At 39.7% G+C, this 72,089-nt stretch overlaps 1 protein-coding gene across 1 annotated transcript; it reads left to right on the top strand.

Moving 5' to 3' along the window:
• Positions 1-9,676: 9,676 nt before the first annotated feature.
• COL6A6 (collagen type VI alpha 6 chain) lies at positions 9,677-52,482 on the top strand (the record flags this gene model as incomplete). Its single annotated transcript, XM_082753268.1, has 38 exons — positions 9,677-9,797; positions 10,730-11,320; positions 12,784-13,380; positions 13,861-14,484; positions 15,587-16,138; positions 16,948-17,496; positions 18,038-18,622; positions 20,171-20,746; positions 24,173-24,522; positions 25,747-25,825; positions 27,233-27,378; positions 27,485-27,577; positions 29,015-29,068; positions 30,041-30,120; positions 30,605-30,623; positions 33,290-33,334; positions 33,590-33,643; positions 33,893-33,955; positions 34,958-35,023; positions 35,882-35,935; positions 36,863-36,898; positions 37,521-37,583; positions 38,393-38,455; positions 39,342-39,404; positions 40,746-40,808; positions 41,229-41,279; positions 43,125-43,160; positions 43,274-43,336; positions 43,501-43,563; positions 43,959-43,994; positions 44,877-44,913; positions 45,453-45,464; positions 45,567-46,060; positions 47,680-47,770; positions 48,401-49,072; positions 49,687-49,780; positions 50,028-50,293; positions 51,668-52,482. 38 exons carry the CDS (start codon positions 9,677-9,679, stop codon positions 51,838-51,840), a joined length of 7,674 nt encoding a protein of 2,557 aa, XP_082609394.1. The 3' UTR covers positions 51,841-52,482.
• Positions 52,483-72,089: the final 19,607 nt, after the last annotated feature.

Below are 72,089 nucleotides of genomic sequence, written 5' to 3' on the forward strand. Positions count from 1 at the left end.
TTTTCATGTCCCAGTCTGTTCCTTTTTTTTTTTTTTTTTTTTTTCTCCAACACAGCTGCATCTTGGCTTGTGTTTAGTCTAGTCTGACTTCTTTTTCATCCACAGGAATGATTTATGCACTTAACTCCTTCTAGAGATGCATGTGAAACTGGCCATAGACACGATCACCTTTAGGTACTTTCTATATTATCATTAAATGCCGATTAAAACTATGGGACTAAAACAATGTTCTCAGTTTATTAGTTTCATTAATAACACTAATGATTTGGCTGCAAGAAGACATGCAGAGAAAACAACATTATCACTGGCGGTTGACTATTGAATACTGTAGAATACAGTTCCCTTTCTCCCTGGATTCCCTGCAATACAAACATACACACATTTATAATTGATATATCATAATCATTGAATAATATTTATTCTAGTCAAGTTGGCCTCTTTGGAGAATATTGCTTCCTATGAGTTACCATACTGAAATCTACATCGCTATAGCAGATATGATCCCACATACATAATATTGTTTTAAAGAGAGACTCTCGGAAACATTGCACGGGGAAACTTCAAAACTGGCATAAATAGATATGATCCACTAATTTAATTTCATGCTGGACAATTCTGCATAAGCTATGTGAGCTTTCTTGAGTTATATAAGTGCTCTGAAGAGAAAACACTTGCCTCTTCACACGAGTTCTTCAGTAACAAATACCTATTTTTACCTCCAAAAATCAACTGAAGCAACCTCCTTTGATCATTTTGATCATTCCATTTAAGCACACATCCATCTCTGCTTGATCTTGTGAAAAACTCAAAGCTCTTTTTCAACAAAGGTGACAGCAACTCTGTTGTTCCTGACTGAACGTGGAAATTTAGTAACTGCCCTTTATTACAAATTAGTGATTCCAGAGGATGCTTACATCTGCTTTATTCACAGAATGATGCTTTAAAAGCACTATAGATATGCAGATTGGATTTAAAAGAATAAAAAAAAAAAAAAAAAAGGAAAAAGAAAAAAGAAGAAAAAAAAAAGAAGACTCTAAAATGATATTATCTAAGAGAAGGGCTGTGAAAAAGTAAGCTTTGAATTGTGCATGTTTGCAACTTTCAATATTGGGTAATGTCACAAATCTCAACCATAGCACACTTCCTCTATCATTCTTTGGAAAAAAGAAACAGCATGTTTCACAGCTATTATTTACATCTTTAGAACAAATCTCCTGGAATTAAATCTCTAGGGTACTTGTGGATACTGCTTTTGTAAGGCACTGCTGCAGAACTTTACCATTCCTATAGAGGGAAGAATAAAATACGCTTTAATGTAATATTACATATTCACACTAATACCAAAGTGTTATAATGTTGGAAATATGGAATTGGGCGTTTTTGCAGTTGAAATGGGGCTGGCATAAAGAAAGCTTTTATTCCTTGAGAAGTGTTCAGGACTTTCCTGTTACTTCAAGACTGAAACTCTAGTTGGTGTCAGTGGGCATAAGATGAGGCAGTCTTTGGTTAGTAGTTCAGGTGGGTACTGTAAAGTACTTGCAATAAAAGATTTCTCATCGGTCCTTCAATATTGTATTTTATCTTCCAGCTAGGAAAATTCCTGTACAGGATTGTGTGTAATAACCTTGGCAAGCTATGCAAAAAGTATAACATGGGCTGGCTAGTGCTTGTATACATTTTAATTTATATATTTTAAGTCTAATCCATGCAGAAGAATCCTTCTGGAATGGAACAAGAACAGCAATATCTAGATGTGTGGCTCAGTGGTAGCAAAACTCTAAAGTGGTCATGCAATTGCCTTTCCAAAGGATTTGACCTTAGAGCAGGCTGTACCTGAATTACAGTGCAGGGAAGACTCTTCAGAGTTCTGGAATGAAGTTCATAACCTGCAGCTAAGGAGAATTATCAGATACACTGTTCAGGTAGTTTAGATACGATAGGTATCAGATACATTGTTTAGGTAGTTTTCCAGGCAAATAAGTGCTGTGTTATATGGAAGTCTAAATATTTGGGTGAAAATGTTTAGTACAGAGTCATTAGATTCTAAACAAAACAGCGGGGAGATGCATGTCAAGTAATCAGGCACTTTTATACTACAACAGATTAGAACAACACATTAATCGCCTTGGCAGGTTATTGGATCAGGTTTCTTATGTAAGGTTCAGAGATTAGAGTAATTTTGAGTTCTTGTATTCAAACTCTATAGTGTTATACTATATTGTTTCTGTATTTACAGTTGGAAACAAATTTTAAAACTCCTGTGGACTTTAAAATGGAGCAGGAAGACTTTCCAAGTAGCCCAAATTGTGGCGCGCTTCTTTGCTTTAAGCCACCCTCTGTGGCTCGTGCTGACTACCAGCAACTTCCTGCCTTTGAGTTACTCTACTTTCCCTAATTGTTTACAAGGCATTTGGAGTCAGATCCTATGCTACGGTCAGCCTGCCAAGTATGTATCAATGGAACAAACTTTAACAGAGCACATCTTTTCTCTTAAAGTCTGTGGCAGGGTCTGCTCTTTCTTCTGGTTTCTAGCTTAATCACCTAGCAGCTACGAGCCAGTGTGAAGTCATGCAGGTAGATGTGGAGTACGCTCTGGGCCAAGGATTTTCACTTTTAGGTAAAAGAGCTGTTCTTCCTCATTCAGATAACTTGGGAGCTTTCTCTGTTTCCCTGACTCACCGTACTGACCTTTCTCTAAAAAAGGGAGACCTAAGATTGTGTTGCTTCGTTATTTTACTCTTGGAGACAATATCAGTTAGACTAGATTGGAAGAAGCATGGCAGGACTATATGCTGTCAGAATGCCATCTTCCATTTAAATAAAAATGCTTCAAGTAATTAGTTTTTTTTTTTTTCTTTTTTCTTTTCCTTTTTTTTTTTTTAAGAGAATGAGAATGTTGATATGTTTTTTAGAGAACACTGATATATATTTTTATCTCTTTGAAGTAATGTTTTTGTTTGTTTTTAGCTTATTTCAGCGTTTAAAAGCTTGGCTTTGCAGTATAACAAATGTTTAAAAAAAAGAAAAAAAAAAAAAGTGGACACTGCATTTGTAATATCCTTGGGCTAAAATCTCTGTTGCTATCAGAAAGACATTTCATTTGGCAAGACATGATGAGTTTTGAACTAATTACAGATGATGTGGTAGCTTTGGTGGTTTGCACTAAGGAAAAATAGGACTGTTGCTTTCTCAGCTTTCCAGAGTTGTTACAATGAGAAAAACACTGTAAAGTTGCAGAGGAGCTATTAAAATTAACAGCATTCTACTTTGTTTCCTATTTCAGTGTATGCATTTTTTGCATCTTGGTGAAAGTTTTACTTACATTTTATTTACTTTAAAATCAGTGCCTAGAACTGTCGAGAAAGATGAGATACGTTTCACATCTTTAGCTACAAAACAACAGTTTTTCAGTTGTTTTCAGGGCAAATCTTGTGAAGATACAAGTCTTGATTATCTCTAGCTTTGTGTTTTCCTCCTATCAAAAGTGGTAGATTCTGGTAAAAACAACATGATTTCCATAATTAGAAATGAAAGGACTTCTGGCCTTTTTTTTTTTTAAAGCCATATGATATATACGTAAGTTTTACATCTATGCCTGTTGCAAGGTCACAGTTCTCTTGCTTAAAGCTTTTTAAAAGTAAGAATCTGCATCCTGCTATTGTACGGTCCTACTTCAAAGGTACGTATGTTAGTAGGTAATGTATTGGTGGCTCAAAGACTTCTGTAGCATTCATTGTGAACTGAGCTAGTGTTCTAGCATTCTGAACTGAAATCAAATGTTGCCTTTTATTTTGAGGTGATTTATGTTATTGCTGTTCCAAAGCAGGACTTTTTGTAAAAGTAATTTTTTCCAGCTGAGACTGGGTTTGAGTATTTAGTCCCGTGTATAAGATACTTTCCCACTCAGTATTCTTGGGAGCAAGAGTCACATCTGCTAGGTCTCCTAAGCACTTTTGGCTTTGCAGAGCTGCTTTTATGAATGAAAGGTTTGTGTTTAGATCACTTAATATCCTTTACTAAATGAGTTAGTGAAGCATGTGCAGGTAAAGAGTTGATATTTTTAGTCCTTACGCTGTTCACCTTTGTCTACCTTCCCGTCAAAGGAACTGACAAAGATATTACAAAGTATTTGTATCATTCCTGGAGTTTAGCTGGCATGTTTTACAAGACCTGACAAATGGTTTTAGTTTCCTGCTTTAATGTTTTTTTATTGGTCAATTTAATGCTTTTTTATTGTGACCTCCTTTACTCTCTCTTAATAAATCCTGGAGTAGGAGACAAATCCACCTTGCTGTGAAATACATGTAAATATATATATAGATGTTATTGATTACAACCATAAATTAGCGCCCTGTGTGTGTGTACATGGGAGGTATTCAATTCTTATTGCCACATCTTTTACAGCTATGGCTTCTAAGCCCTGAATGAAAGCACCTTTTGGAACATCTGGAACTTTGTGCTGATCACACTGACCTCCAAAGTCAGGTAAGTCACCCTGGGACTCCGTGCTTGAATCAGTGTCTGGCCATGGGACTGTAGCTGGAATCATTAGAAAACCCAGCTTTCCTGTGAAAAATCTAGAATAGGTGAAGCTGCATCTTTCCTGAGACATTTCAATGTTAACAAAAAGATATAGGAGAAAAAAAAAAAAAAAAAAGATGTGTAGAGAGGAAATAACTGATAAACTGATAAGATTTCTTTGTTTTCCAAATGCCAGCTCACTGTAAATATTTTACATAACTCCTACAACCACATTTATCTTTCTTCTGGTATTACTGTGTCTTAGTGGTTAAAGTTCAGTATGTGGACATATGAGGAGAGTAGTCAGGTGTGGGGGCGGGATGAATTTCCCTTGGCTTTGCTGTTTGGTGATACTGGGAACTCATACAAATCAGTAGGCTTTAAATTCTCTTCAGTGAGAGAAAAGGGTTAGGAAGAAAGGAATAACCAAGGGGCGTGTGAGGCAAAGCTGTCAGCTCTACTCCATGACTCTTTTTTTTCCCCAAAGACTTCAGAAGAAATGAAACCAGAGTGAAAATCTGGAGAAATCTATCAGGGGTGCTTCAGTAGGTAAGAAAAAGCTACATGATCATATTCATTTGCACTGATAGAGGTGGAATTTGAAGTTATCACAAGGAAATTGTGTTCTTTCTCTTAATATATGCAAACAGAAGAGGGAAAATACCCCTACACCAGGGTGTTTCAGAGATCATGCATGCAGCATGGTTATTATAAATCATAGGTGAAAAACAGATGTTGCCTCAAAATATCTATGATAAATGCACTTCAGGTGTATATTTACATCTAATTGTGCATTTCTCTCTGGCAGCAATAATCTAGAGAATCGTTTCCTTTAAGTGCATAAAACATTAAAACATTGAAGCAACTGAAGATTAAACTGGGACAGTAGCTGATTATATTATATTTTGTTGTTGTTGTTGTTGTTGTTTTTGTTTTTGTTTTTGTTTTTAATCCTCATGAAGACTTTAAAGAATTTAGAAGCACTGTTGATCTGTTTCTTCCTCTGAGATTTATTGTATATGTATGGGTGGGTCTCTGAGAACAAACAAGAAGGAAAAATGCTGACATTAAAGTATGCTGTAAAATATGTAATTTTTTATGCTGGTTTCTAAGGGATTTTAATAATTGTCACCCTGCCTTTTCACAAAATAAGATTAAAGTGGTAATTGCTGTCTTAACATCTTACATAGATTATACCTATATGTATTTATATAATTAACTACTGATATATGTGTTTAGGTAGCCAAAGATATGCAGTGTTACGTTCAAATACGTTTTCATCTTAATATTTTGCTAGCTTAATATGTAGAATTGGTAATGCTCTGTGACACTGCATATCTCTGAGTAATTTAAGGTTTGAACTGTAGTATCTGAGCTGTATGACTTGGTTTCCATTACGTTAGTTTCATTTTTGTTTAGCTAATATTGAAGAATGCACATAAGAGGCAAAAAGTACTTCTGTTTATGCAGCATGTAGCCTATGACTGGAAGTTCATGTGGTTTTATGAAGATAAAGACAAATAAACAGTGCAAGTAGGGAAATCAGTCTGCATGTATTTTAAAATTGCAGTTTCTCTGTGTATTTAAAGAAGTTGCCTATAGTGGACTGATCTCAGTATGGGTTACTGAAGGGAAAAATAAAGATCAAGTGGGTAACAGGTTCTCTTCTGCTCCCGCTGTTTAATGAGAGTAGGAGTTTTTCAGGCACAGGGTATCTGACCGTAAGAGCAGGGAAGATTGTGAGTCATAAAGTTGGAAGAAGCTGGAGGATTTCAACAGAGACTAAAGCTGCTAGGAAGTGTAGAAATAGTTGCATAGCTCAATAACCACCAATTATTGTGTATCTTACTGTGTAACAGCAAGGGCTAGACTTTGGTACAAAATTTAAATGGTTAAATAGTTACATTACTGTGGAAAGTCAAGCCCCTTGCTAAAACATCAACTCTGTTTTGCATATATGACTGCAGGCAGTCATACACACCCGAAACACAGTGATATTAGTGCCCTTGAGTTTTTCACAAACTCAGTATTTTGCTCTAAAAATTTCCACCACTGTTGTTACAGGAAAGTAAAACTTTGGAATTAGTGGCAGCATTTTAATTTTCTGCCCTTGAATAGGTATTTTCTGGCTGTGTTGAGAGACACGTTTATGCTTTGTTAAAATCGTATATTTCTAGATGCTTACTGCTTTGGTGCATTTACTTTGCTATAAAAGGAGGTATACACAATACACTAATGAATACCGATTCTTTTTATTTTGGAAGTCATTAAAATATTTATCTACCTCCATTTAAGTTTTTTGCTGATTAACATGTAAAAAAGGCTGATGTAATGATGCAAAGTAGTGAACATAGATAACCAGTAATAAAGTCTGTCAAAGTGATCAGGGAGAACTCAAGAGGGTCTGTAACTATCAGGGATATATAGAGAAAATTTAAGTAAAATTTAAATATGAAGATGGCTTTTTGATGGCAAAACATTTTTATTTGGTATGGTTTTGTATATGACAGTATATATCACAGTTTTTCCTTTTCTTAGAAGTGCTTATTAAAGAAAACTGCAATGTGCAGAGACATTGATGAAGTTTTCCACAAAGTGCAAAATCAAGTTTTGCTTTCCCCTTGTCCTTTTTAAGGACCGTATGGTACCTGGACCACCTGCTGGTGTAGTACTGCAGTACTAGTAAGAGGTAAAGTGTCCCTATGTGATATCTTCCTTGAAATACAGCAGATGTGGCTTTTTCCTCCTCCAAGACATTCCAAAGAACCCTCCAAGAACTAGAACGTGGTTTAATGTCATGATACTTGGAAATGATGTTCTGTCCTTGCCTAAGGGTAGAACACAAACTCAAGCAGATTATTTTTATTCATTGTTTTTTGTTATTTACAAGACCTACAATAGTACTGCATGCCATTAATTTAGGAACTTGGAACTTAATCTCATGCTATGATGTAAGACCGGCTACGGTTTTTCCAACGAACTGTGTTTGCAGATCCAAGATATAATTTAAAAGCCAGTGTAATGAAGTGTTAACAGCAGAATTTGGTCATTAACTTTATCTTCACAAATACTTGACTTGCTTTCCAGTAGAACATAACTGATGTTGATGTTGAGAATATGATAAACAATCAAATTGGCTCAGTAATACAAAACTGCAGCTGGTTTCAAAAGAAATTAGAACTTGTGGAAAGTGTGTTCTTCACCCAAATGTAACCTGAAAACCTTTGAAACAGTCCGTGGAGAAGGGAGAATATCCCTGCATTGCTTAACTTTGTTTTTATACTCTTTCCTTAATCTAGTAGCCATTGTCAAAGATAAGGGATTGGGCAAGATGGATCTTTGTTCTGATACGACTTTTTTGGACACTAGTGGCAAGCAGATGTTCATCAAACAAAAGTGACAGAAATAAAGAGAAATAATATGCGTGGGAATGTACATATCCTGCACCCAGCATATACCCTGAAGATATTGAGAAATCTAATGTGTGGATTAAGCTGTTATGCTGTAGCCATATCTTGTATACCCATAACAGCTTATGCTGTAGCAGTATCTTGGATATCCTCTTCCTCTTTATAGATTCAGTTCCTCATCATTTCACCACAGGAATTTACCCATGACTGAGAGGGGTTGCTTCTGAGAAAGATGCTTTTCGATTCCAACGAGTGTGCCTAGGAATCCCTCCAGCTGCTGGGAGGATGATCTGGCTTGTTTTTTGCCTGCTGTTTGATTGCTTTTGTGTAATTTCTCATACATTTTTGTCTCTGCTACTAATAAGTCTAGGCAGTATCCAATCCAGCATAGATATTAGGCCTTAAAGCAATGTCAGAGAGACAGATGCTGGAGAAATTTGTGTTCAAGTCAGCTCTGAAATTAGATTATAGAAGAATTGTTCTCATCAGGGTTCCAGAAGTCCTGATTTTATTTTTTTAAAGAAAAAAAAAAAAAAAAAAAAAAAAAAAGGCAGGATCCAGAGTCTACTGAAGTTATACTCTGTGTCAAACTTGAGCCTCAAATATAAGTAGCTCAAGCTATCTCTTTGTTCTGAGTGTCTGCCAGGATGAGCCAAGGTGTTCAAACAATAGCCTGAGACAAAGCAGAGTTTGGATCATTCTATACTTCTAGTAGTTCAGCAGTGCTTCGTATAAAATTTGTTCTATACAGATGGTAGAACAGTAGAACATAAAGATAAGTAGCCATGCATTTTTCAAATATGCCTCTAGTGCAAGCTGTATATTAAGTATGAGATTCTTAGTGAAACCCCAATGCCTGGAATGCCTTTTTCAGTCAATTCAGTTATTTAATGGAATGTCTTTTTCAAACACATGCTTGATCATGATATCTGAATTATGTCAGCTGACAGATAGGATGTAAGACCTCTTCCCAGAAGAAAAATCTGAGGATTAGGGTGGGTATTCCCATTAACATGTCAGCTAAGTAACATTTAAAAAATACAAGCAAGTGCTAGCTATTATTAAGAAAGACATAAGAAATGAAACAGAAACCATCATTATGCCCTGGCTTATTTTATTTTATTCTTTAAACTATTTAGTATACATGTGTTCTACAATTGAAAGCCTTTCAAAACTGTGTTCTTCATTGTTTAGTATTCTTAAGCTTAGTGTGGCTTAATTTTGTACTTTTTTTGCTGAGATTTTTCCTTCCCATTTCCATTAGCATTGAGTTTTGGCTCTATTATACGCCGTGTGTCTTCATTACTGGTCAACTGGCATGTTTAATTTGTAAATGAATGCTTGTTCTTATCTATGTCTATCTTATACAGAGGAAGCCACCAAAATTTTCTTTTAAATAATATGTGGGTGGGGATTTCCAAGGCTAGCAGGGAATCTTGGAAGCTTAATTCCCATTAATCTTGCCTTGTGAATAACTTACTTTCAGCTGAATTTGGGATTGCGGTAAATATAGCTGTATAAATCAGAACACGGTATGTCTGTGAACTGTTCATTTCAGTTATATCCTGTACATCAGTGTCCAAACTAACAGCTCTGTGTTCAAAACACGTTTGTTACAACCTGAGGGAAGAAAACATGAATTTGAAGTGTTGCTTTGAATGTATACAGCTAGAAAGCCTCCATGATGTTAATAAAATGTGCTTTTACGTTTTCCCCACAATTAATAAACTTCTTCTGAGGAAATAATGCTCTGTATTTCTTACTGTGTTTGTTTTTCTAGGGAGACATTCAAAATGGATAACTGGAAACCTCTTCTTGTTCTTCTCTTTGTATCCACCTTCTGCTCTATGGATGCACAGCAGACTGGTAATACATGAAAGAAAAGTCTCTTCAAACTCATAGCAATTCTTTTTCCCAGGTGCATCCAGTTCTGAAGAGAAAGATGAAGAATTGGTGATAGTTTATCCTTTGTTTAACTAGGGATGATATTATATATTTTTATGAAGCACATATTTATACTAGGTTAGGAGAATTGTCTGAAAAACAGAAAAATAATGTGCAATAGCTCATTAAAATTTGTTTTTAGCCTCAGACACTCTATATGAAGAACAGGGGAAAAGAAGGAGTTAATGAATGCTGAAAATTTACTAGGATAGATGGAAGATTTTTCTGCAAAAGACCAAAAGGTGTCAGATTCTGAAAAGCAAACAGGAAGCAATATTGCAATTTTATTCGATCACACATTCTGTAGGAAAACAGGGAAATTAAACAATGTTTCTTCAGTCTGTAGGAAAGCTTCTATAGCAGACGTTATCTTTCTGGCAGGTGGATCTTGGAGTATAGGGACAAAGAGCTCCAAGATTTTGCAAGGCTTTTTGTGCACAATGGTCAATGGGTTTGATATTAGGGAAGATATTAGGGAAAATGTTAGATAAATCTTAGATAAATCTTAAAATATCGTAGGGAAGATATTAGATAAAGCATATAGAATTGCATTATGTTGCCAAAATATAGGTTTTAACTTCCTGTGTCTTCCATATGTTGTTAACTAGTTGTCAATAATACCAACTCTTAACTGATGAATTTTGAACAAGTCTACCTGTAAAATATTTAAAATAATGGGGGTGGGGGGTGGGGAGTGGAGAGAAGGGAAGAGGTGAGGGGAAGAATGGAAAGGCAGAAACACAAAACACAGAATTTATTTCATGAACTATAAAATGTACATTTGGCTCTTCTTTGCTCATGAACAAAGCTAAAGAAACTATAATAATTCATTCTTTTTTGTCATCTTCCTTGAGCAGCTTGCAGAAAAGCCACGTTGGCAGATGTTGTCTTTTTAGTGGATACTTCAACAAATGTTGCCCAGGAAAACATTCAGAAGGTGATTGAATTCCTCTCCTCATTGGTCTCAAATCTCGACATCGGCCATGATGCAATCCAAGTTGGGCTGGCACAATACAGTGATGAAACTTACCAAGTGTTCTTGCTGAATCAGTATTTATCAAAAACTGATGTTTTGGAGCAGATTGGGGATTTACCATATAAAGGTGGAGAACCGTACACAGGGAAAGCTCTGGATTTTGTCAGCACAACATATTTCAATGAATCTGCTGGTAGCAGAGCTAAGGTTTATGTCCCACAGTTAATGATTCTTATCACCAGTGGAGAATCCAGTGATGAAGTAGAATTGCCTGCCAAGAAACTGAGACACAGAGGCATTTCCATTTATGTTGTCGGAGTTGGCGTCCAGAATACATCTGAGCTTCAGCAAATAGCCAGCAAACCTTTCGATAAATATCTGTATAGCATCAAAAGTTTCGATGACCTTCCTGATCTCTCCACAAAGCTTTTGAAAAACTTCTGCTTTGCAATTGAAAGCCAGGTTGAAGGTAAGCATTTGTCCTTATAGTGGTACCATTTCAGTTGTTCATACTGTGTAATTGTGAGCAAAGGTGTAGAAAAGTGGATGTGGTTTTGATGTTATTTTACACCAGCGTTACTGTCATATAAAACACTTGAAAATAATGGGGATAATTTTAATTAGGTCACTGTTCAGGATGGACATCCCTGTTCTTTTTAACATGTTTCAGTGCCTGTGTTGAAGTCATTGAGGTTTAATTATTAACAAAGGAAATTGATCTTATACTTGGTGCTCTCTGTAAGCAGAGCCTTAATGTATTGCAAAGAAAATCAGGGTCAGATTCACAGATTCTTTGAAATACATTCAATTTGATGTTTTTAGAGCTGGTAGAGACTTTTATAGAAAATGTTTTGTTTTGATGTCATTGAACAGTTTAACTGAATTATTTCTCAATCAAGCTATGCTTTTGGTAACTATCTTAATTCTTCCAAAAACCTAGTTAAGAGATTGTCACTCCTAGAATGTTCAAAAATGAAGGGGAGCCATATTTTCCCATCCTTTCAGTATAGTTGCTGAACAGCAGAATTCACAGAACATGTATTTTGAAGGAATTTATATATATATATATAAGGAGGCATGGTAGCAAAACTAAAATCAAAACAAAAAATGATGTTTATATCACTTATAAATATTTAAAATATAAAATTTAATTTGTAAATACATTATGTTGTTTCTTAGTTTTGCAGAGGTCAATGTGGTTCTCTCAATGAGAAAAATTAGGGATTAGAGGCTGTGCTGGTATTTAGGCAGTTGGTTTTAATCCCCTTTTCCATCATAAACTGTTATACCAAAGGGTGCGTTTAGGCCCAGTGTCATCTGACTTGCACCTGACTTGCCCTCCTGAAATGTGCGTCTCTTTCCAATGACTGTAAGTGAAGTTAGAATAATTTTATTAATGTTCTGGTGCCTCCTCTGATATTTAAAGGGTCTGTCTGCCTTTTGGAACAATTCCTCATGGGATTGTTAGGAAGGTGAGTTTATTCTGAAGCGTTCAGTTGGGTTAAAGTCTTAAATGCAACCTAGATTCCAGCAGTGATATAGAGGACCTTGTTTAATGGAATATCACTAGAATGGAATGATAAAACATACAATCTCACTCCCAAAGTAGTAAGTAGAAGATTTGGTTGGAGGAAGATGAAACTTCTATATGTATAAATACTGTCAGGTGTAAAGGTTTCTCAAGACATTTTAAAGCCATTTTTTAGACGGTTGCTTTCTTTAGAATTCTTTGTTTAATTTTTCAAAATATAATTCAACAGTAATTGAATAGCATGTTTCATGGTATGTTGTAGATGTAGAGCTTAAGTCCAAATTTAAAACTGTGAAGATCAATGAAAAGGTTCTTATTTAGATTGCATTCAAAGCCAGGTCTGGATATAGGTTGACAGTATTTCAGCAACTCATTTAATACATTTTTTTTCCTCTCTGCAGCTTTTGCAAAACAATATGCTGATATTATTTTCCTCATTGACTCCACTGCGACCACGAAGCATTCAGCATCTGACAGAGTAAAACGTTTCATCTCCCAAATAGTCGAACAGCTAGATGTTGGGACTGACAAGTATAGGATTGGCCTAGCCCAGTTTAATGGTGTGGGAGAGGTGGGGTTTGCGCTGAACTCTTATGAAAAGAAAGAAGAGATCCTTGACCACATTCAGCGCATCGTTCTCACTGGAGACTCATCACAGGATGGAATTGCCTTGGAGTCTTTGCTGGAAACCTTATTTACGGATACTTTTGGAAGCCGGATCAACGAAGGCACTCCACAGGTTGTAGTGATCTTCACATCCTCTGGATTCAGTAAAAATATCATGGGGGCAATCCGGATGTTAGAGGAGATGGGAGTGAAAAATTTCACAGTTGAAGTTGAACGCTTTGACAGGGTAGAAACAACGGAGAGCTACCCCTCTAATGCAACTTACCGTCTTCACGGAGTAAAGAACATTGAGTTTGTGCAACAGGAAATTGTTACTGGTGTGGAAACCTCACTCCAGGATCTTTATGAACTTGATCAAATAGTGCCAGCAGGTATGGTGCATCAAAAGAGCAAAACTTTGGTAGTCTTGAAGGGTTGGCTGCACTGGAGTTGCCTTTTCTGACTGAGGGAACAATTTTCCTTGGATTTTCCTTAGATTTTGTTTCCAAAAAATGGCCATAGGAGAGTTTGAATTTAACCACAGAATAACTTCCCTAATATCCTGAGTTTTCCTGATTTGCAGTCACTCTACAGTACAGTGAGGAAAGCCACCTGTCTTGCAAAGTTTGCTGTAGTGGGCAAAAGGGGGCAGTTAAAGAAATCACTGAAATAAACATGATCTCTTGACTGAAAATCAATACATAAATCTCTGCTCTTCAGCACTTTTAGGATTTGGATTTCATGTGTTATTGTAGCAGCATCTTGCATATTACCTTGAGTCTCATCTGTAACAGTGTTCTGACTGTCTCACCAATTATCCCACAGTGTGACCTACATTAATCTTATCTTCCTTTTGTTTATTTTACTTTTAGTGTGTTCCAGTGCAACTGTTGCAGACATTGCATTTCTTGTGGATGAATCCAGCAAAGTTGGGTCAAAAAACTTCCAGCTGATCAGGGCATTTCTCTTAAAAGTTGTTAATGCCCTGGATATTGGTCCAAGGAATGTAAGAGTTGGGCTAGTGCTGTACAGTGATGAACCAAGACTAGAGTTCACCCTGAACACATTCAAGGATAAACTGGAAATCCTGAACTACCTAAAGAATTTACCATATCGAGGTGGACGAACATACACTGGAGCAGCCATTGAATTTCTAAGGAATAAGGTTTTTACTCGAGAGGCAGGCAGCAGGAAGAGAAAAGGAGTGCAACAAATTGCTGTGGTTATCACTGATGGTCAGTCCTTGGATGATTATACTAAACCAGCATCTAAACTAAGACGTAAAGGTGTCACTGTCTATGTTGTGGGCATCCAGAATACCACAGAGAGCAGCAAGCTTGATAAAATTGCAACATATCCCCCAATGAATCATGTCACCACCCTGAAGAATTTTCTACAGTTGTCAAATATCAGATGGAAAATAAAGAAACGGCTTTGTAATGACATTGTGAAAAGTACATTTGTAGTCCCATTACAATCGCAGAATGTGAAAGAAGGTAAGAAGCATGAATAAAAATGCCATTTCAGTGGTGCCAGGCTTGTTGCTGATGTGTACACCATCTGTACTTAATTCAAGAGGAAATAAAAATTCAGACAGATTTTAGAGATGTTTATAAAATTCTGTTGCTGATGGACCTGAATGTCCTCCAGCTGAGATTTGCCCTGCTTGGAACCCTCCCCTATTTATTCCTACCTTTTGGGGGAAGCAAGTGTCAGGAAGCCTTTGCTGCTTTCACTTGAGCAAATTCCAAGGCTCCCTCACATTCAGGTGAGCATGATAGTGGTAGTGGTAGTGGTTCCTACAGCTTAACAACATTTACAGGTAGACTGAGTCATGTCTTAGTTACTTGAATCTAGGTTATTTTTTCCATGACATCTCTCTTTTAATGTTCTTTGCACTTGTCAAAACCATCTGAAGTTTATAGCAATTCTGAATTCTGACACTGATGAAATATTGTCATCTCTCACCTCTAGGAGTAGCTAGGCCATGCTGTTAATACCAGTTCAGGAGGCTAGTCTCATAATGATACAAATCCTAGTAATATTTTTATTTTCACACCTAAATTCTACCCAGTCTCTCCCAGTAAAGTCTCTTACCATTCTTTTTCAAATTAGCTTTGTTTCTAGATACACTTCCTTTTTTTTTTTTTTTTTTTTTGTCTTTGCAGGCTGTCACACTGTTACTGTACCTCATCTTATCTACTTTTATTCTATTTTTCTCACTTTAATAACTGTTGCAGTCCTGACTTCTATTTCATCCTGCTTGCTATCCTTTTACAAGTAACAGTACCAGTAACAATGGGTTTCATTACTCCATTTTATCTTCTCGACACATTTTATTTGTGTAGAGAAGTTTGGACATCTCTTATCCTATTTATTGAACACCCAAGATTTTACAAGATTTTTGGACTGAAAGGCTTTTCTCAAATAAAATTACTTTTGTTGTTTAGGTACCTATTTGTGAGGATTGCAAAGTTGTTAAGTGATTTTTCTTACTCTTGGAAGTGTCAAAACTTTTGTAACTCCCCCTTTCCATCCCCTACCCTCCTCCTCCCCCCCCCCCCCCCCCCGCCCTTGTCTTTTTTTCTTACTAATTAGGTTGCGTGAACACAGAGGAAGCTGACATTTATTTCTTGATCGATGGCTCTGGCAGCATACAACCAACTGATTTTGTAGACATTAAAACATTTGTGAATGAGACTACCAGAATGTTCCAAGTTGGTGCCAACAATGTTCGTATTGGTGTGGTTCAGTATGCATCTGAGTCAAGGACAGAATTCGTGATTGGCCAGCACAACCAAATGGATGATTTAACAAAGGCAATTAGTAATATTGAACAAATAGGTGGAGGTACAAGAACTGGAGATGCATTAATATATATGAAAAGTCTGTTCCAAATGGCATCTAGGGAAAATGTTCCACAGATCCTGGTAGTGATTACAGATGGTAAATCTGAAGATGAGGTGAAGCAAGCAGCAGGTGAGCTGAGGCAACAAGGGATCACTATCTACGCCATCGGCATCAAGGAAGCTGTTCAACAACAGTTGGAGGAAATAGCAGAAACAGGAGAGAGAGTGTATTTCGTGAATGACTTTGATTCCCTGAAAAATATTAAAGAAGGAATTGTGCAAAATATCTGTTCAAAAAATGGTAAGAGCATCTCCTAAGCCTGATCCTTTCCAAGCAGCTAGTATTAGAATGTACTTACATGTTTTGTTAATACTGAAAATGATATTGCTACATATCAGAAATAAAGACTTGTGTGTTGGTAATCTCATACTTTGCCATTTCAAGACTAGGTCACCTTCTTTCAATGTACAGATTTTACTAGTCAATGAGCAATATAAAATAAAGCTAAGTAGCAGAAATTGAAATTCTTCAACTGGGAAAGTGCCCTATAGTAAAAGTCTAAGTACTTGTTCTTTGTCTTGACTCAACCACATTTTGTGAGAAGAGACAAAGAACCCAGTGATAATTGCCTGCAGTCTAACACCGGGTACTTGTGGTTCTCAACAGGTAAGCAGTCTGAGCACTGCAGAACACTTGTCTTTCACAAGGAGATAAATTCTGATTTTTCAATACCCAAGTCAGGGGATGTTTTTCCGACATGTGCAAGCTACTCTTATCCAGGGATTGTGTATGTCTCTTTCTGCACCACATAATAGCTTGGAGGAAAGCGGCTGTATCAAGTAGCAGAATTCTTTCTCTTGAAGTTGGGGGATGAACAAAGGCATCTCGAGCACTCTCCAGCCTTTGTTTACATGTTAGCTGTTAAGCCTCACGTTCATCTTCTGCAGTCAGTTATTTTTTGACAGATCTACTGACGACATCTACCCGCCCATTCTATCATTTACTGTCTTTTGGGTTTTGATCCAGCTGAAATGTTAAAAGAGCAGGTGAGAAGAGATTTGTGGTTTTAGCCTATTCTTTTTTTTTTTTCTTTTTTCCTTTTTTCTTAGTCTGTAAAAACGTGAAAGTTGATGTTGTTTTCCTCGTGGATGGCTCAGAGAGTGTCCGTTCAGATGACTTTCAGAAGGTAAAGGATTTCATGCAGTCATTTGTGAACAACATAGATGTTGGGCTTGATAATGTTCGAATTGGCTTGCTTCAGTTCAGCTCTAAAATGAGAGAAGAGTTCCAGCTTGACAGATATAACACTGCAGATGATATGGGGAAAGCCATTCAGAAAATGAAGCAGATTAGAACAGGAACACAGACTGGGAAAGCACTGAACCTTGCTGCCCCTTACTTTGATCGACCTAAAGGAGGACGTCCTGAATTGAAACAATACCTAATAGTGATCACTGATGGGGAATCCCACGATTCTGTAACAAAACCAGCCAGGGCCATACGGAAGAAAGGCGTAACTATATTTGCTATCGACATGCTCCGTGCCAACAATTCGCAGCTTTTGGAGATTACCGGCAGTCAAGACAGAGTGTTCTTTGAGAATGACTTTCACTTCATACAAAAGCAGATTCTCTTTGAAATTTGTAATCTACAGGATTGTAAGTAGTGATGATATCCATCTCTGTATTTTTCTTTTGTTTTTGTTTTTGTTTTTTTTTTTTTTAATTTTATTTTATTTTTTTCTTTCCCGTTAATTCTTTGTAAGGCAACATTTTTTTTTTCTGTTCATGGTATGATATAAAGCTCTGTTCTCCATAATGATACACAGTGGCAGTGGAATGAAAAGCAGTATAAAAACATAGACTTGTTCTTTTTATAGGGTGTGATCTCATTCTTTTTCTTACGAGAAGGTAGGTAAATATTTCCCCTTCTTTCAGGAAGACACCCAAGCTTTTGCTTTCAGGCTTCTGCGGTGTCTTTGCATTTTAAGGTTACAGCTGGAATATGGAAACAAAAATCCCTACACAAAGGGTTGAAAGAGAGAAAGGGGTGAAGGAGAGAGACAGAATTATAACCTTGTTTCTTTGTTTCTTCTGTTTTCCATAATAGTATGCAAGAAAAGGGCTGAGGAAGAGAGACAGAATTATAACTTTTTTTTTTGTTTGTTTGTTTTTTTGTTTTTTTTGTTTCCACTAACAGTGTGCAAGAGAGCAGAAGTTGCTGATATCATCTTTCTAGTGCATGGATCATCTGGTGTTACAGACCTGCAGTTTAAAAATGTGCATCATCTTATAGAAGCAGTAGTTAATACCTCAGTGGTTGGGTTGGACAAAGTTCGGTTTGGTGTTGTGGTCTATAGCTCTACGCCGGAGGTGTATTTCCCATTGAATTCATATACCTCCAAATCTCAGATTAGAAAAAAAATATTCAACTTGAAGCCTCTGCCAGGCAAGCCCTTTACTGCAAGAGCTTTGAACTTTGCCCGGCAAAGATTTGATGTGAACCATGGTGGACGTCCATCGTATCTCGCTGTCACTAGGATCCTTGTTCTTATTACTGATGAACCAACTGTACCATCAGATAAAGCCAACCTTCCCATGGCCATAAGAGCTTTGAAGGAGAATGAAATCAACTTAATTGCTGTTGGAATAAGCAAAGCAGACAGAGCAGAACTTAAAGAGATTACTGAAGATCAAGAAAGATTATACTTTGCACAGAACTATGATGCACTGGAAAGCATACATAAAAACCTTGCTCAAAATGTGTGTGAGAAATCTAAGCCAGGTAAAGATACTTTTGAATAGATCTACTAGGTCTTTTTCTACCACTTATGCAGACTGTTAAAAGCAAAGATTGGTGTTAAACATATTTTGTGGACGTAATAGGAGGATAAGTGGAAAAGTCTGGTGACAGTTCTCTGCTTAAAATGCAGTACATATTAAATGCAATCTCAAAAGTTACCTTCTACTGATGGGCTTCCATCAGCTATTTTCAAGAGGCTTCTTACACTGATAAATGGAGGCAGATTTTTTCTAAGTCCTAGCAACTAATTTTCTTTAACACAAAGCAATTCTCTACACTTGAGCACTGCCCTGGCTCCCCCATATATTGAGGCCATTCTCTCTTGAGGATCCTGTTTCTCTGTGATCCCTTCTACTCTTCTTTCTCTCATTTTCTGTCTAGAAGATAGGTAGTTTACAGTCAGGGTCTTTAGTTTATTGTTAAAGCTTCGTTAAAAGTGAGATGGTGTTTATCCCTGCATCTATTCTGTTATGGGGCACAGTTAAGTATTCTTGATTTATGCATGGAAAAGTAGTTGGTGATAGATTTACTTCGTAAAGGCAAAGAGTTTCCACTTCCCTCCACTCATTTCCCTTTTCTGATTTCTTTCTTGTATTCACCCAAATCAGTAAGATTCTGTGCAGTAATGTCTTCTGCATTCCCTCAAGTGTTAGGATGGATATGATACAGCATTCAGATGGTACACTGTTAGGTCCCAGCAAGGGACAGCTATTGTAATAAAACTTTTGCTTTATTCTGTGTGGAAAAAAATGTAAAGGACACAAATTGTAGTGCTTCCAGGGTAAAGACAGGCACCGTGGCTATGCTGGAAGGGTAAACTTCCCGCTAATCAGGCAGACCAGCTCAATAATTGTCCACGATGGCTGGAAAGATGGCTTCTTGTCCATCCTTTTTTCTTGCTGCACAACAAACAGTATCAGGTTCTCTCTACCAAGCAATTAGATCCAGTGAAATACACCTTCGACACCTTGAATAGAAGCTGCCAATAAATCTTGCATATTTGCAACTCTGCTTATAACATATTTGGAACTCTGCTTAGGCAATGAAAATGACAGGCAAGAAATTTCTCCACTTCAGGGAGAAACTTTCTCCACAGAAGTCATGCAGTTCAAGTGCTTTTTCCCCAAAGTGGCCTTTCAGGTACCAAGAGAGGATGAATATTTTGAGTGAGGTAGTCATACTGATTTAACTTTATTGGTAGGTAAATTCTGACATTTCTCAGCTGAGGGGTTGACAGTGGTTACAAGTTCTGTTTTGTTATGACTCCCCCAGGCAGTCGTTTAGCTGTTATGTAAAGAACTGTGTTTCTTTCTGCAAGTTAATGCTAGGAAAAAATTACTTTTATCTCATGGAAGGTCACAGCGTTGAAGTTAGATGATGGATAGATGATGTCTTTGCATGACCTCTCTGTGAACAGCTTTTGTGAGTAAAAGCTTACACTGAAGAGAAAAAGGAAAGGTTAAACAGTGCCAAAATTATGTTCCTCAATAATTTTGTTGTTTTGTGTTCCTTCCCTGCTTTTTCCCTAAGTTTGCAACAAACAAGTGGCAGACCTGATGTTCTTGATGGATGGATCAGGAAGCATATCAAACAGTAACTTTTCTGTCATGAAGACCTTCGTGAAAGATGTTTTGGGCAGTTTTGTTATTTCTAAGAACGGAGTGCATGTTGGGGTAGTCCAGTACAGTGCTGAACCCCAGAAAGAATTTTCTCTTAATGAGTTCTATAATGACATCATCATAAAGGAACGCATCGACAGAATCGAACAAATGCAATCCACTACATACACTGGGAAAGCACTGAGGTTTGTTCATAGTCTTTTTGAGCCTGCCCATGGAGGCCGCAAGAAGAGAGGAGTTTCACAGAACCTCGTTGTGATTACAGACGGGAACTCTCATGACGATGTGGAGGATGCAGCCGTGGCTTTGAGAGGTGATGGGGTGCATGTCTTTGCAGTTGGCATAGGGCTTATAAATTCCTTTGATCTGCTTCGAACAGCTGGTGATTCAAGGAGAGTGTTCACAGTGGAGAACTTTGATGCCCTGAAAAACATCGAGAGGACTGTTGTCAATGAGCTCTGTGAATCCGAAGACCGTCCTATCGAGGGTAAGCAATGTAAATGTTTTGTTGGGTATATAACGGTAAATATCTACATGGCTGCATGCACACCCTGTCAGAAGTAACAAAACTATCTAAGAAGCAATGCAGCTGTTTTACCAAAGAACTCTGCTCAGGTTACTCAGTTTTGTGTCTTTCTAAATGTGCACTTTCTTCAGTCAAGAACTATTATGCTTTTAGCTATATAGCTTCTGAGGTGAGACAATGCTTCACATCTAGCACTCACATTCATATCTCCTCAGTGTCTAAAAGGAGACAGAGAAGACATGCCCTCAATATTCTAATCACAAAAGAAAAGAAAAAAAAAATGCAATTTGGTGATATTTATAAAAGAGCCTTTCAAAAAAACTAACTTTTCCATCTACAGCTGACCATGACCATCCTGCTCCAAAGGGTCTGTCAGTAGCAGCTGTTGACAAAAGTCCTACACCGGCACTGTTGAGAAGGGGGTGTGGGAAAATGCAGCCTTGGTTATGCGGGAAGTATTGGCATGGTGTGAGCAGCAAATTCACAGTAATGCTGAGATGCTACCCAAAAGCTTTCCCTACATAAGAAACAGGAGGCAGTATTTCCTACTACATCTGATTGGTGGCAACAGTAGATTGGATGCCCTTCCAGGGATGCTGCACAGCCTGAGAAGCTCTCAACCCCAAATCGAGGAAAAGGTTCAGTTGTGCCTTTGATAAATGTAGCAACTTTTATCAGGTGTTGGATCCTGTTTTTGTATCTGAGCTTATTCTAACATGGTGCTGCAGTATCAGTCACCTAGTTGTGGGAAGATGGAGGCAGAAAACCCATAAAATTGTTCTTTAAAATTAGGTACTCATGCCAGTTACACAGAAGGATAATACTGTAGGTGTTTCTTAAATTGCAATAGAAAAGGTGGCAAATGACAAATCAAAAAGATGATTTTTTTTCCACTGAATGTAAAGAAGGGACCTGCTGGGGTGTAAATGGGTGGGATTGATTAGGGACAGCGGGAAGAAAATGTGCTGGAGCAGTTCTCTTTCTGTGATCCCATTTTTACAGGGACTGTGACTGTCCTTAAAGCTCCTTCTCTTCCCTGAGTATTTACCATAAAGATAACATCTTAAAAGAGTCAGATACACACTGTTTATTGTCTTTGTTATACCATAAAACTGATCATACCTAGCCCTCCATGTTTAATTCCCCTAGTGATCAGAAACTCACTGTGAGGAAGGCACACTGTGATGACCACACTCCTTGTCTAAGGCTTTTTGTAACAATGGTTAAACAAATAGAAATAACTTCACAAAATCATTGAACAAATAAAGTTAACTCTGCTGCACCCTGGGCTCGAGAGATCTTAAACACAGCAAAACTGGCTGATGTTTGCTGGAATGGTGGGGTCCAAAAAAAAGTGTTGAATCTTCCCTCCCAAAGCCAGAAGCTGCTGTCTATGTTAATGCTGTCTGCTCAGGTGGTTTTCAGAGAGGATAGCCTGGCCCTAGCCCTTTTTTCCCCATCAAAAACAGAGCAAACCTCCACCTGAAAAGGCAACCCCTGGCTCCTGAAAACAAACAAAGGGCTGCTGGGGAAGCAGAGTACACGGATGTGAAATACCATGAGTGAGGCACTAGCATCTCCTGGTGTCTCATGGCCAGAGAACAGGGAGATTTAATGGAAGATGGAACAGTAAACTCGATGTATATATCTACAGACATGCTTTTTAAGTTTAGAGAGAACAAAATTAAGGAAAGCATGTTGGTTCTGATCTTACTGGTTTATATGCTTTTAAGATTTAGATCAACTTGTCTCATAAACCAATGATGAATTTCCTATGAAGCCTGTGTTATCTTGGCTGGGAATCTGTTTTCCTGTATTCACTAATCTTCTTTCCCATAACAATTCTTAACTCCCCTTTCTCCAGTCACCATCTTCTAAACTGCCAGACTTTTAATTTAAGAACTGTATTCCAGGTATGGAAAGTCAACAGGGGGGAAAAAGATACCTTTGCAGCACAAAGATAGGCCAGTTTAACAAAGTGGATATGTGTGGGGAGAACAGGTGATTAGGAAAACAGGTTAGCTACACAGAATTATTTAGCCCTGCAAATAAACGGACTATTGGCAGAGTATGGAAAATGTTTTATGCATTCTCATATGCAACACAACAAAACAGAAGTGGATGCTTTACTGCTGTTTTGGTACTGTTGTCGCTGGTACATGAGGAGTTTGCAGGTAACGCTTCTAAGAGCTAAGCAGTGTGGATGATCGGGGCTAAACTGGTGAGTCCATGGCTGCCCTTTGCGTTTCCTCCAAAGGATGTGGTTAAAAAGAATAAAAAATAAATAAATATATCTCGTTTTGAAAACATATCTTCTGTGTGCTGGATGTGAACACTTACTGGAAAAAATATCTTGTAAGTTTAACGCCCATGGAAATGTCTCATCAGAAAATCCAAACACAATTAGAAAAAATGCTGTTCCTGAGCTGATGGTGGCATCACAGGTGTTCTGTGAATCTTGAAATCAGATGGGCAACCTCATAAACTCTGGCTAAGGGGCATGACCGTGTTGTGTTTTTATATGTATGTGTGTGTGTAGATATATTTAACTGTTTAAGAAAAATATTTACTTGCTGTGAACTACGCAGAAAAGCTGTGTAGATTTCTTATGCTGTTCCAAGGTCTGAATGTCATTTGGAAAAATTGCATGTCACAGACTACCTTGCAGAACTACAGTGATGGATGGTGATGCATCTAGGGACACAATAAAATCCGGCATAACACATGAAGAATCAAGGTACAGAAGAAATAAGCCAAGTAGTTGGGCTGTTTGACTAGGGCAAGAGGAGTAAGAGGCCACATCACAACATTTGCTGTTATTATCAGGAACTATGCAAGCAATTCTGTAACTGAGGTAGCCCTCACCTTACAGCAGCTGTTATTCACGGTGGCTATCAGATATTGCCTGTAGAGGATGCTGCCACTATCTCTTTTGTTTCTTTGGCCTGTTGTTCTACGTTTGCATGTAGTATCTGATCTTGTGGCAAAATGATAAAGCACAGTCAGCCATCATTGCAATTGGAATATGTACTGTGTATTTTCTGTTGGTAGTAAAGCATATGGAAATACTTGCAAAATTAAGACCTTTGAGGTCATTTGGCAGCTGAAGAAGAACAGTAAGCTCTTCTTCACTGTTTTGCAGTTTTTGTGTGTGCATGTGTCTGGTAATATAGGATCAGGCCTTAGTAGCTGCAAGTTTATGTAGCCCCACTGAAACTGGTGGTCTGACAGGTTTTCAGGAAATATAAAACACCATCTCACTGACTCCGACTTCTGGTTTTAAATCTACCATGTTGATTTTTGTTCCACTCCCATGATCCTGATGAGAGACAAAGTTCATAAACGTTGTATGTTTATAATTTCCTGCTTCCTCTGCTTTCTTCACAGATTGTGATATGGACCTTTTTATAGCAATTGATATTTCAAGGCATACACGGCCAGCATCTTCACTGCTTCTGAAACAGAAATTGCAAACATCCCTCCCCGAACTTTTACAACATATGAAATCACGGCTAGGTGTCTGTTGTAAACCTGACACTCCAGTCAACATTAGGTTCAAATTTCAAGTATTGACACAGGCCAAAAAAATAATCTTTGAGTCTGATTTTGAGGGCTATAATGAAGGGATCATCCAGAAGTTCTTAGATGCACAGGCCACAGTGGACACGTACCTGAATGTGGACTTCTTACAGACATTTCAAGAGAAGTTCTTTAGTGCAGCCTCTGCTAAAGTAAAGGTAATTTAATGGTGTAAATATACAAGTTGGAAAAAATATGTAGTGTAAAATTTGTTGACTCTGATGCTGACTACTGCAGGGAAGCAAAAAGGTAGCTCAGGAATTGGTGGTCTCAAAGGCTTGGCCTAATCTCTTCTGAAGGGAAAGGAATCATTCCATTTAAGTGAAAAATAAAAAATAAAAAAAATCTCATTGGAATGTTTCAGGATCATTGCCTTGACAGTTTACCTTTAATAAAGTGCTGACTCAGTAAGGCACTGGGCATGTTGTATAGTAGCTGTTTGAATATTTTCACTTGCTAAGGTCTCTGTTGAGGAACACCTTACTGAGGAAGGACGTGTTTGCCCTTGTAAGGGTAAATACATCAGAAGAAGAGACCAAGGGGTGACCTTATTAACGTTTATAAATATGTAAATGGTAAGTGTCAGGAGGATGGGGGCAGGCTCTTCTCAGTGACATCCAATGATAGCACAAGGGACAAGGGGTGCAAGCTGGAACATAGGAGGTTCTGCTTAAATATGAGACAAAACTTCTTTACGGTGAGGGTGACAGAGCACTGGAACAGGCTGCCCAGGGGAGTTGTGCAGTCTCCTTCTCTGGAGACTTTCAAAACCCACCTGGACACATTCCTGTATGACTTGATTTAGGCATTCCTGCTCTGGCAGGGGGATTGGACTAGATGGTCTTTTAAGATCCCTTCCAATCCCTAGCATTCTGTGATTCTTTGGTATGGGACATCCCTCTGGCCAGTTGAGGCTCAGCTGTCCCAGCTGTTACCCAGAGATGATGCAGTAGATGCAGCTCATATGGCATTCAACTGAAGGTGATCTTACAGAAAATAAAATCTTTGCTTCTTCAAACTTTTTTTCCACATTCACATATAGGAGAACTTCTCTGACACCAGCGAAAACTCTTCATTGTTTAAGTCACAGCAGAGCTGGTCTTCAGGCTAGTATACTAAGAAAATGACACATATAATACAATAATAGCAATGTTAGGAAATGGGTGGCAAGACAGATCCCTCACACTGGAGTGCTGTCAGAGAGAAGAGAGTTTTGTGTTCTATTCTTCTTGCTCTTTTTCCACTGTGCATGTTTTAGGTCTACCACAAGTAGTGGAATTTGAACTACCTCATAGTCAGTTTTCAATGCAAACTGTACTTTTCACACTGGCACAGCTTTTAATATCTCTTAAGTGATTCAGTGTTATTCCCTTTCCTGACAGGTTGTGTTAGTGTTTTCAGATGGACTGGACGATTCACCTGAAGATCTCAGAAAAGCAGCAAATTCCTTTTACCTCAAAGGTATGAGAGCACTACATCAATGCTCCTACTGACACATGAACCAATGTATTGTTCTGCCACTACAACTTTCCTAAATAACATGACTCTCCACGTTGAGGGTATTCCTTGGAAGTCACTGGGAGAGTGTTTGCTTCTCCATGTGCATCAATGTTTGTGAAGTTCAGAATTATTATCCATTCTAGGGTATTTGCATGGGGTTTTTCATCTTCAGTTATACTCTTGAGCTAATATTTTAATGTAGTAAATGAAGACTGTTTTTAATTATTATTATTTTTATTATTTATTATTTTAAGCTACAGATATTTTCTTTTCTGGGTTTGATCTATGTCAAAAATTTTTTTCACTACTGATCTAAAGCAGAAATAATGCAGAGGCTGGTTCTAAGCATAGGATAGACACTTAGCTTCTGGAAGTACTTCATGATGAATTCCACTGCAGAAAATTACTCTTTCGGTACAAAATACCTTCCTTTTACTGTGTTCCTTTTCTGTAGCTTTGCCATCAAACAGAGCCTGTTGGTCAGAACATTTTCTATCACACCACTGCATGTTCCAAGATACCCACTACTTTAAATGCAAGTGGTAGAAAGAGTGGAAAGTGAGGAAAAAATATTTCCACCTAAGAGGAAGACAGGAGGATAGAGATTTCCTCAAAAAAGTAGCATTTGAGGAAGGGAAGAACTGAACTTCATTCTACTGTAAGATAGGCCAAAGATGTATCTACAATAAGAAGGAAATTTTAATGACTGATTAAAATGTGTGATGTAAAATAGAATATAATTCTCTTGTGACCTAAAGAGGAATCCTGACTTTATTTGTCAGCAGGAAAGATCAAATAAATGGAAGCTGAGGAACCCTGAAATCAATCTATATGAATATATAATTTAGTAGGTAAAGTTAGACAGATTATCTGAGACTGGCCTCCAGCTGAAGAAATGGCTTGAGCAAGCTTTAGTTCCCTCTTCCCACTGTTACCCCCATGAACCATTCCATTCATGGGTTGATAGATGTTTGAAGAAACACTTCCAAGGGTGCAGAGGGCCTGAGATTATCCTGCTTTCTGGAGGGCAGCTTCAGCAGCTAGAGCAGTCCCTCTTACTGACAAATGTAGTGCCAGATGTTAGACCCAAATCTGTCTTCTACAGAAGAGAACAGTTTTACACTTCTCTTTGCACACTGAGGTTACCTCTTGAGCAGAAGTAGCAGTTTAGTCTGTCATCTGGGAGAGAACTTAACTGGAAGACAACTAATCTTAGTTTTTGTCTCATATGTTGTTCTTAATGGCTTGATTTCTTTCAACATGCTATAAAATTTAAGTTTTAGAGAATTACTATTATTCACAATCATGTTGTTGGTTAAATAATATAATCCAGGCATTCACAAACTTCAATCTATGCTTATGTTGAAGGCCTTGATGCACTTCTACTAGTTGGGCTGGACAATACACAGAACTTGAATGAACTTCGAGAAATAGAGTTTGGCAGAGGTTTTGAAAACAACGAACCTCTTAGTATTGAACTTCAGGATATTCCACGCATCTTGCAGAAAAACCTTGTAAGTCCTTTTTTGATATAAACAAAATGGGGGAAACAGTCTTTTTTTTTTTTTTTTTTTTATAATCAACTTTACACAAATGCTACATTACTTGCCATTTTTTCAGGATACTATAGCAGAAAGAAAATGCTGTGATGTTTTTTGTAAATGCGTTGGAGAAACTGGTGAACGTGGTGCCCGGGGAATTCCTGGAAATAAGGTAGGAGAGCTGCAGTAGATGCTACATAAGAATTTCTTTATTATTTCAAGGTTTATTTGTGTTTTTTGTGGTAATCTGAAGCATGCATGCAGGTGCCCACAGCCCTTGCTGTTAGGATAGATGAAGAAGAAACATGCAATGTGGTCATTTCTCTGCTGCATGTTCCTATTGCAAAAGTATTTTTGTAATGAAAATCATTCAGACACATAAAAGTCTTTAAGCACTCTTCTTTGCAGAATTCAGCAGAAGGCAGAGAGAGATTTCAAAATGGTTTCTGATTAACCAAGCTTTTTTAGATAACTGTGAATAATAAACTTTTAAATAATAAACAGTTGCCAAGCTAGGAGTAGAAAATTCTTCTTCATTAGATGTGAACTTCGTCCTTTTGTGTGTTCTGGTTATTCTGAATATTCTCTATTGTGAGTTTCTACTGATCAATACAGCACTAATATACAGTATTTCCTTTAAGCTTTTATATTGTCTCCTTTATTGTTAGTTTTAAATATTGCATTTTTCACCACTTCTACAGCATAATAGTAGACCTCATTATTAAAGCTCTTGGTGTATGTAGTTACCATTTCTCTTGTGTTCTTTTCATTCCTTTACTTCAGCTTATTCCAGTAACACACTACATAACTTGTATTTGTAGTTTACACTCTTCAATTATCTGGTTTCAGTTAAATCCATTTTTGGTTATCTCTTAGCAAGGCTATAGTCTTGCAATAGGTATTCATAAAACAGTTTTTCGATCTCTTCTATTAGTCTTGTTGACATTCTTACACCTGCTTTATTGAAATGTCTGGATTATAGTGCTCAGACAAAGCAGTATTCAGAATGCACATGTAATTGTACTGCAGGTAGACAGGCATGATGCCTTGGGTTGCACAATTTACAATTTTAAAAGCATGTTCTTGCAGCACAAATTTGTCTCATTCTTGTTCATTTTCATTCCTAGAAATTCTGTCTGTTCTAATTTCCCTGAGAGATTTTTTTTTTTTTTTTTAACCTGAGGATATGAGGCTTGCATCACTTCAAATACAAAGTTGCAATATATATATACTTCCTTATATTTTTCATTTCACCTTAGAATTTCATTACTGTATAATATTTCCATGTCAAAATCACAAAGAAAGATACTTAGTTTGATCAAAAACCCACTGGGTTTGTTAATTCATTAAGCAGTTTCATTAAATGGTATACTGAACTCTTATATTGGACATTGTTACACTGTGGGTTTTTTTCCCACAACCACGTGAAGTATTCTGGAATTGTGCAGAGTGGCTGTATAACTGCAAGTGGAGAAGCCTGCCCTCTCCAGCATAACCAGATCTAGTTTCCAATAAATGTTTTCTATCTGCATGTGCAGATTAATCCAATACTAATGAACCCATGTTCTTGGAGAATAGTTTATTATCTCGTATGTTCCCATTTTTTCAGGGAAGTACGGGTTACAGAGGAATTCCTGGTCATCCTGGCGAGGAAGGTGGGATTGTAAGTAAACACTCTTTCCTGCTGCAATCATGTTTGTTGGTGCCTAAATCTGTCTGCATTTACTCATTCACACAGCATCATCAATAATAACCTAAAATGTATTTAAGCAAAATGCATCTTAAGGTAAATGTATGGACTTAATTCTCTATGTATCTGTACTTCACCATAATAACTAATAGCTTTTTATGTAAGAACAGAATCAGTTAGAAAGAAACATACAACAGCATCTTATGTGGTATATTTTTGAGTAATTTATATGATCATTTTCCGTGACAGACTCTACCCAGATTGTGTGATAATCTCAGAGCCATCTCTTCCCTTCTTAGCATGACTGAGTATCTTATAACTGGGTAACAAAATTAATTTTTTTAGTGTTTTGGTGACGTTCTAAATCCTTTGCAGTGTGTTGTGTGCAGTGTGTTGCAGTGTGCATGTTCCTTTCATAGAATTCAGCATAATGTGCATATGCCAAAGTCCAGTCCCCTAGGAGTATTTCTTCTTTCGCTGTCAAAAAGTAAATCCCATGAAGAATAAGTAACTTCCTTAGCACTAAAAGCACAGAACTAGGTTTACAGCACTGCACCCATTACATAAATATCACTCCTAACTACGGGTCAGAAGCCTGCAAGCCAAGAACAAGCCAAGGATTTCTATCTGCACCTAATTGTAAAGTCTGCATTGGAGTAGTTCCAATTCTCACAGTAGATTAGTCAGCCTGAATTTGCCTTTGGTGAAACTACCTAAGCCAACCCTCTGTTAAGAGGAGGACAGTAATGGAGAAAAGCAGCTGTCATCTAAGTTTATCCAGAAACTTCATTGGGATGGTGGTTTAACAATTTCTTTGGAAATCACTGGTTGTAACTAATTTCTAGAGAAAATTTCCACAGAAATATTTAAGATACACAATTTTATGTTATCACTGGTAACAATCTTCGTATGGATGAATTTTAACATTCCCTTTTGCTTCTTAAGGGGGGCAGAGGTCCAATTGGTATCAATGGAACTCGAGGAGACAGGGGATGTACAGGTGCCAGAGGCCTTAAGGCAAGTATGTTACTTGGAAGCATTTCCTAATCTTGTTTTCCACTGAACTGTTTTTTGTACTGTGCTGTCTTCCTGAGGTACAGATGGAGAGCAAGACCTCCAGCTGTAAGAACAGGCAATTTTTGCTGTCTCAAAAGAACTTTTTGAGAGGTTCTTTGCGTATTCAAAGTCTGGTCAAATGGAATGGGATTTTGCTGACTCAATAATTGCCAATGTCTTTACTATCACAAGCTCCAGATTGGCTGCAGGTAAAACTCCTAAGCTTTACAGAAAGAGAATGAAAATGAAGTCTGTACCATCTTCATAAAGGAAGGGGGTCAATCCCCTGTGTGGTAGGAGGGGGATGGTTTTCAATAGGGGTTACAAATACTGAGCCCATCAGGCCTCTGCATAGCAAAATTGTGTCCTGCTTCTGAAGCTTGATTTAAAAGATAAAAATAAAATATTGTCACCAAATTTCATTCATGTTTATTTTCAATTTCAGGGCTACAGAGGTTATCGGGGAAGTCAGGTATGTGTTTTCATGTGTAATCAATTTTATTTCAGGACAACTGTGCTCTGCTTAATTTTAATTCATTATTACTTTGTAAGATAAACACGAAAGCAAGGAAGGAATAGCATAAAAACCTTAGAATATTTAATATACTATTGACATGATTGTATAAGAGTGGATTTAAGTATGAGATGTTAAGTCTTATTTGTATTGAGAGTTTAGGACGGTTGCAGTCATAATTGATTTACTCTAATTGACAAGAAAGGAATTTACTTCTTATTTTAGTCATCTGTCAAGGGAGTAATTCAGATTGGCTGAATTTCATATTCTAAATGCTGAGGAAGCAGAGAAGAAAGGGGAGGGGAGAAGACTGCCCGATACTTATTGCGGATTTAAGCAGTATTTTTCAGTCATTATTGACACTTTTTCAATATCCAAACTTCTTTTCAGCTATTTTTGTCACTCACTGATATTGCAAGTCTACTTATTTAACCTTTCAAATATACCTGTTCATCAAAGAGAGATTGTTACCAATTTGTTAATAAAAAGTGAATTCTGGAAGACAGTGATCAGAATGGCAGTATTAGTTTCCAAGCTAGAGCAGTTTAAATGGAATTTAAATTTTATGACATGCTTTCATGACAAAAACACTCCTAGAAAAGATTTAGGAGCCTCAGAGACTTGGAAAACATTTACTTCCATCCTGAGAATCTGCATGCGTGAGGAAGTTCTGAGTGTGTTTTTTGATACCTCAGCTCTGTTTAAAGTACTGCTCTCAACTGACTTTTTAAATCCTCCTACGTATTTTTCTTTCCTATTCCATTTATATTCAAAATAATTTGTCCTCCTTTAAGTATCTGAAACATCTCATTATAGAGAAGGGAGAGTACTTACTGATGATTTTGATTTGTTCAACTTGAATTGTACAGTGGGAATTGGTTTACCAGGAGCAAAAACCCTACTGAAATCTAATAAAAATGTGAATATTTCAGTATGTTGTGTCATCAAATCCACTTTTTATTTCAAATAAAAATATTAAACTTTCAGCATATAAAAAAATGAATTCAATACTGTTAGCTCAGTAAGGCTGAAGATGTTTATTGAAGTCTGCAAGACATTTTAGTACAACTATTTGAAAAAAAAAAAAGGCAATACAGAATATTTAACACAATGAAGTTTAGATCAGGCTGTCTGAGGTAGGAAGTGGGTGAGGGAGAAAATAAGACTTGAGCAAGAGTCTTGGATTCAAGAGTCAAGGCTTGCTGAATACTTATTCAAGAAATTTTTGTTTATGATGTTAATTTTGCCAGAAGGTACAGCCACTTGATTTTTCTTGTAGTACATTTAAAACTGTTAAAAATGAGTAACACTTTTTCTCAGGAACTTTACCTTGGTGGTTTTGAAAATTCAATTTAACAACAAAACGTACAAAACTATTGCATCTGTAGACTCTGTCAGACTGAGGCTCCAGTTGGTTTAGCTGACATTTAGAGCATGCTGTTGTGTCACATTCAGTGATTTGTTGAATACTTTTTCAGCTCTCAGGTAGTAAAATGACTGTGGCCTCAGCAAATTTCATTTATTAGTAAAAATAAGAACATCACAGTTAATTCTTTTCTTATATCCAGCAATGAAAGAGGGAAACACTTCAAAATATCTTTAAAAATGAATATATTGCATGGCCAGATCTGAAAAATTGTGGAGGATGCATAAATGAAGGGAGGTTCTGACAGCTGTAACTCTACTCAGCAGCTTCATTCTTTATTTCCAGAGCAAGTTAACATCACTAACTCCCTCAGGTTTGAGTAGGTATTTTTATGAGAAAATTACTTCCATAAATGGCTGCAATGTGGTGATTGATTTCTGCAAAGGGAAGAGAAGAGCAGGGCTTGTTTGCATGGGAACAGGGTTGCTCTTTATGTGGCACAAAAGGCAAGAGAGACCAACTTTTTCTTTAATCTCTTTTCTTAGCTCAGCCAGAAGCAGCCCTCTTACTTGTATTTATAGTGTTGTCCTCTCAAGCTTGCTATGCAAGACTACAATTAGTCTTGTGCTAATTGTACAGCTGCTTCATTGATTCCATGAACACCTTGGCAAATAGTGCCTTCAGTAGTTTTGGAGGTGTTAACGTTTTGAATAATACTATTTTATACCACAGATGTCAGGACTGATCCTGATGGAAACAAGCATTACATTGCCAAAACAATGATTTTTTTTTTAAAATGTCCCAAAGCCTAAGATATATTTTCTATAATTGTTCTTATCATGATTATTCCTTTTAGCTTTTCATTACACCATTCACAGTAATAAAATGAGTTTTAAAAACAAACCAACAATTCAGACATCTAAGGTAGTTGTATTTCAGAATATACCTAGTTTTTGAAGGTGCTGCAGTTGTGAAAAACTAGCATACAGCAAAGCACAATTTAAATCCTGGATAAGATCTGTAGTTTTAACAATTGTTCTTATTAACTGTTCTTAACTATGAACTCTTTTAGAAGTTAATAATTCTTTTAAAATTCTTAATTATTAGTTCCTAGTTATTATTCTTAATTATTCCTGCTAGCCATTAAAAAAAAACTATTCTTTTTCAAGTATCCAAAAGCAGGGTCAACACCTCTTTCCTCAATCAAGGACACAAGTGAACTGATGCTAATATGATGGCTTTTTGCTTATTCCTATAGGGTGAACACGGCGACAGTGGACTAGATGGCATTGATGGAGAGCAGGTAAGCTATGCTTCAAACATGTAGTTCAATTAAAAACCTAATTTTGAACCTAGTTTGAATCCATTTCAAGATTCAAAAGCACAGATTTCTGCCTCTTTGAATGGGCTTTAAATCTGAACAGAAAATCAGTTTAGTGTTTGGAGTTGCATGTCTGATAGAAGTTGGATCCTGTCAAACAGAATTTGTGAACCGCATTTATTGGAAAGAACATTCATTATTTTTTATAATTTCTTTCTTCCCTCTTTCTGAGTCTAGGGAGACAAAGGACCTCCTGGGCTTTCTGGAGAGAAAGGCAGCCCTGGAATACGGGTGAAGTATCATTTATAGCAACAAGATTTTACAAAAATGTCTTTCTGAAGTGTAATGCCTGTGATTTTTTCTCTAATATAATATCTAATATATATAGCTGCCTGTTCTCATACATGATGAGGCCTCTGCTGCAAATCAGTGTAGCTCCACTGATTTAAACAGATATGTGTTATCTTGTCTGGCTTCTCTCTACCACAGATACTGTCTCTACCCACACCAGAATTGTTTGTACTCTTTTTATAACTTTAGGGCAGAAAAGGCCCCAGAGGAGAACCAGGTGAACGAGGACAACCTGGTCTAAGAGGGGATCATGTAAGTGTATTTCTTCATTTTTGTTAGGTTGCACTGATTTGTGCCTGTATTTTCTGAAGGAGCTGCCTGAGATATAAGTTATTTGAAGAGTTTTTCATGATCCTAGATGGTGCAATACTTTCCAAAGAGTATGGCGTACTCCATCTGCTCTTCAGATGCAGATGGACTTGTGTGTTTTGATGCGTTGCTTGGAAGTAGATGTTTAAGCTTCAGGTCTCCAACTTGTTCCTTGCATTTTTGTTTTATTTATTTCTTTTTACCATGGACAAATAACTCCTTTTGGAGCTGTTTAGTCCTACCTTGTGGTTCTCACCTAATAGAGGGATTTCTCTATCACTTAAAACCCAAGTGAACTGATCCTTTGTTATAAATTTATAATGATGCAAAGGCAAATTACTTTTTCATGCTGACATTTCTTCTATGCATGCTTTAGAGCTCCCTATATATATGCAGACTCTGAGGGCTAAAATTTCAGTGGAGATGTTATCTTCTTGTATCACAACTGTCGTATACGTATTCCAAAGATCTTCGTTCTAAAGAGTCAAGGATTATGTGATGACTCCTGTCTTCTAAAGCTTTTAAAAGAAATCAGGTGCCATGGTAACTTGGCCTCTTTGAGGGATTGGGATTTCATATGTGTCTAACATTAAGTGGCTAAATGAAACTCCATTCTAGCATGACCCCATATGAGAATTGGTGACTAGGTGTGATCTTAATTCAGTTAACAATACCCAAACAACCAGAACAGCTTCACATTTTCAAGGTTTGCTTTGTTGCCCATTGGAAATATTTATTTTTACCTCTTTGCAGAAGAAATCTGTGGACTTTGCAGAAGTGCTTATATAGTGTTCTTGCAAGTGTGTTCATTCAGAATAACATCTATATTCCTTTTTGGCTGCAAAGATAAATGTCATTAATCTTATTTCCATATCTTGTGCCTGTAGTTAGAGTAACAAAGGTATAGTCACTGAATATGCTGAACTTTCTGCTTTGCTTTTCCAGGGAGATCCTGGGATTAACAATAATGTTCGTGGTCCTAAGGGTGAAAAGGGAAACTCAGCATGGCAGGTAAGCAAGTAATTCTGCATTAAGAGCAACAGTTTGGATAATTGCCAAGCTGTATTGGCTGTCCATTGACAAAGCAGCTCTTTTTTTTTTTCATGTTGCAGTTTGCCTTCAGTGTATGTATGCAACACAGAAAGCTTTAAAATGCACATGATGTTGGTTTTTGTTTTATTTTTTTATTAAAAAAAAAAAAAAAAAAGCTTTAAAAAACAGTTAATGAAGACTGTGGTAATATTCTCATGGAATACACCATCAAACTGGGCTTGAGCTAAGGGAAGATATGAATTTAGTATAAATGTATCATTCTAGCTCAATCTTATATCATCAAATAGATTCCTGGTTATGAGTTGCAGGAATTTAAAAAAAAAATCTTACTGGGAAAAATGTGTTGGATATCACCATGCTGTACCCACTTTACTATGTAACTGCTGTTTTCTTGTGGTGATGGATAAATTCCATTTTGACCTGTAGAACATAAGAACTTGGTTATGTGCAGATAAAGTGATGTCTGAATTTTTACTAGGTTTTTGAGCCATAGTGCAAGAAAGTAAGTCTAACACAAGAGCACAGACTATTGACTGTCACACTTAACTTAGAACAATAAGCAAAAATAAGTAGTAGGGAAGTATCTGTAGTTGATGGTGGATGATGGTCTGAAATTCAAAACAAGCATAGTCTGTCTCATTTATAATTGATGATCAGGAATTGTTTGCAGAAAACAAGTCAGCGTTTAGCGTTTTCACTGATTGAAGTGAAATTACTTAGGAGAAGAATAAAACAAGGATCAGAAAAATAAAAATGTGTAATTACAAGAAAAAAGAAACAGTATTTAAAATGCTTGTTCTTTACTTTGTTTTGTAGGGAGAACCGGGACCACGTGGACTCCAAGGAGAGCAGGGTCATAAAGGCCTTCCTGTAAGAACAGTAATCAATACATGTTGAAAATAACTGATCTAAGATGCAGTGGGGTTCCCATTCAGACAACCAATTTTTCTCTTCTTCCTTTTATCCCACACGTCAAACTCCTGCAATGAGAGGGAACATAAATCTTCTACAATTTTCATAGTTCAATATACTTGGCTTCAAATTTACTATCTTATGTGCATTGTACTGGTTTTTGTTGTTGTTTTGTTTGTTTTTGTTGTTTGTTTTTTAATCAGGAATTTGCTATAAAATTAATTTCAGGTCTGATTCATGTGAAATTGCAAGCCTTAAATTCAGTGCAGACTTTTCTGTGAGGCTTAATAGCCTCGTAATTTTGCCATAGATATTTTTATCCCTCCTTCCACCCTGTGACAGTAAGTTCCATATGCCTGCTGCTCTTTTTCATCCACTGGGGACTGGAACCTGTGAAATCACCTCTTCTAGTCTGTTAGAAAGGTTCCTAATGCTAATGTATAAGATTGTGATCGCTTTTCATCCAAGCTGCAGAAGCATTCTGAAGGTTGCTAGTGGTGTTAAGTTTAACAATCATGTTCACTAGTGCTTATGAACAGTGTGCAGAAGGAAGTAGTGCAAACCTTTTAGCTCAGAGGTAGAGGAGATGGCTCTTTTTATTTTAGCCAAGGAGCCACTGACTGGGAAGATGTTTTCCAGAATTCTGTTGAGATGTCTTCCCTCTTCACTCACTAAGGGCCTTTTCTTTGATGAGGGTAATACTTGTGTAAGGATTTCTGTCCCAAATCCATTCTTTTTTTTTCATTTTTACCTTAAACAAATGGGATTTTTATTTCTTTGGAAATAGTCTCTGGTCTCTGTAAGTTGAATGTATTTACTTAATTATAAGTTGTTGTTTCACATTGCTTGGTGTTCTGGATGTAATCTCATGCCATTCCTTCTTAGGGAGCAAAAGGTTGGATAGGCCCTCCAGGTCCAGAGGTGAGTGGCTAACCCTGCTGCTGCCTGTTTACATGTCCAGCCTGAGCATTTGTTCCTCTTTACAGGAAAAATTTCAGTGTGATCCAAGACACAAGTATTCAGCAACAAAAAGTCTATTTCAAGCCAAGACAGCCTCGGGTGAATGTATTAGGGGCACTCCTGGCTTGAAAGATTTAGAACTGGGAAAGAGAAAGACAGCTTTTGTTGAAATAAAAGGACAGTCTCTTTTATTTTAAGGCGAATTTGGGAACACAAGTAGAGGAAAGACTTGCTAAAGATGAGGAATGAATGGAAAGGCTACAGAAATGCAGGAATATTTCTGAGATTGTGGTGTAAAATGTGAAGCAAATGGAACTGACATTTTGCTCTGTACCTCAAGAGTTCATCACACACCGTATACCAAAAAAAAAAAAATTAAATTCTTTTGCTTTTCAACTGAGTTTTCTTAACTGGAAGTTGAAGCAGATTGAAAACTGCTTGGAAACTCTGGAAAACATTCTGTCAGCTAATACTCTGTGCAGACATGAAATGATTACCTGTTGATATGCATATGGCAGGTGTTAATTTCTTTTCTTACCCCCTCCCCCCTTTCTGTTTTTAATGTTTGCTTTTGTTCTGGCAGGGTGGAGAAGGAGATCTGGGGGAAGCAGGTTACCCAGGAAATCCTGGTTTTAAAGGCCCACAGGTAGCTAAAAGAACTTTAGAGATGGTCTATATGTTCGCTGTGGAGAAAATGAGTTGTCAGTCTTAATCTTTTGTTTTTCTTTTGGAACTCCTTGTTTTCTTCAACTAGTGAATATTATGAGGAAAAATCCTTGGCAGATCTCTGTGGCCCTGAGGAATTAAATGGGCCAAGTTTCTTTCTGTTTATGCAAATGAGTCTTCTAGTGAAATCAAGAGGAAAATGAGTAGCCAGAATAAATAATTTAGTCAAGATGTCTCCAGCTTCCAGGATAATGTCAAGCAGATCTTCAAAATGAAGATTTTCATTAGAAATTGCTAGTAATAAGTACATAATTTCATTGCATTTTTGAATGTACTCTATTTCCAAAATGTGTTGGAATTGTGAAAATGATATACTTACTGACAAAAACAATGAGAAAATCCTTCTGTTAAAAAAAAATATATATATATATAGTGTTTGTGGAGTTATTTTAAAGAGAACCATAGTGGTAGAATGCTTATTGTAGATTCCAGCTTTAATATTCTCCATCCACTGATAATATCAGCATCTGGAGAAAGCAGGCCTAATAGTGTGTTGTGTAATGCTTTATTGGTTTCATAGACACCATAGAGGCTCTCTGAGTATAGCCCTCAGGCAGTGAGTTTCTCAGCTGCTTCACCTAATTCCTACAAACAAACAGCCAGAAGTTTCACCTGTGCATTGAGGCTTGCAAAACAGGCCCTTGAATTCTGCTCATTGCAGTAATCTAATCTTCGTTGAAAGGCTGTGAACGCTGAACTGACTTTTCTTTCAATGCCTGTTTATGTCAGGGCCCAAAAGGACTACAAGGGATCAAAGGACTTCCAGGACCACAGGGCATGCCAGGCCTTCAGGTTAGCCTTAAATAAATAATATATCCTTGCTGCACACCTTAGGGCTTTTCATTTTTCAATGTTTGTGTTATTTTTCTAAAGAGTTTTTAACAAATGTAAAAGAGCAAAGAAATTGAAGATTTTTCAGTATATTTCTTGAGCAAACTGATGGTCATATGAGGCTACAAATCTCGAGAAATAAGTTTAGGTGGGTGAATAGGAAGAGAACTTCAGAGTTAGCTTTAGATTCCTTTCTCAGTTCCATAGTATCAGGAATAACACCATGGCTTGCAGCACCTACAGGTCCAGATGTACACTGGATGAGTTGAGGGCATAGTTAGATACTCAGCTTGTCAGTGGTTTCATTAAAATATGACCTGTAAGATTTAATGCTAAGGTATGATGAGGTTTTAACTATTGAGCACTGACTGCTGATCTTTCTTGCATTTGTGTGATGCTGTTGATTTTGGGGCTCTTATTCTGGAATTAAACCAGTATAACTCAGCATTAGAACATCTGACTATGTCAGTTTTGGATATCTACTTTAGTCATGTTCAAGTTTATGTACCCATTTATACGTGTGTGTGTGTATATATATATATATATATTCATATTGCTTGTGCTTTCACTGTCATACTTGTAATAGCTATGTAGATAGAAAATATTTATATCATACTTAATAACATTTTGGAAATTTTAGAGTAGTCACACAGACACCAGGAAATAACTTGAATGATAGCTTGATCCATAACTTACTGTGGTCCTCAAAAGCTTTGGCAAAGTCTGTTTATGTTCTAGTGTGTATATTGATTCTACAATAATTTAAAGTGGCAGTGAATGAACCTTGAGTGTAATGAAGCCTTGAATTCTTCATCGTATACCATTTTACTGATATTTCTGATTACAGGGTAGTCCAGGTCCCGCAGGTCTGCCTGGCTCTGCTGGAAAGCTAGGTGCAAAAGGAGCAAAGGTAAACATTTTTAAAGCATGTGATTGCAGCAATATGAGTGCGTCATTTAAGAATCTGACTGAAAAAGCATGAACTAACACTTGTGTTGTTGATGTGGAATATGTAAAAATTGTTAAGTTTTGTAAGAATTTTTAGATTGCATGGGAAGGCAAGCAATATGTTCAAGGTCACTTACCAGTGTCAGAGCTACACTACGAAGCTATTAGTCAGCATAACAGCTGTTCTAATTGCTGTTGTGATCATGGTTCTTGATGGGACCTGGCTTCTCACAAACTGTAGTAGGGGTATGGCAGTGGCGACCCTTGAGCTTGTTTTAAGATTCTTAAACTCCTTCCAACCTATTGAAAATAAGTACCAGTTAATGAGGCATAGCTGTTCATTTTAACCTTTTTGTTCCGAAGATTCCTAGCTAGTTCAAAGACCCCTGACTGTTAGGATGGCTATTATAAAGGAATTAATTAATTTAGTTCTTCTCAACATAAAGGCTTATCCTGAATGCATGGTCCACATATATTATGGCTCAATTACTTGTAATAAACGTTATCCCTTGCTTTCCTGTAATTAATGTGCATTGATACAGGAGACTATTAAATAAAAATACGTGATGTTAGGTGTTGTTATATTTCTGCATCTAGAAGGCATAACGAATACCAGTTAACAAAGCCTTTTTAGTCTTTTTGAAGAATTATTACGTTCAGTACAGAGAGGTGTCGGAATGTCAGAGTGCTGCTGTGAAAAGAGTTGCTGTGTGAAAAGACGCAGTGACAAAGTTAGGAAGAAACACTGAAACACTGGATGTAATCACCCTGTCTTTTGCTGTAGCTACCATATTAACTGTTTTTTACTGGAATCAGTCAGAGTCAGAGTCTGGTTCTGTGCTCTTTACATCTGGGGTTCTTGTTCAATAAGAAAGCGAAAACCAAAAAAAAAAAAAAAAAAAAAAAAAGGAATGAAAGAAAAGAAAATAGCCTTCCTGAGAAATATCCTCTGCTACCATCAGATGCTTTCATGCTGGTAAAATTCCAAGATATGTCCCGCCTACGTTAATATAACTTTTCCTAGAAAACACTCTTGCCAATAGGAAGTTCTGTGTAACAATGGGAGGTTTTTTGAGGAAAGCCCATGAGGTTTTCTCATTGTCTTCTGATTTGCCCAGTACTTTCTAGTTACATACCCAAGAAACCTTCTCTCAAATATCATCTGTAACACAGTGTTTTAATCTGCATCACGTAGCCTGTAAAAAGTATAAGCACATTTCAATCTAGCAGACATGTTTACATTTCAGAAACAAGTTCTCCTGAATGAGCCAAAATAATGTTTGTTACATTTCAATTATGACAGGGTGAACCTGGTGATCCTGGAAAGAAAGGTCCTCTGGGACCAACTGGACAGAGAGGTGTACGAGTGAGTATTTCTGCCCTAGTTCTGGACCCCTGTAATTTAATATTCATTCAGCTGGATCAGTTCAGTTTATTCTATTTTCACTGATTGACACAGTTAAAATAATTTCACATTTGGTTCTCAGTTTCCTTATGGAAACCAGATTCCTTGTTGTCTAGAGATAATATCTTTTCACTCAAGTTCTCTATATGCACTAAAGAGAATATGCTAGAGGTATGTCACACAGGGGAGAATGGCCTTAATCCCTTTTTTCTCTGTATGGATTTTGCCATCATTTAGACGGTGTCATGATAGCTTGTCCTACTTTGTCAGTATCAGCAACCTGGACACAGCACTGTAATGGGAGGTCTCTTTTCCAAAATGGAACTGGATATAAATCCAATCCTTTATTAAAAGCTTACTGATTATATTCAACCTTTGCAGGGCATGGATGGCAGACACGTGGATGGTCCTGTAGGGAGCAAAGGAGCAAAGGTAAGTGTTGGGAGTCAGAATGTCTCTTAGTCTCCATTGCACAAGGTCACTTTTAATGGGACCATCAAAGTTGATTCAAGGGAGATGTAAGATATGGCCACAATGTGCTCCTGAGGTTCAGGAAAAGGTTTAGCTTTCCCATATCCATCCTTGTGAGAAATTCTGAAAAGGGTTATCTGAAACTGAAACAAATGTGGCTGTGACCTCCAACTCTGTTTCATGGGAGTTTAGGAATGTGGTTTGATACAAACACAGGTTGACTCTGGTGATCACTGAAGACTGGAGAGAGAATTATGCTCCCATTCTGAACAAGTGGTGACTTATGATGGTAACACATGAAAAAGAATGGGAAGGAGCTGCTCTTTTGAGATCCACTCACCCTTTCCTTGGTGTGTATGAATATGGGGGTGTAAGTTGAACTTTTTTGGAGTACCCAGTGCTTTCTCCCTGCTCCAGTCTGCTTGACTAGCCACTCTTGTTTTCAACTGAGTTGTTTCCTCTTGTTTGGGAAACAGAAGCAAACCAGTGGATTCACTGGAGGTCCATCTGTTTCACTCTCTGATCTTTTTGTGGGAGAAAAATAATGCTGCAGAAGCTGCAGAAAAGGTATGAAAGGCTTTCCAGGAGGCTCTCCAACTGATGATCTCTTGTTTTTCTCAAATGGCTTATTATAAAAACAACTCTCGATACTTCTTGCTATGCAAAAAATAAATAAATAAATAAATAAAATAAATCTGTTTTCTTGCCTTCTTAGGCCCAACAATTTCCTTTAATGGGAGATTCTCACAGGTTACACATATGTTATATAAAAGACTGGTTCTTTTAATCTCTTCAAATAAAATAAGTAGGAGTACTTGTTTATTTCAGGGAAGATCCTCCCTGTTACAAGCAAGGAGAAAAGGTTTCTGCTAAATCTCCTTGTTGTTATTCATTGTTTTTAAGGATTGACTTAAAGCCCTTCTTAAACACTGATATTTTTGCCCAAGGTTTGGCAGGGCTTAGATTAAAAAACTAAAAATAAAATAAAAATAATTCAGCCCAGTATGATGATCCAGAAAGAATGGGTTTTCCCCTAATAGCTAAGTGCATAGGCTTAATGTTGCTATAAATCACAGAGGTACACAAGTTAAATTACACTCTTATTTATAATGGGGGATCTATGTGCATGTAACTTTCCAGAAATAATAAGATAAAGTCATGTGATAAAAATCTGCTGGGCAAACCTTGATTGCTTTGTGATGTTTGGCAACCAAGTCTAGTTTCATAGGAAAGAACTCTTAACACAAGGACATACATAAGTAGTGTGAATTCTGCTAGTTACTCTAATGTCAAGGAAAGATATGCTTCCCTTCTGATCAGTCTTCCTGAGAGTTCTCATTTTTGATGCACAGTTAAAGAGTATGCCAAGAACTGAAGTAACCCAAAACAATTAATGAAGTGGCTTCTAATATGCCAATAATATGTTATCACTGCTCAGTACGGAATGTACAACATTCCGAAACTGCTTTTAAACACTGCTTTGAATATTTTGTTTTAGTGATGATCACTGAATAAGATTTCTGCTGTATTTTACTAGGAGTCATAAATAATTTTTGTTAAAACACTTTTTTTGAGAAATGGGATTGTTGAAAATTCGGAAACTGTTGGAATGATTTACAATGCTCTTGCTTCATGTGAAAAAGTTGTTAATCTAAAAAGAAGTCATCTGAGAGTCGCCGCTGCTACTTGAATGGGCTGGAACACCAAGAATAATTTTGAAATTCTTTTTGGTTTAAAGAAATCAAATGCTAAGCAGATCACAAAGTTCTAGATTCTTATGAAGTCTTATTTTCTTTCTTCTGGCAGGGAGAACCTGGATTCATAGGGTATCCTGGTCCAGAGGTATGATTAAATGGACATGCTTGCTCTCATTATTTCTTGTTTTACTCTGTTCTCATTTGAAATCTGTCTGTTTTCTCCCTTCATATAAAGTTCTAGATTTCATTAATTTTTAGGGAGAAGATGGAAACCCGGGTATTCCAGGAGCTAAAGGACCCAAAGGAGTTAGGGGTAGAAGGGTAAGAATGATAAATCTGTTAAATTTTATGAAGAGTTCTGTAAGTAAAGCCCATATGTCCTGAGTGTTTCCAGCTCACAGTGCAGTTTTAGAGGTTTTTCTGTGCTGAAATTCTACACTTGAATGTGGGATTATAAAGAATAAAACTTTTGTTTCTATTTACAGGGTAATGCTGGCAGACCAGGTTCCGTGGGAGATCCAGGGGACAGAGGGCCACCAGGACCTATGGTAATGTACTTTTATTAAAAAATAATAGTAATAAATTGCTCTTAGATTGATCTTAAATTTGTGATTAGATTAATGGAATATTTGATAGTGTTTCATATGATAAACAATACTTAATTAACCTGGGGGCACAAGAACGGAGATCCTCAAGAGCAACAGGTAGTGAATATTTAAAAGAACTGGAAGGAAAATGTGCTGAGAAATGTCAGACTAGTGGTCTGCAACTCTTTCAGAAACAGGTCAGAGAAATCCATGCTGTGCAATTTTGTCTCCTCATATTTCAAATCAGCAAATGATTATTGGGGAAACACTGTATGCCTGCATTTTCTTTGGCCTACAGAGTCACAGATGGAAATATGTTATCAGAGTCTGATTTTCTGGATCTGTATTTATTTCAGGGTGCAAAGGGACCAAGAGGCTCCATTTTTATGGAAGTAAGTAATTACCTCACAGATAACTGCATTGTACATGGAACTAAGTTTTAGTCATCATCTATTTGTATGCACTGAATGCAATGAGCACATTTAATTGTTAGAAAACAGTATCCTTCTCAAATACTGGTCAGAGTACAGTGAGTATGGCCAGTCCTTCTGTTTGGCAAATAAAGAAAAAAATACGCAGATGGATTTACACTATTTACAAACTTTGGGGCCATTAATACTCCTTTATTTGTTACCCTATTCACATCAGTTTAAACACCAGCTCAGGTTTAGGGTTATTTCTCACCCTGTTGTAAAGAAAGACATTTCCTCAGCAATAGCTATTTTAACTGGGAATAGCAGGGCAGGATTTCTTCAGAATCCTAACCCATATAGGATGAACATTCCTAAGCAAAGGCTTCATCTAACCCTTGCATGGACAACTAGGTGCAGGCAATACTACTGCAGGTATATTCTGCCTTCCAAGGAGGGGAGGACAAGTCCACTCCTTCTTCACAGACCTCCCTCTTCCTCTGCAAGTTGCTGCTCATTTTCCTTTGGAAGTGTCATTGCTCAGTGACCTCCTAGGTATGATTATTACACAAAATAAAGAATGGCTAAATAGTTGTTTCATACTCCAAATTGTGGCTAAATGCCAACAGAGCATGTCTGGAAAAAAACAAAACAAAACAAAAAAAAACTTAATTTCTGCATCAGGCATCAGGGACAAAGTCCCTGTACAATTTGAAATAGAGAGGAACTGGAATGTATGAATCTGGACTCCAAGTCCAAGTTCAGCAGCTTAGATCTGACCTTCAACTCAAACTAGAAGTAAGATTCCCGGTCTGGGATGGTCTAGGATTTGCTGTTAATTGCTTTTTCTTTTTGCTCCTGCAGCCTTGTGATCTTGTGAATTTTTCACGAAAAAACTGCCGTAAGTAGGGAGCATATTCTTTTACTCTGACTCCACGTAGTCACCCTTAAAAGAAAAAGCCTCCACTGGAAGCCCTGTAAACTGTTTGTATCAGGGCTTGGGTTAATGTTGACTAGTAGCTTTTAATTGTCAGAATTTTTCAGCAGGTATGTAAAGCAGATTTATACTTTCTGCTTGTTTTTCCTACCTTGTAATTACAAAAATCATAACAAATTTCTCTTCTCGTCATTTACAATTAAATTATTTGGCATTGTGCCAATCCCCCTTTGGTGACTTCTCAGAGAAGAGAATATTTTTATATCATCTGTCCTCCTGTTTGGAAGTATTCGTTCTCTCTCAACCTAGAACAACCTCTTTAAATCTAACCCAGTCAAATTGCACTGTTTTGAGTATTTGTTGAAGAGAAGTGTTGTCCCTTGTGATGGTTTCTGATACTTGTCTGAGTTTTAGATCAGGCTCCTTAAAGTGAGTGAATATGTCTCTATTTTCATGAATGTGATTCCAAAATAATTGATCTCCTCTCCATCTCTTCATTCCAGCTTGCTCATCAGGTAAGCCCATCAGGCATCTGCATGCCCATTCTTCATAGACTTGAAAAATACTAACAAAATTTGAGTTGTGGAAATACTTTGACACAAATGTTTTGTTTCAAGATACAGGCACATGTCCAGCTTATCCAACTGAAGTGGTGTTTGCCTTTGATATGTCTGAAGATGTTACTCCAGCTGCATTTGAAAGAATGAGAAACATTGCTATGTCGTTGCTGAAGAGCATTAAGATCAGTGAAAGCAATTGCCCAACAGGCGCTCGTGTCTCCATTGTTTCTTACAATACCAACACGCGTTATCTCATCCGTTTCTCAGAATTCAAAAGAAACGACTTGCTGGTCCAAGCAGTCCAGAAAATACCACTGGAGAGATCCACTGGCAAACGTAATATTGGGGCAGCCATGAGATTTGTTGCAAGAAATGTCTTCAAACGGGTTCGTCAGGGTATCCTCACAAGAAAAATTGCTATATTTTTTGCCAATGGTCCATCTCAGAATGATATGGTTATCAACACAGCTGTACTGGAGTTGAGTGCCTTGGATATCACTCCAGTGGTTATTGCCTTCAGTGAAGTGCCAAATGTGAAACGTGCCTTTTCAGTAAGTAGATTGACTATAAAAAATTGGATCATCCTTATAGAAGGAAATTGTGTTACATGTAATGAAAAATGTAAGAGTTGGAGGCTAAATTGTGATTTAGTAGCATCTAAGTCAGTACTTTAATATTTTGTATTGCAATTTTTCTCATGTAGCCTTTTATCTATTAGACAATTCACATATTTGTTTGACTGTTAATTAATCTGAATGAAAGAATTCAGTTGGCATATGAGAAGGAAAATTATTCCCTGGGCTGCTTCACTGGTGAAATAAGAGCAAACATCATTATTTTGTTTTATTAGTACAAGCAGATTATGAATCTGAATGCATATAACGTGTTACTTACAAAGGTGCCAATTTTCTGTAAGTCAGTTTTAAGAGTAGAAAAGATTAGAAAAAGAACACCCACATTTTCCAGTTAATCCATATTTCCCATTGGCTGGAAGAACAGTTAGACTCAGCATTTTAAACTTCCCCCAGAAATAAATAGAAGGTTATACTTCCTGCAATGAGATGCTATCATACAGCCATTTTTATTTAGCTTAATCGACAAGGAAGTATATTTTCTCTTGAATCATATCTAGATGGGGTTGGATGGTCAGTGAAATGGTAAGATGCTGGTGAAGCATCTTCAGGATTCCTCAAGCCTTTGTGTGATGAACTTTTTTTCTGCTGGAGAATATATATTTCTTCAGTTGGTCACAGGCAAAACATTTGTTGTTCTAATGCTAGAAGTTTATCTCCCAAGAAAGCATTTTCACTAAGGAGGATTTTTCTTTCTCAAAAAGAGCTGAGACAGAAAATCATGTCTTTTTCTCTGTAGCAACCTACTAAGAAAAGAACAAAGGTTATGGGCTTTCACTGGCAAAAAGTGATAGTATGTTTTGCCTGTGCTGCCACTGACATCTATAAAGATGCCTCCTCCCACATTATTTTTTGAAAGACTGTGTTACTCAGGCCAGAATATACGCTCTTCATTGTCAAGGGGAGGCTATGGTGACCTGCACAGAAAAGATTTTATGACAGGAATTGAAATTTTTCTTTCATTCATTTTCTTCCATTAACTTGCAATCACATGATGTCTCATTTTTCCCCTCATTTGTAGTATAGTAGCACACAGTCACCCTAATCAAGATATGAGTCGCCTTATGCGTACAGAGAATAAAAGTTGAATCCCTACCTAATCTGGATTCTATGAAGAGTAGAAAGGCAAAGTATAAAATTAATGTGTGCATAGGAGTTAAGTTCAACACCATTCAGAAATATTTGAGCTAGCTTTGAATGATCTATTATGATTGTCTTAAACTGGCTAATAAAAGCATTAATACCAGTTGATTGTCCTTAGGAGTTGCAAAGGTTTTGCAATCTCTGTACTGCATGGTACTAAATCTTTAGGAGCATGGAGATCTTCTTGTAATGCTCCAGGGCAGATAGTAATGCTCCAGGTGGCAACTGAAGTCTTCTGTGTACCTGTTCAGTATTACAATAGCAGTGAAACCACCCAGTTAGGGACAAAATCTATTGTAGTAATGATACTAAGAATTAAGAACAAAGAGAAAACGTGATCTGTGTTTGCTGTATATACATTTTAACATTACTTTTATGTCTGCTTTAAAACCTAGACTGATAATACTGGAAGATTTCAATTATTTGTTTGGGAAAGACAACAGAATGAGAATTTGGACAGCATCATATATTGTGTACTTTGCTTTGGTAAGACGTTTTACATATTCCAGCTGTTGTATTGGTCTTTTTACACTTTCAATGACATATCCTATGTTTTTGAATAAAATGATTCTTCTGGGCAATATGAATAGTAAGAATTAGAGTCTCAATACCACAAAAGCTATTTAATTGCTATCCAATTGCTATTTAATTATAACAGAAATGCACTTGAAATAATGTCATAGTTCTAGGAAAACATGTTCGTATACTATAAATTCTGTATTTTGAGGTGGAGAGAGATTGCGAAATGATGATAACATTTCGGAATGTTGAACAGTGGTCTGATGTAAAACATAGAATTTTGCTCCAGTGTCCTTTGCCATGTTTAGTTTTTGATAGAAAAATTCTCAGGGGAACTCTGACCTGTTTTTACCTCATGAACACTTTTTGATGTCATACTTGAGTAATTTCCCGTAGTATCTCAAAACCTTATTTAACAAAATTCATCCGTTTTTATTAATAAGAACAACAAGATTTCTGATTGCTAAACTGATTTTTTTTAATTAAAAAAAAAAATAAGAAAAAGTAGATAAATAGGATTCAAAAATGTCTTTTTCTAAACTATTGTTTTTGCTATGTTGCTAAATAGTTTGCTGGATATTGGCTCTTCTTCTCTAGATAAATGCAAGCCCAGTACGCCATGTGAAGCGCCCGTTTCTCTACCTCTTCAGATGGATATGGATATTGCTTACGTTGTGGACAGCTCTCACAGCATCACCAGTGAAGACTTTCAGAGAGCCAAAGACTTTGTGAGCGATATGCTAGATCAGTTTGATATTGCCTCACAGCCAAGTGAATCACGTGGAGGCATCAGAGTGGCGTTGGTACAACAGGCTCCCAGGGGCTTCCTGCCTGACAGAAGAAAAACCCCTGTGGCCTTGGAGTTCAATCTAGGAACATACAGTAATAAAAATTTGATGAAGAACCATATCCAGGAGTCTGTTCGCCAACTGGAAGGGCCATCAGCCATTGCCTCTGCCCTACAGTGGACAGTTGAAAATGTGTTTTTTAAAAATCCCAGGCAAAGAAGACACAGAGTCATATTTGTAATAATTGGAAGCAAAACAAGCACATGGGACAGAGAGAAGCTGAAAGATATTTCACTCGGAGTCAAGTGCAAAGGATTTACTGTGTTCACTCTTGCGCTTGGCAGTAATGTAAATGACAATGAGCTGATAGAACTGTCAAGCTTCCCCACAGATCAGCACTTACTGACATTGGGCAGGGTTTCTACATCTGAGATGGCATATGCGCAGAGGTTTAGCCGGGCATTTCTAAACCTGCTACAACGTAAGTAGTATGCAATGGTGTTTGCATAAGTTACAGAAAGAATGCGGAAATGCTGTGTAGAAAAAAGTAGTCAGTGTATGCACTATCATTCTTTCTAGTCATAACCTAGCTAGTCTGTCTTTCATCTATAGTTTGCAGCAGATGCTGGACACTAGAATCACAAAATTATTAAGGCTGGAAAAGACCTCCAAGATCACCTGGTCCAACCATCCCCCTACCACCAATGTCACCACTAAACCATGTCCCTAAGCACCACATCCAACCTTTCCTTGAACACCCCCAGGGACAGTGACACCACCACCCCCCCGGGCAACCCATCCCAATGCCTGACTGCTCTTTCTGAGAAGAAATGTCTCCTCATTTCCAACCTGAACCTCCCCTGGCACAACTTGAGGCCATTCTCTCTAGTCCTGTCACTGGTTATCTGTGAGAAGAGGCTGCCACTCAGCTCCCCACACCTTCCTTTCAGGCAGTTGCAAAGATCAATAAGGTCTCCCCTGAGCCTCCTCTTCTTCAGACTAAACATTTTCTTTCCTTTCCATTCCATTCCATTAAACCTACTAGGGTTTAGAGGAATTTAAAATTTACCTGTGGCACATATTCTTTCCCCACAGAACAAATTAACGCTTATCCTCCTCCTGAACTTCAAGAAGAGTGTGAAAGATTAGATCGAGGTGACGCTGGAGAGCGAGTGCCTGTCATTGAAAGGTTTGGAACTGCCTATTAAACCTGTTGCGTGGGTATGGGATAAAATGATATATTTACAGTTATCTCCAAACATAAAATCTCCCTTTGGATTACTAGATATATTCAAATCATCTTTGACAGAAAAAAAAATCTTGCAATATTCAGAAGGAATGAGCCATGTGTAGTTTTAATAGCTGTACTGGTGCTTAAACATTTTTTTAGTTTTTGTTTTCTTTGTTGTTTTTTTTCCCCCCTCCCTCCTTCACAGGATGCCTTTTCCCAACACTGATGAAACTGATTACAGTGGCTATTTAAAAGACATTGAAACAAAGGAAAGTAGAGTCCTGGAAACAGTTAGAGAGATTAGCACAGAACCTGTATACATGGTTCCAGAAACGGAATATCATTCTGAGACGGAGTATTTCACAGAGGAAGATGCTAAAGGAGAAAAACCACAAGAGTATAGAGGAGCTCAGGAGAAAAAGGAAAACCTAGAGGCAACACTGGAAACTGGAGCTGACTATAGTGTTTATGGTATGATTTTAGAGTACAAAACTCTCTTTGAATTCTGTAGAAAGACCCTAAATTGTGAAGGACTTGGTTGAATATTTACTCAGTATGAAGCATTTCCATTAATTACATTTTCCAAACTTTTTTGTTGCCATGTCTTTATTTGGTCCAGATCTGTACAGTAAGAGATTGTAATTAAAGGCTGAAAGGTGAATCTGATTGTGAGATCAGTTTTCTTACCAACATCCTTTTAACAACATCCAACAACATCCTTTAAGTGTTTCTATTGTGTAGACTGTACTTGGAAATAATTTCTGTGGAAAAATCCAATGGTGTCTGCATAACTTTGGGAGTTGTTGCTCATTAATACAGCTCCCATCCCTCTGTTTTACATCTTTCTGGTCAAAAAGGATTCTGCAGAACGTCTGGTAGCCCCATCCCGAATGAGATGGCTAGTGCTTTTGCAAAACTTTTTAAATAATGGGTCTTTGAATGAAGAGCTAACATACCTCTGAAATCCCAGACATCCACAGTGCATGACTGGCTTGCTCTGCACAGACAGAATTGGTCCCATGGCCTAACTACCTGTCTACATTCTTGGATCACTGCTCTCCATTAATAATGAAGATATGTTACTGTTTTCACTTTGCAAATGAAGTGTTTCCTGTGACGAAGCAGTCAGGCTCATTGCACTCATGGGAGCAGTGACATAAGGCACTTACAGGAGAGGTGTGAACTGCAGTTCTCAATCCTGATTTGTAATTAGTGACCCAACAATTTACTTCTAAAAATATGTAGCACAGTGTGAGAATTTGCTTTTTGAGAAATGTGCTTTGTAGTGATCTGTACTCACCTAATACCAGATTGCTACAAAGTGTGCAACTTTCACCTACTTTTTGGCTCATTTATACAGTTCAACTCTGTATTGCTCTGTGATTTGGCTAAGGGACTCTTACGGATAATTTAACCATCTGTGTATGTTCAACTGTGAAATTTTACTGAAGGCTACTGGTGTAAAGCAGAGGGACATTCAGAAAGGTTTCAAGAGTAGTTTGTGCTAACTTTGTTTGCCCATGCTTTATAGAATGGGTATAATTATTTTACAACAATGTTGGTAATTGTCCATGTGAGAAGACTAAACACCTTCTAGCAGTTCTTCTGTTTTTGCCTCTGAAAATCTAGTTTCAGACATTCCTTCTTATCAAATTGATCATAAGTGGCACCTCTGGCCACACTGACACTGTAGGTTTGTGTGTGGATACTTAGCGACTCCTTTTAAGACTTTGAACACTGACTACCTCTCTCAACTGCTAATTTGTGCTGAACATTATTTTCCCTGAAATTGCAATGACAGTGTGGAACCTTTCATTAAAACTCTCTCTTATTTGCCTTTTCCAGATGCATGTGACCTGCCTCAAGATAGCGGAGAATGTCAGAATTATGATCTGAAGTGGTACTACAACAAAGAGCAGAAAACGTGTACTTGGTTCTGGTATGGGGGCTGTGGAGGCAACAGAAACAGATTTGAAACTCAAAAGGAATGTGAATTATTGTGTATAAAGTCTTTTTAGTGCAGAGAAACTTAAATTCCTTTGTATCTTTGGTTACACTATCAAGATGATGAGCAAAAGACATTGAAGGGAAAGGTTTACACAGCATTTCAGCCCCCAGATTTCAGCTGAAATACTTGTTAGAGAAGTTCTTATCTAGTAATTTAATAGTGAAAAGAAAATTAAAATTATTGCTCTGTTTATCTGAGATGTTGAGAACTGAGAAACTTCTGTTAGCAAACACCCTACTGTTTAAAGTATTGTAAATGTTCTTCTAAAACACAAAAATGTGCACTTTTAAAATGGAATGAATAAAATGAAATAACTCTTCAGATATTTTGATGAAATTATGTTAGATGCGAGACACTAAAGTCAAAATGTTTTAGTTAATTTGTTTGTATTTGCCTTATATACAGAATAATACTGAAAAGCAAGGGTCTGCTGGGTCTGGTTGGGATGGAGTTAATTTTCTCTGCAGTCACTGAATTACCAGAATGTACTTCACTTTGGTGTGGAGGATTTTCTACCATAGAATCGTTTTCAGCTTTTTCTTTTTCTTTTTTTTTTCCTGAATAATACAATATATAAATAAAGTCATTCTTTCTCAAATATTTCACTTCTGCCATTGGTTCTTTGAAAAGTTTGGAAAAGAACTCTAAGATCATCAAGTCCAACCATTAATCTAGCAGTGACAAGTCTACTACAAAACCACGTCCCTATACAACACATCTTTTGAATACCTCCAGGGATGAAGACTCAGTTACTTCCCTGGGCAGCCTACTCCAATGCCTCACAATCCCTTCAGTGAAGAATTTTTACTAATATACAACCCAAACCTCCCCTGCACAACTTTGAGGCTATTTCCTCTTGTTCTCTCGCTGTTGCTTGGGAGAAGAGACCAATCCCCATTCTCCTATAACCTCCTTAGAGATAGTTGTAGTGCGTGCTAAGGTCTCCCCTAAGCCTCCTCTTCTCCAGAGTAAACAACCCCAGTTCCCTCAGCTGCTCCTCACAGGACTTGTGCTCCAGACCCTTCACCAGCTTTGTAGCCCGACTCTGAACATGCTCCAGGGCCTTGATGTCCTTGTAGTGAGGGGCCTAAAACTGAACACAGTTCTCGAGGTGCAGCCTAATCACAGCAGAGTACAGGAGCACGATCATCTCCCTGGTCCTGCTAGCAACACTACTCCTGATACAAGCCAGGATGCCATTGCCCTTCTGCGCAAACTGCTGGGTCATGTTCAAGTGATCATCAACCAGCACCCACAGATCTTTTCCTCTGCACAGCTTTCCAGCCACCCTGCCCCAAGCCTGTAGCACTGCATGGCGTTGTTGTGGCCAAAGTGCAGGACCCAGCCCTTAGCCATGTTGAATCTCATCCCGTTGGCCTCTGCCCATCGACCCAACCTGTCCAGGTCCCTCTGCAGGGCCTTCCTACCCTCCAGCAGATCAACACTTCTCCCCAGCTTGGTGTCATCTGCAGACCTACTGAGTTCCCTCACCCAAATCATCAATAAAGATATTAAAGAGGATGGGCCCCAACGCTGACCTGGTCTAGCAATTTTGGAGTAATAGATCAAACCGGGGTTTGTTTTTTGCCACAATATGAACAGTGTTATAATTTTGAAGTGATTAGTAATTGACATCCAAATTGCCTCTCTCTGTGTAATGGGTATTTCTTTACATATGCTGCCAGCTGGCGATGGTTTCGTTCCTCTTCCAAAATGAATGGTTTCCTCTCCTTAAGTCAGGTGTACGTGGGGAAGGTAATTCGCCTTGTTTGGAAAGCTGGTTCAGTTTTTTTATGAGAGACTGACAGAAATTCTGCCTCTAATACAGGGCAGTTTGGCAATCTGAACTCCTAATATATTTAGAAGTAATGTTTTTGTTCAGGCAAGTAAATAATTACTTTTCTTGGAAGACACAAGTCGAAAGTCAAACATCTACTCTTTGTAGCAGAGGCTGTTTCTGTTACCTCATGTTCTCTTTGGCCCAGGAGATGTGGAGTCCCCTGGGGGATCTCAGCTGCTTGCAATCCATCTCTTCCTTTCAGCTGGCTCTTGCTTGCTGTCTGGGGCTAGTTAGTCTCGATGCTGGCTCAAACTTCTTGTTTTTTTTTCAGCAATGGGAGAGTCTTAGTGTGTAGGATCCTTGCTCCTTGATAAGGAAATGTGTATGCCTGTGTGGACTGAACTGTTCATTCTTCACACAGAAGTACAAGCTGTCTTCCATCAGACAGGCTGGTTGATGAACCTCCTTCCAGAGCAATGCAGGATAAGACCAACTAGCTGGCCCTCCTCAAAGAATGATTCTTAAAGACTCCTATTTTTTTTTTTTCTTTCATCCCTAGCATAAATCCCTTGACTTTTCCCTGAAAGGAGGAATATTCTAGCTACCACAGGATGTTTAGATGTCTAACGGCTGTCTCATCCTTCTGGTTGTGTCAGATGATCAGCAAGTAGCATTTGCTGACTATTTTTTCCCCCTTTTCAAGCACATGGAATACTCTAGAAATTTGAAGCAGTTACACAAAGTAAACCATAAAAAGGATTATTCTGTAGGCAACCGACCATAATTCTCTGGCTGCTGCATTTCACTGAGGAATGAGTTTCAGTGTTCAGCAGATGGTGAAATGTTTCGGTAAAGCACTGAGTTCTAGTTCTAGTTCTGTTGCTATTTCTAGGCACTTAACAAGCTTTTGTGAGCAATCTAGATTCTGAATGTCACACATTGTCTGAATTTATACTTTTTTTTTTTTTTTTTCGGTGTTCTTGGTGCTTAAACTTCAAAACATTGTTCTAGGTAATGGAGCACCTACATTTTTAAACCCTTGGCATTCTTTTGAATGGCCATGGTGTAAGCAAATGGTGGATCTGTACAAGGATCTCTGGTGGTCTGTGTTGCTTGTGGTGATCTTGGGTCAGGGATCAGCCTTCCTGCCACTCCCTTTCCCCAGCTGCCTTTCTGCAGCTATGCTTGCATATGTAAGCCATATGTTTGCACCTACAGCTGGCTTCAATCTGAAAGCAGTTTAGACACTGCAGATTAAGGCCTTTCTGTGCATGCTAATAAGCTCAGCATTTTAAAAAAGAATAACTGATATAGGAATAGCTGCCCATTAACAGAATAAAAACTGAGGTGTGACTGTTTGTACTGGGATATGGCTGTTCGTCCTGAGATAACATCCTGTCCTCTAAGGATTAAAGTCTTCTGAAGATGTACCTACTGCTCAATTGTGTGAATATAATACAACCTCTACCTGCTCAATCCCACTTTCCTCCCAAAGTATAAAAGAAAACACACGAATCTCTCAGAAGTAACAAAGAAGTGGCTTCTTTATGGATGATGCCAGAGGTCATGGTTAGAGAGTCAAGCCACACACTTACAAATCTACATAGGGAGCAATTTAGTTTTGCTACAGTAAACCTTTGTGTGTGACTGCTGCCTGCAGTCAGATTGCATGAGTGAATCCAGCTGGAAAACAAGCTTCCAGCAGCAACTCTATGTGGACAACTCTAAGCGGGCACTCACCCGCTGCCATAAAAGAAATGTATAAATTTCTTGTTAAATAAGAAGTTTTAATGATAGCCAGCAAAGAATTCAAATTACTTGGTTCCTCTTCACTCAAGAAATGTTCTGCACACATTGCCAAATCAATTGGTTGTAGCAGGACTTTCTGTAACTGAACAGGCAGAAGCTGGACACATCACAAAATCCACGAGGCTGCAAGATTTTAGTGCAGTGTGACAGTCCAAACTCAGAGATGACAGTGGAGGGACGTGACTGACCCCATGCACAGAACTCCTGGGTGAAGGCAGCTTAGCTGCAGATGGAAGCTTAGCTGGCAGATGCGTGGAGCTACACCCTTCCCTGAATCTCTTCCCCTGGATCTCTTATACTTTGTTGGCAGACAAAACAAAGTCTTCAACTGTGACTTTAGCAGTGTGGCCCTCCCAGACTGTGCTTGTTGAGGGAATGCCACTAGCACCGTGACAAACCTTAGCTTTCCCTTAAGTCAGCAGGAATCTGCAGGGGGTATGCTGGGTTATTGGCTGCATGGAGTCAGTGGCAGAAGTGAAGGGTTGTCAGCCTCCTCTGAGATTGGATCCATTGACATAACAATGTGTTGTTAAGCCTGGTAAACCTGCACAGCAGAGTAGTGCCACACCCAGTGCTATGCTACCCAGGAGAAGAGGAGAAGAAATAAGAACTAATCATGGACTTCTACAAAAGGGCGTGTAAGAACACAGCTGCTTTGAGTTTTGCTTCATTTTCAGGAATGAGGGCACTGATTCTCTCTCTTTGGGAAAACTCACTTTCAAAGAGTAATGCTGAAAAGATTAATAGAAGGCTTGACCTCATTTAACTAGAAATGACAGGAATACTTCTAGCAGCAGCTTTTTTGTGCTTCTTTGGAAAAAAAAAAAAAAAAAAAAGAGAGAGAATAATACTAAAAAAAAAAAAAAACAAAAAAAAACAACAACAAACAAACAAACAAAAAAAAACCACCCTGCAACAATACACTGGAAAAAAACAGCAGTAAAAATCGTGTACAAAATGTGTCCTACTGAAGAAATAAAATGAAATAATAACATATACTCTATATACAAAAATGACCAACACGGAATACAGAAAAATGTTAGCTTCTCCTGAAATTTTAGATTACCACTTAAAATTGTACGTTTTGCTTTGATTCAAAGGAATCATTTGCACAATAACAAGGACTTTCTAGCAAGTTCTAATTCAAATATTTTGCAACCAATTAATTTTTAATTTTTATTTTTATTTTTCATTATTTCTTGACCAAAGATCATCTCTGCCCTTTCTCATTTCTGGAGAGGAATTATATTATGCCGGTCAACAGCCATTTTTTTTCCTGTTTTTCCCATTCCCCTCACTCTACTCCCTGAACAAGAGTCCCTCCCCAGCTTTCCTGTAGCCCCTTTAGCTACTGGAAGACCATTATAAGATCTCCCTTGAGCCTTCTCTTCTCCAGGCTCAATAAACCCAACTCCCCCAGCTTCTCCTCACAGGAGAGGAGCTCCAGCCCTCTGATCATCCCTGTGGCCTCCTCTGGGCTCTCTCCAGTAGGTCTGTGTCCTTCATGTGCTGGGGCCCCCAGAGCGGAACACAGAGCTCCAGGTGGGGTCTCATGGGAGCAGAACAGAGAGGAATAATCCCGTCCCTCGCCCTGCTGGCTACACTGCTAGTGATGCAGCCCAGGACACAGCTGGTTTTCTATAGGCTGCAAGAGCACATTGCTGGCTCATGTTGAGCTTCTTGTCAACCATCATCCCTAGGTCCTTCCCCTCAGGGCTGCTCTCAATCCATTCTTTGCCCAGCCTGTATCTTGAGATGCTTGGGATTGCTTCGACCCAGATGCAGGACCTCGCACTTGGCCTTGTTGAACCAAATGAGGTTTGCACGGGGCCACCTCTCAGCCCTGCCCAGGTCCCTCTGGATGGCAGCCCTTCCCTCCTGTGTGTCGACCGCACCACACAGCTTGGTGCTATCAGCAGACTTGCGAGGGTGCACTCAATCCCACTGTCCACGTCACCAACAAAGACGTTAAACAGCACTGGACTCAGTAATGACCCCTGAGGAATATCGTTCATTGCTGATCTCTACCTGGGCATTGAACTGTTGACTGCAACTCTTTGAGTGTGACCATCCAGCCAATTCCTTAGCCATTAAGTGGTCCGTACATCAAATTCAAGCCTTCCAAATTTAGAGACAAGTATGTCATGTGGGACAATATAGAAATCCTTGCACATGTTCAGGCAGATGATGGCAGCACTGACAGAGGTCACCTGAACGTTGTGAGACTTGAGATGGCTGCACCACGCTGACAGGAGCCAAGCAGAGAGTGGTATCAGGCTAAATAAGAAAAGCCATCTCGGAAGAGACCGAATCCAGGACTGGCCAAGGAGTGGGTCCTGAGGTATCAAGAATAAAGTGTCACTTGAAATACCTGAGACTCCCATCAAGTAAATGCTGCCATCAGGGGCACCCCAGACCCTGCTGATGTCACCTCTGGCCTCACAGAAGGGGGCTGCCTATAAAAGCCCTGCGCAGGGCGCCTGCAGCCAGTCCGGCTGGTGGTAGGCGAGTGCTCGAGTCTTCACGGCTGGAAGGAGAGAGAGAGGCGGAGCTAGTGCTATAGGCATACGCGAAGCCATTGTTGTTGCGCGCAAGCCATCAAGGGCCTTCGGTAATGCTCTCACACCTATAGACATCTGTGTACCTCATCTGTCCTAAGCGTAGTCTGTGTTTGCAATCCATACACACACTGCTGACAGCTACGGTACTCTAGACAACTTGGTAGAACCTAGAAAGCAAATGTCTGCTTGCTGATACAACATTTTCTTCCTGCTTCTCTCTGCAGTAGTCCTCCTGGTGGCACGTGAATCGTTGAGGTCCTGCCTGCAACCCGCGAGGCGATCGAGGTGCTGAAGACCCCGGGCAGCTGCTGAGCGCCCAGCACCAGGGCAGCCTCCCCCACAGGACGACCGGTTCCACGTCGCGGAAGCTGCAGGAACCATGAGCCGGCGGCAGGAGCAGCCTGAGGAGGCCCCCGGGGAGGAGATGTGCCCCATCTGCCTGGGCCCGCTGTCCAGCGCAGCTCGTGTGGACCCCTGCAGGCACTCCTTTTGCCTGGAGTGCATCCACGTCTGGGCGGAGGCAAGAAACACCTGCCCGATGTGCCGCGGGCCCATCGTAGCAGTGGTGCGCCTGGCCCGAAGACCCCGCGGAAGGTTCCAGCGCAACGCGCGGCTGGGGCGGCAGCAGCAGCAGCAGCGGGGGCAGGGGCAGAGGAGCCCCTCCATCTACCGCTCCCGCAGCGTCTCGCCCCGGCGCAGGGCGCGCAGCCCCTCCACGGAGCGCAGACTTGAAAGAAGCTTCTCCTGGCACGCGGGGCAGGTCGGGCGCAGACTGCCACGCTCCCCGCAGGACGCCGACGTCGGGGACACATCCTGGCTGCACAGGGTGCGGCAGGAGGAGCCGGGACACGGGGACCACGCGGGCCGGCAGGCCGGGCCCCCCGCCTGAGCAGGCGGCCGGGCCTCACCTGGGGACGGGCTGGGGGTGGCAGCCACGATTCCTCCAGGAAGAATAAATTACCACTCTTCCACCCTGCAAAGCCTCTGCCTACACTTCTTCCTGCATCGCTTTTACTGAGGGGGTTAGGGGGGGGCTGAACACAGTTCTCTCCTGCTGCCCCCGCCATGAATTGGTTTGGGGATGTCTGCTCCTGATGGGGAATGGCTGCGGGTGGTGAGTCCGCAAGTGAGACTTGGGGGTGAGAAGTCAACACGGGAGTGGGAAGGTGTTGGGAACAGGAGCAGCCCCAAAGGTGACCTGGCCCGACTGGAAAAAAGGCTGATAGCAAAAGTCTCCGAAAAGCCTGGCAGCAGAGAATGCCTGCCAGCTGCGGAACTGGGCCTGGCAACCTGCAGTATCCCTGGAAGGCGCTGCTGGCCTCCTGCAAGTGCAGCCTAAGGGTACCTAGGAACCAGAGGCTGTCTCCAGGTGCAACCACCAAGGGCAAAAGCAGGGAACTACAAGAGCAATGGGATGTCTGGGAAGGAGGAACGGCTCTGGGAAGGGTGCCATTCTCAGAGTCTAGGAAGCATTGGTGTATATCGACTGTCTCAGGTGAAACACAGAAGTTAGCAGCGGCATTTGGCTGCTCTAAGGAAGTGTCCTGTATCCTCTTCTGTCTCTTTCCACAGAAATAGGACTCCTTTTCAACCCAAAATGGAACGCCTCTCTCCCTCAGAGCTTCCCGTGCTGCACAAATTGTTCTTGCCTACATGACATCTGAAACCCATTGAACCTTTGCTGGGGGTGCGCGGCTGACTTGAATCTCTGTGATGGGAGCCTCACATCTTTGCAGTGACACTTTGTTCTTGATTTCTTGGGGCCCACTCCTGGGTTCGGTCTCTTCCGAGATGGCTTTTCTTAATTAGCCCGACACCTCTCTCCACACTTGCCTTGAATCACAGAATATTGCCTAGTGGGGGGTTGTGGCCATGTGTAATAACGAGAACTTTTCAGCAAAGAAAGCCTCCGTGTATTGCAGCACCCTACCAACTCCCACTTGCCATCGCTCCACACCCGCAGGCAGGGGGACATCCCTGCAGGGCTCAGCCCTTCAGAAGGTCACGGCATGAACTTCACTGTTGTCAGAAGTGACATTCCATAAAACGTGCACTCCAGGATGCTTTTGAGGAGATGGTAGAAGAACACTGGGAGGTGCACGAGGCTGTCCTGGTTTCAGCTGGGATAGAGTTCATTGCCTTCCCAGTAGCTGCTACGGAGCTGGCTTCTTGATTTCGGAAGAGAGTGATGCTGATAACACACCGCTCTTTTAGTTGTCTCAGAGCACTGCTTACACAGAGCCAAGGCCATTCCAGCTGCCCACACCGCCCTGCCAGCCAGGAGGTTGCAGGTGCACCAGGAGCTGTGCACCCAGGACAGCTGGCCCAAACTGGCCAGAGCCATGTCCCATACCCTATGGGGTCGTGCTGAAGACTGGGACTGAGCAGGTTGGCCGGAGTGTAGCTGCCACCGCGCGGGGTCTGTTTGGGCATCATCACTCAGTGGGTAGCGAGTGATTGTGCTGTGCAGCACCGTGCATTCATCCTGGAGGAGAGAAGGCTCGGCGGGATCGTAGCAGTGTCTAGACATCCCCAAAGGGAGGATGCAAAGAAAATGGAGCCAGGCTCTGGTCAGCGGTGCCCAGCGGCCGTACGGTTCTAGGTGGACCTGCCTGAGCAGGGGGTTGGAGCAGATGACCTCCAGAGGTTCCTTCCACCCCCAACCCCTCTGGGAGCTTCCTCCTGAGTTAAAAACAGGCTCTTTTTAGACCACTGACACAGAAGACGGCATAGGATGTCACCACTTCAAGTAATCAGTGAGGCGCGGCTCATTTCTATCATCCTGAGACAGCCAAGAGGTGGTGATGTTCCTGATTTTCTCTAAATGAAATCACATTTTTATGCATGTTCCCACTGTCCCTGGCCAATTTCTGCCTTCCCAAGTGACAAATTGTTCCTCAGTTTCTTGTTGTGTCCTTGTTAACGGTGGAATGCAAAAAGCAATGTAACTTTGCCCACAGAAGGGGGCTGCCTATAAATGCCCTGCGTGGGTCGCCTGCGGCCAGTCTGGCTGGTGGTAGGTGAGAGCTCGAGTCTCCACGGCTGGAAGGAGAGAGACGGGCGGAGCTGGTGCTATAGGCATACGCGAAGCCAATCTTGTTGCACGCAAGCCATCGAGGCCCTTCGATAATGTTCACCAATCTACAGACATCCATGTACCTCATCTGTCCTCAGCGTGACCCTGCCAAGTAGAAGCTATCACAAGATTAGCCATTCTAACAGCCATGTTTTCAAACTGTACACAGAACAGTTACTGCTACAGTGCCCCCAGACAATTGGTTGAACCCAGAGAGCTAATGTCTACTTGCTGCTAGAAGATTTTCTTTCTGGTTCTTTTTGCAGTCGTCCTGCTGGTGTCTTGCGAGGCATCGAGATCCAGCCAGTGACACGTGAGGCATCGAGGTGCTGCCAGTAACCTGCAAAGCAAGGGAGGTGCTGAAGACCCCGGGCAGCTGCTGAGCGCCCAGCACCAGGGCAGCCTCCCCCACAGGACGACCATCTGCACATTGTGGCAGCCGCAGGAACCATGAGCTGGCGGCAGGAGCAGCAGGAGCAGCCCGAGGAGGCCCCCGGGGAGGAGATGTGCCCCATCTGCCTGGGCCCGCTGTCCAGCGCAGCTCGTGTGGACCCCTGCAGGCACTCCTTTTGCCTGGAGTGCATCCACGTCTGGGCGGAGGCAAGAAACACCTGCCCGATGTGCCGCGGGCCCATTGTAGCAGTGGTGCGCGTGGCCCGAAGACCCCGCGGAAGGTTCCAGCGCAACGCACGGCTGGGGCGGCAGCAGCCGGGAAACAGGGACCACGCGGGCCGGCAGGCCGGGCCCCCCGCCTGAGCAGGCAGCTGGGCCTCACCTGGGGACAGGCTGGGGGTGGCAGCCACGATTCCTCCAGGAAGAATAAATTACCACTCTTCCACCCTGCAAAGCCTCTGCCTACACTTCTTCCCACAGCCGTTAACTGGGGGGGAGGGAGGCGAGGGTGAGAGGGAGGGAGGGAGCTGAACACAGCCCTCTTCTGCCACCTGCGCCACAAATTAGTTTGGGGATGTCTGCTCCTGATGAGGAATGGCTCAAATGCAAGCAGCCACAAAGGTGACCTGGCCTGACTGGAAAAAAAGGCTGACAGTAAAAGTCTCCAAAAAGCCTGGCAGCGAAGAATGCCTGCCAGATGTGGAACCTGCAGCATCCTTAAGGATGGGACTTAAGGAAGGTCCATATGGAACGATCTCAAGAGGTCCCTTCCTTCCCATCCCGTCTGTGAGCCTCCTTCTGAGTAAAAAACAGGTCCTTCTTGTACCACTGACACAGAAGATGGCATAGGACGCCACCACTTCACATAACCAATGAGGCGCTGCTCATTTCCATCGTCTTTCTGAAACAGCCATGAGGTGGGAAAGTTTCTTGATTGTCTCTAAACAACCCTAGATTTCTCAGTCATGTTCCCACTGTCTCTGGCCATTTTCCACCTTTCCAGAGGATAAGTTGTTCCTCAGTTTCTTGTTGTGTCCTCATCAACAGTGAAATGCAAAAAGTGATGTAACTTTCTAATCACCCATCTCTCTCTCTCTATCTCTCTCTCTCTTTCTCTCTTATACTGTCCTTAACTCAACCCATGAGTTCTTACACTTTTTTCTTCAGTTTTCTCCCCCATCCCACTGTGAGGTTAAAGGAGTGAACAAGTGGCTGCATGGTGGTTCACTGTCTTTCAGGTTAATCCATAATACCTCTTCTGAAATCAGAAGTTAGATTATCTATTAGTATTGTGTAAACATCTTTTCACCACAGTTTACTAAAAAGAGAACAAAAATAAAAGATTAAAACTTTTTATGGGAAATGGTAGCAGTTAAATATAATCTACCCAGTGTTCCTAATATACAGTCATGCCCTTTCATTAAAGATAAATAGCTGTTCAGAATTCAGTTCTGTTTGTTTTTGTTTTTTTCCCTTTTCTCTTGATTTTAATAATTACCATTTGATTAATGGATGACTAGTTACATGCTTTCCAGTATCCCCAATGTAAAAAACAAACAAACAAACAAACAAACAAAAACAACCTGTGCAGAACACCTCAGTCATGCATATACTTTTCATATATTATAATATATGCATATGCTTTAATATAGATATGCATGTATACATAAATATATGTTAAGATATATAAGAATTAGTTTTCTTAACTCTTCTGTCAGTGGGAACTTCACCAGACTGCCATGACTTCTCAAATATGATAGATAGTGGCTTAGCAACTTTATCTGCCAGATCCATCAGGATCTCTGGATATATCTCATCAGGTCCCATGGACTTGTGCACCTTCAGATTCCTTAGATGGTCTTAAACATGATCTTCTCTAACAGTATTACTCCTACTGGTATTAATTGTGTTTACTGTCAAGACTTAGGCATGAGGACTATGCTGGGTGATCCTTTTCTGGAAATTCACATATTTAAAATCTAACTAAAAGCCAAGTGGATTTGATAAATGGAAAAAATTTAGTTCTGTGAGTGGGAGGAACAAGATATAATCTACATATTTGTGTTAATGCCTGAAAATCAATTTTGAGTTCCACTTTCCAAGACAGCTGAATGAAAAAAGTGTAAAAGAACTGTAACTGATCAATGAACCTTAGACTTACAAGTAGCAGTGAAATAAATACAGTATGTTGACCATGTCCTCCTGAATATGCCTCATAGAGACTTGTGCTCTCTTGTGACTGATAGGGCTTCAGAAATATTGGGTTAGGTGTTTTGTTTGTTTGTTTGTTTGTTTGAACAGCTACCTGCTTGCTGTGATCTTCAGAAGAGCAATCCCAAGCTTCTTTACCTCTCTGGATGGCTTGCTAACTCCAGTCCTGGAAGATGGATCCAGTCCCACCAGGGGCACAAAGCAGCATTGGTGTGGTGCTTCTTGTTTCTCTTCCTCTCTGTTACTGGAAGAATCATCTTGAATGCAGTCCCACAGCACTCTGAAATTCCTCATGCAAAAACTATGAGGAAGTTCATCTTGGTTGTGCAGAAATACTGTATGTGGGATCCTTTATGGTTAGCCAAGGAAGAGGACGTGCACTCCCGAGTATAGAATTACAAAGAAACAGGACAGGACGGGACGGGACGGGACGGGACAGAATGGGACAAGACAGGATAGTTGGACGGGACTTAGAAAGATCATTGAGTCCAACTGCCTGACCAAGAGACACAGCTGTTGTTCCATGACAACTTTTTTTCCCTTTGTGTGGGCTGTTTTTCATTTGTTGTCTGCTGCCAGCTCAGAGCTGGTTTCTGTGGGTTTGTTATTGAACAAAGTTGTTGTGGTGTGCCATGTGCATGCTTCGGTGTCTTTCCCCGGAAGTTCACATAACTTTTATTAAAACCTTGTTCATCGGAATTAGCTAGGGTTTTACAAACAGCCTAGTTTTATAAGAAAACTAACTTTATACTTATTTTCATAGTCTCACAAAAACATTGTTCAGTAATACAGAATTTCTCCTTCACCAATCTTTTGAAAGAGTAATAGAATTAATGCTCTTTCTGTGTCCATTGAGAGGGGCAGACACTCCTAATTAATTACACTTTTTAGCCACTTGTGCACAACTATTTTGAAGTTTTTCAGTAACATCATTTATTGAATACTTTAATTATTAGCTTAGTTTACAGAAGAGAAAATTTAAAGTTCTTTCTAATAGTCTTGCAGTTGCTACGCTTCTGCTATGTGTGGGAGAATTTCAATTCAGTTATTTAATAAGTAAACTAATTGCTCTAGATGAAATAAATGGAACATTTATGACTTGTCAGATAGAATGAAAGCAAAGGAAATCAAGCCCTTTTTATAGTCATGATTTCAGCTATTACTACAGGTTTCATTGATACTAAGAACACTCTTAAAGTAAGCTTGGCCTAAGCAACTTCCTCAGTTATGCTGTGAATCAAGAGCAGATCTACAGAGAAAGTTGGAGAAACACTGGAATTTTGTTGCTTGAGTGGAATAGTTGTAAAAGACAAATAACAAGTTACATAAAACACAATACCCCATTTCAGCTATCTGAATTGACAAAGATCTTCTACAGAGCCACTTGCTAAAACTTTTTGTACTTGGCACTCAAAGATGCCCATTTTCTGCTGGTGCTGGGCAGTGATAACTGCCATGAATTTTAAAGAGATTGGTCAATATCAGTTTTTTCAATGTTCTGCTTTAGGAGACAGGGACAGAGAACTAGCTCTCTGAGAGCAAGAGACCACGCTGCAGTGCAGCCCCCTGGAGGAAAGGGCAGAAGATCCAGGCAAGGCTTCTCCAAGACATTTCTTACTTGGCTCTTCCTTGCAGCTGAGCTGTTTTCCCAGAAGCCTGAGTGGCTGAGATGCGGACACCAGCTCCAACTCCAAGCGAGGACAGCTGTTGGCATGGGAGAAACTGCAGAATTGCTGGAATGTAGCATTTCCATCAGATGGGACATTTACTGACATGGACAGATCATAGCATAAAAATGTGGAGGGAATATATAAAACATAGCATAACATTTCCTAAGAAAGACTGGGAAGTATTTCTGCCAACTGGCAACTAAACTTGACTTCAATTCTCTCTCACATTGTGTTCTGAGACTAATGATGAAGAGACATCAACAATTAAGGTCATTCGTATGTGGTGTTAGCATTACTGGTTCCATAGCATACAAAAACTGGTTGCAAATGTGATATAACTCATGCAGGTGTATTTTTTGGAGTGACATACAGTAAAAGGGACATCATTAGCAACTACCGTTGAATTTAGCTCAGTGAAACTGTATGCAAAATGAAATTTCACTCTGCAAGTCGCAAGACTGAAAACTGTCTTCTCTGCTGTCTGTGACATTTCACCTTCTCCAGCCCAACCCTTGGCATTGGCATGGCCCTTCCTAATTCAGTATCCTGCTCTTGAAGCCTGTGGCACATTTATGTCACCTTTGGCTCTCCAAGAACTGAGAGGGAAGGTGAAGAGCAGATTAGAGTGTATCGTTTCACAACTGCAGTGCTAATGCATGCTAGTTGAGGCACTGAAGCATTCCCAGTCTCCCAGTCATGAACATTCATGAGGTAATCTCTGCGTGAAAGAGCTGCACAACATCTTTTGGACCCCAGTCACGCTGTAAAAGGTTGCATACCTTTTTAGGACTACTACTTAATTAATAAAAATTGAAATTAATATTAAAAAAAATATGGTGAAACGTGCTGCAGTGTGCATTTTGTGAAGTCAGGCTTTAAACTTTTTTTAATTATTAGAGATCAAGAGACAGAAACTGATTATCTAACCTTCCCTAGAGTGCTCATGTATCTAGAAATTGCAGACTTTCATTGGAGCTATGTTGTATTCAGCAAGCAATGAACTTCTACAAAAATATCAAAGATACGGTTTTCTGAACAGAGAAAAATGAAAAGAGTTCAGATATGTAAAAATCTCTTTTAGTGATGTTTTCAGCTTGTGCTTTTTTGCACTCAGTTCCTAAAGGATAAAGTGAAAGCCAAATGATAATGTGGACAAAAACTTTAAAGTCCTGTGATTCTAAGCTTGCAACATTATTCACTACTCTGACGCTTATCAAACATTAACCATCAATGATGCAACCAGTTTTTCCACTAGCTTTCTGAAGTCACGGATTTGTCTTACCCACTAAATATAAATTATTAAAATAAAAGCATAGTTTTAAAGCTTTCAGAATGTTAAATGTTAACTGTGAAAGCTGAATGGCGCTGAAGAGGATTGTTTCCTGTGCAAGGGAGTAAGAGAGGCTAACAGTAAGGGATGAAGGAAGAACACAGGGTTTAATTCTTTTTCTTTCTTTTTCTTTTTTTCTTTTTCTTTTTCTTTTTCTTTTTCTTTTTCTTTTTCTTTTTCTTTTTCTTTTTCTTTTTCTTTTTCTTTTTCTTTTTCTTTTTCTTTTTCTTTCTTTCTCTTTTTCTTTTTCTTTTTCTTTTTCTTTTTCTTTTTCTTTTTCTTTTTCTTTTTCTTTTTCTTTTTCTTTTTCTTTTTCTTTTTCTTTCTCTTTCTCTTTTTCTTTCTCTTTCTCTTTTTCTTTCTCTTTTTCTTTCTCTTTTCCCTTTCCCTTTCCCTTTCCCTTTCCCTTTCCCTTTCCCTTTCCCTTTCCCTTTTCATTTTCATTTTTTCCTTTTCCTTTTCCCTTTTCTCCTTTTCCTTTTCCTTTTCCTTTTCCTTTTCCTTTTCCTTTTCCTTTTCCTTTTCCTTTTCCTTTTCCTTTTCCTTTTCCTTTTCCTTTTCCTTTTCCCTTTTTTCCCTTTTTTCCCTTTTTTCCCTTTTTTCCCTTTTCCTTTTCCTTTTCCTTTTCCTTTTCCTTTTCCTTTTCCTTTTCCTTTTCCTTTTCCTGCTTCATAGTATATATAGTATTTATACAATAGGCAAATCTAAACTTAATTAGTACTGGAGAAATTTTTAAATGGTGGTGGATTTTGAACTTAAATAATTAACTTACTTCTCAGGATGAGCTGGAAAGCATTTTTTGACAGTTGACCACTGTGTCAACTGTTTTCTTTCTGCCTTCTATGCCGAAGTGAGAGATGTCAGCTCTGGAAGGTACCAGCCTGCCACCACAGGACTGGCTTTTCCTCCAGATGTGTATGGAAGCTTGTCTTCCATCACAAATTTCCTACAGAAGCCCCAGGCACAGCAGCTAACAATATACTTAGTGCTCTATGATTCTTGTTGTAAAGGAACACATTTTCCTAATCTGCACATTACCACCTAAACTTCATGAATGATGAAAATTTTTAACATGGGGCAGTCATGCTGTTTAGTTTGATGATTCAAGCATACAGGCAAGACAAAGCTGGAAGTTTGTTGGACAAGGCAGGCCTGTCACTTTAGTTTTAAACTATGGTGAGAGGTTTGAGGGATCCATCTAATACATATAGACAAAGTTGTAAAGACAGACAGCACTACTTTGTCAGCCTCTTTTCCTGAGTGTCTTCCTCTCTGAGAGCAGTACTTCCCTGTATCCTTCAAGTTTCTTTTCAGTTGCCATAGACGTCAATTAAATCAATAGCTTTTGTGAACATATCAATTTTTTAGTTTGTTTACTTGCAGGGGAAAAACCTTTCATATTACTTTCAGTAAAGTCAGCATCTTTGTCCCAAGAAGGCAGTTATGGTTCTTATTTAAATAAAATAATGGGTAATACTGTTTTCTGTTATTGTGAGGGACCATGCCTACAACTGAAAATGAGTCTCTTTTGTCTCAAGCCATATATATATCCATCAATTCTTATAGAAAATATCTGGACACATAAAGCATGTATTATCTGTCACTTTTTGACATGATGTTTGTGTTTCTGAGTATTACAGAATCAGAAAATCAGAGAATGGGTTGGGTTGGAAGGGACCTTAAGGCTCACTTCGTTCCAACCCCCTACCATGGGCAGGGACACCTCCCATCAGATCAGGTTGCCCAAAGCCTCATCCAGCCTGGCCTTGAACACCCCCAGGGATGGGGCATCCACAATCTCTCTGGGCAGCCTGCTCCAGTTCCTCACCACCTTCTGAGTGAAGAATTTCTTTCTAATCTCTAATCTAAACCTACCTTCTTTTAGTTTAAAGCCATTACCCCTTGTCCTATCACTCTATGTCCTTGTAAAAACTCTCACCTCACACCCCCTCATTACGGAGAAAAAGGCCGAAGGTTTCCTAAACCACATTGCATTGTGACACTATGACCTGTGAGTTCCTGAGAACATCCAGACCTCTACCCAGTCCTGATTCTTTAACTATCTGTATTTTCCACTGGTATGTGGAGGACTTCACTTCGTAGACAGGGCCAGCAGTGAATCATCACTCGCAGAGACATTTTAAGAGCCATTTCCCGTAGACGGCTGGAAGCACAACACAGCCCACGTGGAAATAGCCTTTGTTTGGCATAGTAGCCTGGCAACTCTTCAAATTCAGTGTAGTACAAATAGAAAACTTCTCTCTTAAGTGGGATATTTCCTTCTCCTTTTATACTGGCTATCAAAAGCAGCTCCAACATTCAGGACAGCACTGGTTCCTTTGGTTGTTAGTTTATTAACATAAGCACTCATCGTTTGAATGTTCGACAATGAATATCAGCTAAAAATGCTCACACAAACCAAGCCTCAGAGTGCATATCACTCATGCAGATGGAGCTGGTACCCCCAGGACACTGATTCTGAGGATCCACTTGCTACTAGACATTTGCACTGGCCATATGGGACTGTCAAAGGGCGAGCGAATCCTGCTGATCACTCCTTGGCTCTCCAGTTAGTGAATCTGCTTGTGGAGGGGAACTGGGGAATCTCACTTGGTATGATATTGCCACCGATGCACCGTCATGGTAGCAATTGGTACCTGCTGTTCTTAGACCCCCAGCAACCCCATAAGAGAAGGGGAGACTTCACTGAGAGACTGGGCAAGGCAGACAACTGTTTAATGCCCTCCATCTCCAAGGCAGCTATGCCAAAAGCCCACTTGTTCCTTTTTGGGGTCTTTGAAATATCCTTTCCTGAGGCAATCTATGCCAAGGATGCACGGAAGCTCTGGGCTGGTCACTGTGAGGTGTTTTTGACACTCCTTCCCAGCTGGGCTCACTTCGGCCTCCAATACCATCAGCTGTTGGGATCCCCGTGTCACTCCATAAATACTGGAGGTGGGTTCTGCCCCTTGGTAGCCTCAGGGCACACTATACACCAGTGCCCACTAGAGCCTTATACTCCTGTGGGTCTGATGTGCCAGGCCATCAAATCCACGCAGTCAGATAAACCCGGTCGTCCCTTCCCTCCACCTGGCTGGAGGTGTGTACCGAATGGCTGGAGGTGTGTACCTGTCTGGTGGACACCTGGAAACTGGGTCACTTGGTGGCAGCGAGGCTTGGAAGAGACTCAGGTCTCTTCCGATCAGGAAAGGCTCTGCCTGGCCTTGCATCTTTTTGCTTTTTCTATAAACCCGGGTTCCCCATTCAGACATATTCAGGATAAGGGGCTGACATAGCCCTTGAATGGGGGAACACCCTGACTACCACAACTTTACAATTAATTACTGCTCCTTCTTCCTTCTTCTCCTCTGTTTTGGGATTTACTGATCATCTGCAGACACCTACAGCTGTTCTAACCCTCAGCAGCATTTCTCCAATGCATGGTTCCTTCTGGCTTCCCACAAATGGCAGTTTCTCAAGAACAGTGCTGGCATGGGCTCCTCTCCATAGGCCGCACTTCCAAGAATCAGATCCTGTGGGGCCACTTCACAGGCTGCAGCTTCCTTCTGGTCACATCTTCTTGCTCTGCTGTTGGCACCTCTACAGGCTGACGGGAACCTCATGCAGTCCAACAAGGGGAAGCACAATGTCCTGCCCCTGGGAAGGATCAACCAGAGGTTGCAGGGCAAGCTGTGAGTGTCCAGCTGGAAAACAGCTCTGCACAAAAGGCCCAGGGCCAGCAATGCTCTCCAAAGTGCCCTAGGAGGTGACTTTGACAAGGAAGGTGAGGAATGGTAAGAAGGGCTTCTACAGATAAACTGGTGAGAAAAGTGAGATTAAAGGCAGTGCACACACCCAGCCCACAGGAAAAAAAATAAGGAAAAATAAGACAGGAGAACTAGTGACAACAGACATGGAGAAGTCAGAGGTACTCAACAACATTTTGGCCTCAGTTTTAACTGGCAATCACTCTTCCCCAGTCTGCATTAGGAGAAACGTTACCAGCATCTTGAGGTGATCCTTCTCCTTTCCTGAGACTACGATAGACCACACCTGAAGGACCATGTCCAGTCCTGAGCTCCCCCATCCAAAGCCATACTGAAGAGAGTCTAGTGAACAGCAGACGAGCTGGTGGAAGGCCTGGAGAACTTCTCCAAAAAGGAAGGACTAAGAGAGCTCCAACTCTTTATCAGGGAAGACATAAGGCTGGAGAGATCTTAGCAACATCTTGACATCCCCAAAGGGAGGATGCAAAGAAGACGGAGCCAGGCTCTTGTCAGCGGTGCCCAGCGGCCATACAGCTCTAGGTGGCCCTGCTTCAGCAGGGCCTTGGAGCAGATGACCTCCAGAGGTCCCTTCCATCCCCAACCCTTCTAGGAGCTTCCTTCTGGGTAAAAAACAGGGCCCTTTTATACCACTGACACCGAAGATGGCATAGGACACCACCACATAACCAATGAGGCGCTGCTCATTTCTATCATCCTCCTGAGACAGCCAAGAGGTGGCAATGCTCCTGATTTTCTCCAAACAACACTAGGTTTCTCATGCATATTCCCACTGTCCCTGGCCAATTTCCACTTTCCCAGCTGATAAGTTGTTCCTCAGTTTCTCGTTGTGTCCCCATCAATGGTGAAACACAAAACGCAATGCAACTTTCCAAGACTCCTTTGGGAGAATTAAAAAGCAGGTATTCTTTATTAACAACACTGGGTATATGGGGGATAATTCCACCAAACAAGTACACCTAAGCAAGACAAGAAGTACTTATTTATGGTACGGTGATATCCATATTGTGCAGTTCACAAGAAAGGGCAGGATTTATGGTAATGGATTATCAGACCTAATTATCATATTGTCCCTCCTGCTGTCGCTGGTGTAGTAACCTCTGGTGGTTACACTTTGGGGGCTTTCTGATGCAGGTTCATAGTCTTCTTCATATTGTACTTCTTTCTGTTTTGCATATGCTCACTCATGGTTTAACTGCTTCAACACTTTCGATCTTATACAAACTCAGATAACTTAATTAAGTTCTACTTTAGGCACCGTGTTCTTTTCAGCCTGGATTTGGTGGGTAGAGATGAATCTTCTTATCATGTGAGGCTGATACTAAGCAATTTAAATATTTGTGGCTGCTCCCATCCCCAACACTTTCCCATTCCCATGACAACTCTTCACCCCCCAAATGACTTCTCAGTCCCACGTCTCCCTTGGGGACACACCACCTGCAGCTGCTCCCCATCAGGAGCAGACATCCCCAAACCAACTCATGGCGGGGACAGCAGGAGACGGCAGTGTTCAGCCCCCTTCCCCCCCCCAACCCCCCTCCTGCTGACCAATGCAGAAAGAAGTGCAGGCAGAGGCTTTGCAGGGTGGAAGAGTGGTAATTTATTCTTCCTGGGGGAATCGTGGCTGCCACCCCCAGCCCATCC

This window comes from Aythya marila (assembly GCF_965140915.1).
Source record: "Aythya marila genome assembly, chromosome: 2".
In the NCBI taxonomy this organism is placed as follows: Eukaryota; Metazoa; Chordata; class Aves; order Anseriformes; family Anatidae; genus Aythya; species Aythya marila.